The sequence below is a fragment of the Pagrus pagrus genome, assembly GCF_965226575.1.
Source record: "Pagrus pagrus genome assembly, chromosome: 10".
In the NCBI taxonomy this organism is placed as follows: domain Eukaryota; kingdom Metazoa; phylum Chordata; class Actinopteri; order Spariformes; family Sparidae; genus Pagrus; species Pagrus pagrus.
Genome location: NC_140194.1, coordinates 18,966,170 through 19,038,258, shown reverse-complemented (window position 1 = coordinate 19,038,258; position 72,089 = coordinate 18,966,170). Strand labels below are relative to the sequence as shown.

The 72,089-nt window shown below is 39.8% G+C and overlaps 2 protein-coding genes across 4 annotated transcripts in view; one reads left to right on the top strand and one right to left on the bottom strand.

The window, feature by feature from the left end:
• acanb (aggrecan b) overlaps nucleotides 1-1,028 on the bottom strand; it is a 16,888-nt gene extending 15,860 nt beyond the window's left edge. The window contains exon 1 of one of the 2 annotated variants that reach the window (XM_084364481.1): nucleotides 979-1,028. The gene's annotated coding sequence lies outside the window, so the exon portion shown is untranslated. Of the gene's footprint in view, nucleotides 1-839; nucleotides 887-978 lie in introns of those variants that run through there. The other variant, XM_084364482.1, reaches the window with a different exon arrangement.
• Nucleotides 1,029-13,385: 12,357 nt separating this feature from the next.
• On the top strand, nucleotides 13,386-65,567 carry ppip5k1b (diphosphoinositol pentakisphosphate kinase 1b). Of its 2 annotated transcripts, XM_084363678.1 has the most exons (30): nucleotides 13,386-13,589; nucleotides 22,020-22,568; nucleotides 24,526-24,721; nucleotides 25,998-26,088; nucleotides 26,590-26,675; nucleotides 27,344-27,498; nucleotides 27,938-28,039; nucleotides 28,182-28,343; nucleotides 29,585-29,706; nucleotides 30,798-30,899; nucleotides 31,193-31,279; nucleotides 31,855-31,930; nucleotides 32,353-32,462; nucleotides 34,803-34,888; nucleotides 35,078-35,203; nucleotides 38,148-38,269; nucleotides 38,431-38,613; nucleotides 38,916-39,057; nucleotides 39,465-39,688; nucleotides 40,306-40,433; nucleotides 40,520-40,634; nucleotides 40,777-40,884; nucleotides 40,970-41,086; nucleotides 42,031-42,171; nucleotides 42,392-42,500; nucleotides 46,185-46,328; nucleotides 49,170-49,232; nucleotides 58,007-58,144; nucleotides 58,869-58,982; nucleotides 63,645-65,567. In XM_084363678.1, the coding sequence occupies exons 2-30, from the start codon at nucleotides 22,404-22,406 to the stop codon at nucleotides 63,734-63,736; spliced, it is 3,606 nt and encodes a 1,201-aa protein (XP_084219804.1). In that variant the 5' UTR covers nucleotides 13,386-13,589; nucleotides 22,020-22,403; the 3' UTR covers nucleotides 63,737-65,567. The 2 variants fall into 2 exon arrangements, with proteins under 2 accessions (XP_084219804.1, XP_084219805.1); XM_084363679.1 differs by lacking the exon at nucleotides 49,170-49,232.
• Nucleotides 65,568-72,089: the final 6,522 nt, after the last annotated feature.

Sequence of the window (72,089 nt, the reverse complement as noted above, 5' to 3'; positions counted from 1 at the left end):
GCTCATTTTATTTCTCGATCGAATATCTTACTCCAAGTAATGCCATTAGTGGTTCCCAACTTGGATGTTGGACCCCTACAAGGGTTTGTGTTCCTTGCGGTCTTAGATGATAGAAAAGCAGAAAAGCATGTTTCGTTTTAAGGGTCACAAGACAGAAAGTCTTAGACCACAAATCACTACACTGATCATTTTAAAAGTTGACAACTATTACCAAGTATAGTAGACTATTGTTGTATGTTATAAGTTGTATGAGCTAAAATGTTTTAAAATTTTGCAACGCTGACTTGGTTATTTTGAGGCAATCGGTTTCCCTCAATGTTTTTTTTAAGGTAAGTCACTTACAGAAAAATGACAATGGACATATTAAGATGTGATGAATTCAGACACTGAGTGAGTAAGATAATTCACTTATGTGATACAAGTTCATACATGCCACTTTCCGTCCAGGGAAGCCATCCAGAATGCAAACCAACCACTAAATATAAGTAATTTCCATATTCAAGATAGAAATGTTCCAGTTTCTTGCTCTTGAAATTCTTATTTTATTAAACATTTAATATTGTTATGGTAATCACAGCATAAAGTTAGAAAGCGCAGGGAAAGTAATCCACCAAATCAAACATCAACAGAAGTGAGTTGTTGAGAGATGCTGACTCCAATAACACCTCACCAGTCAACTCAGCAAAACTTATAAACCACAGCAGACTTCCAGCAAATAAGTCATAACTCCCACAGCAAGATGAGTAAACTAAAGCATCTGATCACATTTTAGTCTCATCTGATTTGTCTTCATTATAATTTACTTCCCAGATACTGAAAAAGAAACTTCAAGCAGTTACCTTTGCTTTGACATCTGAGTTCAGTACCTCAACCAAATACCTGTCCCCCAATCAGAGGATGAAGAAGAGTCAAAGTATCCCCTAAAACCCCTTCACAATATTCCTCGATAGGGACTCCAGAGGTGAGTTGCAAACGTACCGTTGATGCTCCAAAGCTCCCAGTGCCAGCGACTCCAGGGGCCTCGTGCTCCTTCCTGAGTAGGAGAGCAGAAAGAAGCTTTATTCAAACTCTACCACACATTTAGATGTTGGAAAGAGAGAGAGAGGGAGGGAGGGAGGGAGAGAGAGATGTGGTCCTCTCCTGCCAGTTGGTGAGGTCATACAAACAGCCGTGAATATCAGAGCTGAAGCGCAGAATCAGACAAAATCTTTAAAAATAGCTGAAGAAACACTTGCTGCTCCTAAACCAATGACAGATTATCCAAGTCTTTCTGCAGTTATTAGTTTGAATGAAGGGTAATGCTGATATAATAGAGCATTTAATCTATTAATGTAGTTTCAATATAGGTACGGTTTATATTCACAGATATTATTTATTTATTATGTTTAGTATCAATGAAGCCATTAATACTTACAGTGTCTGGTTGGTCTTTGCTCAAATCTGTTGCACTGATCTGCTACTAAAAAGTCATTCTTGCGTAAAAGTAAAGATGTCGTTTTAAATGCTTCTTTGGTAAAAGTGAAAATCACACATATGAATCGTATTTGAGTAAAAGTATCTGATATTAAATGTACTTAAGTATCAAAAGTACAAGTAAAGTATATTAAACATATATTAACATGTATGTACATATATACTGTATTCTGACTGATTATCAGATCTGATATTCAAAAATGTTCTGTCTTTTTTAATGCAGATAAAATAAATGCTAGTTTATGCTCTGATGCGGCATGTAATGACCACCACTGATTAATGGAGCTTGCTGTCTTTTGCTCTTAAGCAAAGTGGATTTGCAGAAACACTCACTGGTCTTTCAGCAGTTATAACAGACAGGACATCATAGCAACAAGGCAGTTTGGGAAATTGTCTGGAAATATAATTATCTTTCGTGTGCACTGAATGAAAATCATGTTCAAAACATCCGTCATATCTTTGACATCAGTTTAAATAAGGTCTGTTTCACTAGTGATAGTTAACTGAACTGTTGTTATGGTTCCTGACGATTTTGGTACAATGGTCACATTATGAATATGTTTGTATAGAACAAAAGCATTTCTCCTGTTTAATGTTCTGTTCCATCATGTGGAAATATGGGATTCACAGTGCTTTGTCAAAGAACTTAAGTGTTGTATATACACTGAACAGCCACATTAACATTAAAAGACCTGTCTACAAAATATAAATTAATATAATTGATTATCTTGTTACAATGCAATGTTTTGCCAGGAAACCTTTGGTCCCGACATTCAACAGCACACCCCAATGGTAGCAGAAACTGCTCAGGATGCGATGATTTAGGTTTTGGCATGGTCATTTTGTTTTTTATTTTGTAGATTACATCCTGTGTCATACTTTCCCCTTCCTGTCTTTGTCTGCTTTCCCATCCTTTATCCTGCTCACCTGTGTCCCATTAGTTATATCATTCCTGTGTATTTAAGCCTGTGTTTTCCCCTCACTCCTCATTGGTTCGTCTCTGTTACTCAGTCCTGTCTTCCTATCACGTTTTACCTGCATTTGCTGCCTGCGTCTGTTCTCTGCTCCTTGTGTGTTTCAAATTTGTTCACTCTTTAGTTTTATGGACTTTACGTTACCTGCATTTTTGTTGCTTGGACTTTGGATTTCAAATTTTGGATTTTGGATTTTAGATTTTGGCTTTATTTTATAAAGTTTGCTTTTAGTTTTTCAACCTGCTTGTCTGTATGACTTGCATTTTGCCCGTTGTGGCAAACTTTGACAAAGAAATGATCCAAGGAACGTGACAAAGAGCTCAAGACATCGCCCTGGCCTCCAAATTCCCCAGATCCCACTCTGAGCATCTGTGTGATATGCCGGAGTAAGTCCGATCCATCGAGGCCCAAGCGTGGATTAGACTTGGTCTTGGCCCGTCGAGGTCAGACTAATGCTGGATCAGATTGGGATCTGGGAAACTGGGAGGCCGTGTCAACACCTTGAGCTCTTTGTCCGATTCCTCAAGCCATTCCTGAGCAGTTTTTGTGGTGGCAGGATGCATCATCCTGCCGTCATGGCATGCCACTACCATGAGGGTGTGTACTTGGACTCCAGTGGTTTTTGGGTTGGTGGTGCGTCCAACTGGCATCCACTTGAGTACCAGGACCCAAGGTTTCCCAGCAGCACAGTGCATTGAAACAACTGTTGTGGCTGATCGATGTGTAAGCGATTTAATCCTAAAATGCGGTAAAAAAACAAACAACTGCAAGTCTGTGAAATATTTGCTTAATGTTTATGCTCAAAAATCTCAAGAAGTATACAGTTATGTGAGTAAGAGACAAAAATCTTGAGGTCTGTTAGTGTGAGTACTTCTGTAAGCACGTGTTGGCGTGACATATACAGTATACTGCCACATGTGTCTGCTGCTGTGTCTGTGTGCATTCAGTTTAAAGTTAAACATGCTAATGTTGGCCTGAGGTTGAGTAAAGGCGTGTCTCCCGTTCGTCTCCCACCAAACTCTATTCAGAGGTGTAAATACTGGCTGTGTGCTCGCTGCACTCACTGACGCATGCTCACCGTCTACATCTTCAAAGGAGAACGTATTAACGGCCGATTTGCTCTAATTTTGTGCTTATTTGCAGAACTGGTGTTTATTCAGCAGCTGCACACAGATAAAATAGCAACATCGGGTTTGCTCACCATCATTCATGTCAATCAGCTGTTGCATGGTAACATATCTGAAAGAGCAGCTCAGAAAGTTTTTAATACCCCGCCACCTCCAAACATCTATTTTACAGGTTTATGTTAAGCTTTTAGTTTGCCTGGTGACACATGATCTTTTTATGCTGACATTCTGTCGCACATTCACAGTTGTTTGGCCTTTACAGACACAGATTTCTAATGCTGGCAGCTGAGCATCTCCACTGGAAAGCTGTTGAGGCACTCCAACAGGAGTTTCTGAGGACAAAGTAGTGTTTCCCACTTTCCAAGCCGGCAGGTTTGGGGATTCCCAATGGCGCTCTGCAAGTCACATGGACGCCTCCAAAATATGTTTAACACCTGTAATCTTCAGAGACGTTGAAAAAGCTTGTAAGCAGTTAGTGACTAACTCTCTGGCATTCATAGTTTTGCCACATGGAAAATGGAAGCAACCACAAAGTAACTGACTTATTCTATGGTTGTGATCTCAGACAGGCTTGTCTTGATATTTGAGAATGAGTTTTTCTCTCAAGGTAAAGGCAGCCAAGACTCTCTGTCAGCCAAACCTCAATGTTGCTCCTTAGCCCATGAAAGAAACATTAAAAGTCAGACAAATGAACATAAGGAACCATAGACATTTTTTTCCACTGTATACACTGTAGAAGAACTACTGTGTCACATTTCTCTGAAATAGGCAGAGTTATTCATCGTCACTCATTCTGATTCATCTGTCAGGATCACAGAAGTTATGACTATACTATGACTAAGAATTTGACCCAACCCTAAACAGTACTTGGACCGCCAAATGATAACTCTTGGGAATCCTCTATCCTTTCAACACCAGAACCAACACTTGGTTTGTACTTATACGAGATGTGTTGTGGATATTCACGATCTGCAGAACATGTTCCTCTTTCTGAGCCTCTCATTGTTCTCTCTGAAAAACCCAGACTGTGTCCCAGAAATATTAAAAACTAAAGGGAACACTGTGATGAGATTTACTAAGAAGTTCATGGTCCTCAGAGGATGAGCCCTTTTGGATTGTAATGATGCAAGTTCATGTGTTTCCATATCCCATTAAATGCACTATTTCGAACAAGACAAAAAAAACAACTCAACCAAGCCAAACAATTAAAGAGGGTATTTTGAATTTTATACTTCACAACTTGCATTAAAATGTATTGATGGAAACACATACAGAATATGATGGAAACATATCATTAACAGTGACAGGTTTTCCTGCTGTTTAACAAACAAAATGAGAACAAGAGGCTGAAAGTAGTCCTGTCCTGTGAGGCTTGAAGAACTGAAGCACTGTTGTGCTCTGAGGCAGCAGGAAAGACCCCTCCAGTGTGTTAATAGTGTCATCGACTTGAAATTGCAACAAGGTTGTTAAAAGTGTTGAATGTTTAGGCTTTATGTGCTGGTCTTACTATATATTAAGGCACACAATGAGTCTCTAGAAACAGACAGGTAGTTAGTCTGTTTTCACAGTCTGGGTCGTAAAGAAATCGTGTGTGTGGCTATGGTGTTGAGCTGACTCACAAAATCAATAATATTAAATAGGGAATGACTGTAATATCCTGCTCACCAGTTTATATAATATAGCATGGTAGTTAGAGACCATGAATGGCTCTTCTGTTCTCACAAAAATGAAGAATTGGGTCAATTTGTTTTATTATTTGCTTCATTTGACTTAAGAGTCGTGTTTACACATGATTGTTCCATAATTATTCCTTCTGGGTTTGAGTGTGTGTATTTGTCTGTGTGTCTTTGTCGACACGCCCAAACCATCGCTTGTGGTGTGATTTCGGCTCATTTACAGTCTGTGTGAGTGCAGACTTGACTCACAACTAGAAGCATTACACAGCCCAGAGTCCACCTGAAAGACCTCTCAGAGTGGACGAGGGAGGTCGACACAGAGACGCTTGTGTTTTCTCTCTTCTCCGCCTGAACTGATCCAAATGAGCAGCCGCACGTTGGAAACGAGCTGGAATATGCTGACACAGAGCGTTGGACGGATCAACTAGAACCAGACTGGGGCTTTTTCTTCAGGGTGACAAATTTCAAGCTCAGGAAAAGTGCTGAGGCGTCCGTTTTGGTTGATAGGTTGATGCACTTTCTGTTCACACAGGAACAAACACACATCTTCTGTATGCACCTACTCACACATACACAAGACATCACACACACTTGCATGTAAAGTATTCATAGATAAACATATGGGAATGTCAACGTCTGTATTTTGAGTTTGCACACGCATTGAATTTGACTTCTCTTAGGTCACATTAATCATGTTATAGCAAAATTATAGCAAATTTAGGATTTTTAGTGATTCTATCAACGTGGTTCTTGGTTCAGGCTGAAATAAATGAATAATTTCTGGACAGATTAAGATGATGGTGGTTAGCACCTCCACCTCACAGAAGGAGGGTTCTGGTTTTGAACCCACTGGCTGGCCGGGGCCTTTCTATGTGGAGTATGTGGAGTTTGCATGTTCTCTCGTTGTCTGTGTTGGTTTCCTGCAGGTGCACCAGCTTCCTCCAACAGTCCAAAGACATGTAGGTTAAATTAAATGGTGACTCTAAATATCCCAAAGGTGTCAATGGTTGTTTGTTTCTGTGTGTCAGCCATGTGATGAACTGGCGACCTGTCCATGATGTTGTCATAGTTTCAGTTTGTAGTTTTGTTATTTCCTGTTTTCATTTTGAAGTGATGCCCTCATGTGTCATATTTTGCTTGTCATTTCTTCCCTTTGTGTGATTTCCCGCCCCTTTTCTGTGCTCACCTGTGTCCTATAAGTTGATCAGCCTTTGTGTGTATAGTCTGTGTGCTCCTTGCTGTCTTTGTCAGATTGTCTGTTCAGTTTCCCGTCCTGTTCTGCTCTGTTCCTGTGTCTCCCGGTTTCATGTCCCAGTTGTGTCTCTCTGGAGTCATTCCTGGTTTGCACCCTTACCTTTGATTTGTACTTTGCTTTTTATTTGCACTTTGCTTTTGGTGGTACTTTATTTTGTTTTTGTTTCTTGGATTCTCTGGTTTTGTTTTCTGCCTTGGCCTGCCTTGTGCGGTTGCTTTATTTTTTGATTTGGATTTCAGTGACTTTGGTTATCAGCTTTATTTCATCACAGCTAGCTTTTTGTTCCTCACCTGCCGGCTTGTGTGTCTTACGTTTGGGTCCCATTCTGTGTGAATTGTGACAGATGTACTCTGACCCTAGTGTCAGCTGGGATTGGCTCCAGCCCCCAGCGACCCCCCAAAGGATAAGCGGTTATTGATAATGTAAAAAATGTCATGGAAGACATCATTTTGTACAGACATTTGTAGTTCCCAGAAGATTAATCCTACAGATTTAGAAACTATGGGTATGAATAAGTATAAATATGCCACTGTAATTTACAGTACACACTTGAGTATAAACTCACATATACTGTACACATACACATGTATATTGTACACAACCACCTAATTTGCAATTGCAAATACTCCATATTGGGATATATTACTTTATAAATGTCAGTGGTCTGTACATCAGAGTTCCTGACATAAAACATCTCCACAGTTTACAGAGTTAAACTTGCTTTACCTGATTTTGCGAGCTCTGCAGACTTAAAATCACCACACATGAAAGGTTAGACAGATACAGTAAGTCAACAGATAAATACTAACAAGTGAGAAATATCAGACAAAATGAGATACAGGCAGACAGACCTGACAATAAGACCAATAGAAACATACAGATGAAGCTTTTTATGTCTATTCAGTCTTTTCAAACCAGCACGATAACCTACTAATGTGTCCTGAGGGACCAATCATTCTGAAAAAGCGCAAATGTATTTGGCTACAGTTAATATCATTTAACATGTCAGCAACATCCTGGGGTCCAGAAACTGGTCAGAGAAACGTCAACATACTGTAGATGCCAGAATATTACTTTTACACTTTCCTGAATTCCTTCCTGTGTTTTAAAATGTGCCTGAAATAGACACTCTCAGTTTAGCATTTTGTGGCTGCTGGTGTACAGTGACTGTGAGTTTATTTAAAATGTTAAATGTACTGTTCTCACACTGTTCCATGCTAGAATACATGTTATATACATTAAGTCATCTCTAAAAATACAAAGACAATGAAGCTTCACATTCAGAACATGAGGATTAGTTCATCTCTGTGGTGAAATATGAAATAGACGGCACACAACCAGACGACGACAACCCAATGCTGAACAACTCTTCAATTTGGTGTTACAGACACTTTGTGTCTCTTTGTGACAGTTTTGTTTCCCTTTGCTGTAGTTTTTTGTCTCTGTGATAGTTTTGTGTCTCTTCGTAGTTGTTTTGTGTTCCTTGTTGATGTTTTGTGTCTTTTTGTGATAGTTTTGTATTCCTTGTCATTGTTTTGTGTCGCTTTGTGTCTCTTTGTGATAGTTTTGTATTCCTTGTTATTGTTTTGTGTCACTTTGTGTTTCTTTGTGATAGTTTTGTATTCCTTGTCATTGTTTTGTGTCACTTTGTGTCTCTTTGTGATAGTTTTGTGTCCCTTTAATGTCATTGTTTTGTGTCGCTTTGTGTCTCTTTGTGATAGTTTTGTAGTCCTTGTCATTGTTTTGTGTCGCTTTGTGTCTCTTTGTGATAGTTTTGTAGTCCTTGTCATTGTTTTGTGTCACTTTGTGTTTCTTTGTGATAGTTTTGTATTCCTTGTCATTGTTTTGTGTCACTTTATGTCTCTTTGTGATAGTTTTGTGTCCCTTTAATGTCATTGTTTTGTGTCGCTTTGTGTCTCTTTGTGATAGTTTTGTAGTCCTTGTCATTGTTTTGTGTCGCTTTGTGTCTCTTTGTGATAGTTTTGTGTCCCTTTAATGTCATTTAGTGTCTGGTTTTGGTACTTTGTGTGTCTTTGTCATAGTTATGTGGGCATTGTAGCTGTTTTGTGTCTATTGTTGGTACTTTTTGTCTCTTTGTGATTATTTTGTGTCTCTTTTGCAAAGAAAATTTAAGTCACTTCAGGTAAAGGTTCTGGTCCAGACACCCTGTGTCCAGTAGCCTGGAGTTCAGTAAATTCAGTAATCTCAAATCTCTGAAATCTGAAAGTAATCTGAAAGTTCAGTAATCCATCCATGAGTGACTGCTGCCTTTTATTTCCTTGACCAGTAGAGGGCACTAGCTCTGTCAAGAGAAGAGTTACTCTGTACTGTATTAGTTTGACAAACTGAATGAGATTATAACATACAATATATGATCATGTTTTGCTGTTGTAATCCTGCATTCGCCAAATGCAAAGTGGTCATTACACACACCAGCTGTTTATACGAAGGCCTCATACTCTCTATCTATGTGGTTGTGTGTGTGTGTGTGTGTGTGTGTGTGTGTGTGTGTGTGTGTGTGTGTGGGTGGGTGTGGGTGTGTGCGTGTGTGCGTGTGTGTTCCCTCTCATAAGGCTGTCTTTCAACGACTCCTGGCTGGGCATCCATGAAGGAAAGGGCCAGTTTGTGTGTGTGTGTGTGTGTGTGTGTGTGTGTTGACACAGCCTCTTGCAGTCTATCAAGTGGGAGGGCTGCATTTTTTCTTTACAGCCTCTCCATAGAGGTGAATAGATGCTTTATAGCTGTCGGGGCTGGCTGACTATATATAAATGTGTATGTGTGAATGTATGAGCCACACTGCTCCAGTGAGCATGTGTGGACAAAAATGGATGAGAAGATATATAGGAGATCTCCTTTTCATCAGCCTGTGGTTGTCCTCAATAAACTGTTGATGTATTATCTTGTCAAAGGAAATTACTTAAGTTGCTGTTGGGGGTGTTAGGATGCCACAGTCACACTCTCAGCTACCAGCAACAAAAATACCAGTACAGGAATTTCTCTCTGTGACACTGATGTAACGATGACTGATGACTTACACAGTTGGACAGGAAATTATAACATCTTCTGTTTATTGTGCTTGTCCTGCGTGGCTTTTTATCAAACACTCATCCTGCAAGTAAAGCTGCAGGCATGGCATCCACGGTCTAGTTACCTTGTCAGTCGAGTCTTTATTGGGTTCGAGTGAAAGAAAATTTGGTTACTGTTCCATGAAACGAGTTGAGTTGGAGCTGCTTTCAGAATCTTATTTTGAAAAGTAAACAGTTGTTATCTTTTTTTCTGTGATTTTGCCTGTTTTTATCATTTGTTTTCCTTTCACTTGTGACTACTCATATTGACTTTTTGTGTTTTTACATTTTCTGTTCTACTCACCAGACGAGGCTACCTTGTGTTTGGCTTGACTGTTGAGTGTTATTCTGTTTGTCAAAGCACTTTGTAAACTCTGTTTTGAAGGTGCTATATAAATAAAGTTTATTGATTTATTTATTATCAAATTAATGTAGTGTACATTTTCTGATCTCTCTGAAATAAAGTGGAATTACTCTAAAATGGTATAAAATAAATTAATCAATCAAGAACAACCTCAAAATTGTACTTAAACACAGAACTTGACAAAATGTATGTCTTTGTTCCACCAGAGGTTTTTACAGTCATGAAACCTACTGTATAACTAAAAGTTAAAAGCATGCTGTTTGATGTGCATTATTTATTAGTCAAATGTTTTTACTGTTGCTTCTCAGCCAATGTGACAAATGGCATGCAGGACTGTTCTGCATCTCTGTCATTACTGCAGCTATTTTAAGCTTCTACCATTAATCCGCAGCCACCGTGGCCCAAAGTGAGACAGTTAAGTGCAGTTTCTTACTAAGATCAGTCATAGTTACAGTAAACGTGGTAGAGTTAATGATCCATAATAACAGCAAATATTTTCCACTTTTCCAGGAAGTCTGTGTGAGAAAGTGAGCGAGAGAGGTGGAGGAAGAGAGAGTAACACAGAGAGAGAGTGAAGTGAACCCATTCACCTCATTATCCATCATTAGTGACTGTGCACACTCTTCATCCATGGAAACTACATGAAGGAAAGTTTCCTGTTTTTTTCAAACATATATTTGGTTAACGAGGCAAATTCGGTCACAGTGCACATTTTAACTAGCTCTCCTCTATAGGTGTCAATGCTAATTTGACTGCTGACAATCATGTAAGTCTAATGTTACAGAGCTGCACACTTTAAACAGACCTTTTCACCTCTGTTTCCTCCTGTCTCCTTTAAACTCAATGTGGACAAAGACGTGTTTGTCAGCACGCTTTCAAAATCCAAGATGGCCATCAGTGATAGTGCACCCATTGAATCAGTGAAGACAGGGCGCTTCAGAGAGCATTTCAATTTTTTTTTAATGCATTACATAATTTTTGGATGCTGGATAGGTGGTGAGAGAGAGAAGATGAGGAGGAGGGGTTTTTAGTTTTAGTGGTTTTTAGTGAACACTGCTTCCTTATGCCGAAGCACAGACAGACTTCTCATGTACTGCTGCATGATGGGCAAGAGAGCCGCTCCACACTTTCTTGACAGGTTGCCATACCGGGCTGTCTGGCAGCGACCAGCGCCGGTCTGATGCTGGGAATGTCTCAATGGGAAGCAAAGGCAACTGTGGGATTATGGGGATCTATGTAAGGCTTGTTTCATACCTCAGCTGACTGTGTGTGGTTCCTGTGTGAGGCAGCAGAGTGTGATGGATTACCTAATGAAATAATAAGTCTGTATGTGTTATTAGTCTCTTAGATGACACAAATCTGATCCACATTTGATGATATTTGTGTATTTTCATGTTTCTGTATACCAGATACATGAATAGGCCTACAATAAATAAAGCTTAACAGAACAAGCCTATATTGACATGTATGGAAGAATATGTAGTAAAATAAAGATATATGAACGTATGTCCACATATATTTGACAATACATGCCAGTATATTGTGATTATGCTTCAAGAACATATTGCGAAATATAGTGAATATATACTGTTACATTCATTCAGTAATATATTGCAGGTACATTGTTAAATATTTATTTGAGTACACATGAATACGGCACTAATTCCAAACAAAAGCCTGTGTCAACTCTTCATATCAGTGTTATATATAATTAAAAGGTGTAAATATTGATATAATTTACACAAATAATATATGGAAAATATATTTCTGTACTTCCAGCAATATTTTTGTATCAACAATAGATCACAGGACTACTTGCAAAGTGATAAGTGTCGACCATTGTGATAAACTCACAGATAAATATCTTCCAACTCTTCCTCAGAGCTACAGAGTATTTTAGCATCTCTCAGGTCATTACTTTGATTTTACTACTGCTTTACTGTTACATCGCACCGTTCTCATCAGTGGAGAGTATTGAATAAAAAAAGCTCTAAAACACCACAGTATGTTACCTCCCTGGCACTAAATAGCAGGCTGACAGCTACAGAGCAACATATTTCCCTTAGGAGTTGGTGGAGACTATAGACAGAGCTAAAAAGAGAGTATAACTTGGACATGCATTATTCAGGGGTGCCTGAAACACGACTCTACTGTACCCCACATAAGTAATTGTTACTGTGTGAATTCTGATTCTCACAACACACTGACATTTCAAGGATATTAGTGCAGAAACAAAAAGAGGATACAGCTCACAATAAATTATTAGTTGATCCCCTTTTGAAAGCCTTTACCTCTCACAGGTCTTGCAGTTATTGGACCAGTGCTGCTTTATTGACATGGGGTATATTGAAGTGTGGGAGGACTGCGGTCTACAGTCTTTATATTTCACCCAAGGGAAGGATTGTAAAATGTGACTGAAGCAGCAGAATAATGCGACAAGTTTTACTTAACCCTCACGCAACTGTTACATTTTATGTTCTTTTAACTTTCATTTTTGGATCATTTTGGCTGTATTAATGCATATTGCGTACATTTTGGTGAAAGTGTTATTTCTTCTTTTAAATTTCAATCTCAGCTCATATAATACATCTAAAATACACTGTGTATATTACAGACAGACAGCTAAAACTGTTGCACATACAGTATTATGAGCCATTAAAACCCATTAAAGTATGTTTTTCCCATCCCACCGTCATTACAGCATAAAATCATACACCCCATATTATCAGGTTTTCATTCTGTAGTCTTGGATAAGTTTTTGTAATTGTTACTATTTTTCACTAGATAGGGCAGCTTACCTGTATTTTGGTCCATAAGCCGAATACATGCTATTTCCCCTTGTGCGTTATAGGGGGTTTTGCCTAATAATAAAACTTAAATCCTCCATGCAACTGATAAAAGACCACATTTAGTACAAAAAAAATTTCTGTGTCAAAAACTGCCACAAAAATACCATATAGCCTATTAAGTATATGGATTTATTTGAAGAAAAAAAAACGGTGGCATCATGTAAACAAATTAGTATTTAAAGGGTTGAAATCCTGAATATGAATGAATATTTAGTAGTTATTATCAGGACTGATGCTGGTTGAAAAAATGCAACCCAGTGAAAGTTAAAGATTATATCAATATATAGTATTTTTATGGTAGTTATTGACCTGGAACATTTTTTGTACTCAACGTCATCTGAGTACATTTTTATTTTTGTATTTTTATCAGTTGCATGGAGGTTAAGTACAGCACTCGAGTACACTGTTTATTTTAGTATCTGATTATATCGAGGATCCGTGGCACAAAATCTTCCCTCTGCTGGTCAGTGAAACGTGCAGCGCTGCGACGCACACTCTGGCCGCTAGATGGCAGTGATGACGCAGCTTTAAAAAAACTAAACTTTCTGTGAAAAAACAAAAAAGGTGAAGAAAAAGAAAATGACGGAAGCCCGCAGTGGAGCAGCAGGCGGCGGCAGCAGCAGCAGCAGCAGCAGCTATCTGGCTAATCACCAGCAATGACCGGACGTGAACTTTAGCGAGTAGCTCACAACTTTACAGAGAGTAAAAAGAAACTAAAGCGAGGCGGCAGCAGCTTCCTCACAGTCGAGCTCAGTCGGGGAAACAAGGAAGTGAACAGCTGACTGACTTCCAGAGGGTTTCCGCCGGTAAGTCCCGTTCATGTTAACGCTTTCTGCTCCTCTCACGGCGTGGCTTTGAGCCCTGTGATAGTTGGATTTTGCTGTTGTGTCGGAGGAAATGGACAAAAGCAGGCAAGCTTTTAACGTTTTGTAACTTAGGTGTATCTGTCAGGAGTGCTGTGTGGTTAGCAGGACGACGCACTGATTTATTTAATCTGTTTTTTATGCAGTTTATTCCTCCAAGGAGCTAATTCTTACTACTGCACCTACAACTGACTCATTCATTGTGTTTACAGTGGTCTGAGACGAAGGTTGTGGCTCAAACAGGCTGCTGGACACCTGTGATGTGGTCCTAATATAGTGTGGTATCAACCAAGAGAGCAGGGGATATTTAATCAAAAACCTGAACTATCAGAGGGCGAAACTGGGAGTGTTTACATATTGTGTGTGTGTGTGTGTGTGTGTGTGTGTGGCTACTGAGGGTGGGAACATGTGTTCCTGCTTTATAAACTACCTTGCTCTCTGAACATTGACATTGTGATTTATAGCTGGTTAAGTCTATGAACTGTTAGTAAATAATGAACAATAACCAAATTACAGTCACAAATCTTTAAGCCAAGTCAGGTGACATCTTCAGATTGCTTTGTCTGATTGAAAGTTGTAAAAGCCCAAATATTCTCATATAAGACAACTAAAAGTAGTAAGGGACCCTAACAGAGAGCTGTTGCTGCGTTTACCTTAAAAATGATTTTTTTTTTAAATGATTGATTATCAAAATAGTTGCTCATTAAAGTTAATGTGTAAATTAAATTCATTTAAGCAAACCAGGGGAGATCTGACAAATGGTACAGTGCTGATGTGGAACTGTGGACAACAGATGACGAAAGACTTTATAGTTATAGTAATTATAATTTATAGTCTAAAATAACAGAAGACATACTTAAAATGTTGAGACAGTTTCAGAAGACTAAATCAAACATTAAAACAGAAATGCAGCATCAACAAAAATACTCTAAAACATGGCTCCATGTGAACCTTGCTGTCCAGTTTTAATAGGGGAATACTGATTATTATAATAGTAAATCCACCCTGTGAATGAGAAAATAACATAGAAATGAAAAGCCAAAACAAAAACCATAAACACTAGTGTAGTCTAACTAACAGGAAATGGAACAAACCATGAAAAAGTGATCACTGGTCAGTAGGGCTGCAACTCATGATTATTGCTAGTCTCAATTAATCTGTCAATAATTTTCTCGATTAATAGAGAAATATTATATATATGTATTTATAGATATTCAGTTTACTGTCATAGAGAAGGAAAGAAACCAGGAAAAGTTATCATTCAAGTTCGACTTTGTTGAAAAAAATCACTCCAATCGATCAGTTGATAATCAAAATAGTTGGTGATTGATTTAATAGTTGAGAATTAATTGATCATTGCAGCTCTGAACTGGTCACATTTTTTGTTTTCAGACTCTAGTAATCAAGAAAGCAAACAAACAAAAAAGTAGTTTACAGCTCTCTGAAGACCAATGCACGTATTGTAGGTCACTTTGTGCCGACAATAGTAACTGTTCAATAGGGCTGCTTAATTAATTGCAATATAATTAAAATCGCACTATGGCCAAGTGAAATATCCAAATTGAAAGAAACTGCAATTTTTAAATAATGATAAAAAAAAAGAGATGCCCTGGACTTTGAATCTTACTCTGCAGCTGTAAGAAAACATGTTTATTTAGTACAAACCACAACAGATGTCACATTGTCATGATTTTAATAGTTTTTTGAGTGAAAAGGTAAATTGTGATGCAAAAATGATCGTTCTCACTAATCGTGAATACTGTCGCAATCACAATATCTGACTTTTTGGACCATATTGTGCAGCCCTACTGTTAAATCAATCTAATATCATGAAGTACGATCAGTACATACAAAATTATTAGCCGCTGCTGTTATTTTGGAGAATATATTTATCGCTATGATCTCTACTTTTCTTCTCGATTCATTATTTAGCATGTTATGATGTTAAAATTGTCATCCGTGAAATTGTCTCCTATTTTAATATAAACCACATCTGCTATATCTAATACACATTGTTATCTATCTTGTTTATCCTCTGTTTTGTTGCTGCTGAGTCTCTGTGTTATCTGCTGCTGCAGCAGCCCAGATTCTCCTCGGGGATCCATTAAAGTTTCATTTTATTGTCACCCTGAAAGCTGTATAAAAGTTATTCATCAGTAGCTGAGAAGCAAGAGAATAAAGTCATGTATCTTTCAATGTTTCATAAATCATCCTGTGAAGCCGACAGAGGTTTAATCTCTTACAGTGAACAATGTTTGCGTTGATGAGTGAGAAATAATGGGTCTGTTTTCAGGGCCTGCTGTACACCAGCAAGCTTATTATGGTCTCTGTTTCCAGTGATGACAACAGTTTGTATTTGTAAACAAAGCCAATTTCTCGACAGCTCGCTGCATAATGAATTTACAAGCTTGTAGAGCTTGTAACTCCTGTTCTGCTGGTAGTTGTATCCTGATAACATTACCATCAGGTTATCTGACCCTTGGGGGAGATACAGTTTCAGGGCTGACGTTAGTGTCCAACCTCGATAACTTCAGCAGTAGCTAATAATAATAATTAACAGTTTTGTTAATGATTTAGTCTTGAAGTCTCTTCAGATAACAAGCTGCTCACTGGCTCTGCCTGACAGAAAAGTAGTGATACTGAGCTAAATGTTGACCTTTTTCACTGTAAAGGTCTCAGTTACAAACACATCATTATGTCATTCATAACTTCTTTTTCTCCATGATTGACAAGCAATCACTGTTGCCATTTGCATAGTGTGTCGTGATATTTCTCATTTGCTGTCTTATCAGAGAAATGATGGTGAATAGGAGCTAATGACAAGCTCCTCCCTCACCAGTCATAAACCCAACACAGTATTCCTGTGGTAGACAGTCTCAAAGGTTAAAAGCCTTTTATTGGAGCCGAGTTGTTGATCTCCAGACCTGCAGTGATGGTGGAGGTGACTCATCCATGGTCGAGGGCCCACAGGTGACAGCTGGGGATGTTTTTAATCAGCCTCCTAATTTATTCATGGGTGACACAGGGGTTTATTTTTGTGAAGGTGGGAGACAAGAGACAGTTTCACATAATGATTTTGTCTGTTTTCTCTGTCTGGCTCCTTTGTGTCTTCCTTCTGTTTTGTCCTCAGGGAAAGGGACATTAAGTCCTTCATGACTTTAATTGACCCTCATTTGTGTCTAAAAATTAACATCATCTCAACCGAGTCATGGGTGCAGCTTTGTGCCCTGAAATGAAATATGAAAGTCAGACATCCATAATACACTTGTGTCTTGAAGTTGTCCACAAGGGTCAGGAGTGGAAATAGTTAAAAAATCTTTGATATGGGTGTGAATACAATGCCTGCTTTTTTTCTGGGTGCATTAGTGTTTATCGTTGTCTAAAGAAGGACTATGAAGTCAGAGATCAAGGTAAATGCTTAAATGCAGAGCATGTAGAGCTGAAGTAGAAAAAACAATCATCAGCCAACCGACTGACGTAATGTCAGTTATACTGCAATATCTATCTGCAGTTTGCTAACATTAGCCACCACATGGTACTCATACTAGTCAAGACTGCAGCACAAAAACCCCTGAGTGTATACATTTGAGAAACGGTGCATTTTATTGCTCATAAATTCAACATCTTAAATGTACGAGGAAGACTGTGTAATTTCCTTTTTCAAAAGTCAGTCACATTTTAAAGGTGATTCCAGTGATTCAGTATCACACAGTCATTACGTTGAGTCACTTGCAAGAAAAAGATTTTAAAAATTGTCTTAATTGTAGCAGCAGAGGATGAGATATTCTGACTTCCAGTCAGCACAAATAAGGGCACCACTTCTTTTCAAACTGCTCCTTAAACCCAATGGTACAATAGAATTTTACAGGCTGGGATTTACAGATTGTTTATCATGTTCATCTTCTTGTTCTTTCATGTTCAGCATTTTTCAGCAAACTCCAAAAAACCCCACACAGGATTAAAAAAACACGTTCAATTTCATTTCGACAGAGATAGGGATGCACAATATTGAATATTTGCTTCTGATTGCAGAAAACATCAAGACTCTTCTGTAGAGGAATTAACAAATTATTATTCCTACTCTTGTGTCGTGATGGGGCACTTGCAGATGCAGACATACAATGCTTTTTAAAATGTACACATTCAATGGGCAAAATACAAAAACTACTTCCGGTTTGCCATGTCACTTTGGCGGAAATATTAATTTTGGCAGATGCCAATATTTGTATTTTTTAAGCCTTTAACGGCCGATACCGATGCTGTGCTGATATTATTGTTCATCGCTAGTCAGACATGTTTGTATCCTCTCCATCTGTACAACAGTGGTCTTTATAAGTCTTTATAAGTACCCACCATGGATAGCTTTAAGATGCAGATTGGGTGGTAGAGGATGGGGTGGGATAAAATATCATTATGGCAATATTTTGAATCCCTTTCTATGGCAATACGATTATTGCTACACTGGTGCAATATATAGATTTTTATTAAAACATGCAGGGGCTCTAAACAGCTTTCTCTGATAATTTGACTTACCAGAGTCACTACTTCACAACTCCTTGTGGTGTAAGTTTGATTGAAAAGAATTGAGACATAGTTGTATCCTGTTCTGCTTTCTGGCTATTTTACATTGCAATTACAGCTCACTTGGACATGGAAAATTTGCTTTCACTTTTGTATCGTACTCTTAATGTATTGTTAGATGATTGTCTTGCAATGTATCACAAAAATCGCTGTTATCGTGGGTATCGTGAATTGTATCATATAATGAGCCTGTACTTTTCTGGGGTAAATGTGGTTTCAGAGCAAAGTATAACTGTAGAAATTGTAATGGCGTTCAACATTGGACCAGCAGTGGTGTTGAGTCATGTGTAAGTGAAGCCCAAGAGTCTTGTGTCCCCTTACAGCCAATCATGACACCAGCTCAGTTCACTGCTGAAAGTCATTTTAATCTGTGAAGTATTTATTATCTATTTGAAATTAAATGTATCTTTAGATACATCTGGTGCTTCTAACCATCATGCAGTATTTACTTTATGTGTGCAGTGTTGGCTCGTCCTGCCAGTAGACTAAAGTTCATGCCCTTGGTGTAGTAAAGACAGAATAAACTCAGGCTCAGTGGTGCCTCCTCACAGCAGTTACATTATTTATCTCTGTTAGTGTTCTCCGACCCTGAGCCAGCAAGACGGACTTCCACTTAGTTTAGTGCGGCCTGTCATCGCCTCTGGGGTTAGTAATGATGAGTTATCTTTGGGTAGCGTATAGCTGGCTCATGGCACCCAATCCCCGTGCCTTGGCTCCACCCCTCAGTTCCTGTTTCGCCCCCTGCAGAAGAGGACATAGTTATTTCTGGGTACCAAGGTTAAGATGGGTCACATGCAAGATTCAGTTGAAGTATGTCCTGGCAGAAAGTCCAGGACACAGGAAGACCATGTCTGCTCTTTCACAGCCAGAACGTTCAAAGGTGCCAGTGAACTGATCCACACTGAATGTGAGTGGAAGTGACTTTAAATAAGTTCTCGCAGTCATTCAAAGACTGCATGGCATGCACAGTCGGCTCGTGGTATGTTGTGATATGATCTACCCATCTGTTTCTGGAGGCTTTTCCCCCCGAGTCAGCTGTTTGTTGTGGGTAGTGGGGTCAGGATGGCGGTAGTGGTGGTGGTGGTGGTGGTGGTGTTTGAAGGCAGGGGTGTTGGACTACACCGCTGAGACACATGAACTGTCTTGGCTGCATCTTCTGTTTTGTGGACATACTGCAGTACAGTGGCAAGTTTCTTCTTCTACCTTGGCTTCAATTCACACCTCGCTCTCAGTTACGAGGGATGACATAACAGCTTTGTGTCTTTATCCTGTTGTTTCGGATGAGATAACAGACAAGCAGTGACAACACACACACACCCATTATTTGGAAGCACTCGGGATGCAAATGTCTGTTTTAAATTTGGCTGCTGTTAAGTGTTGGATTTCTGCTAAGAGAAACATCATATCCTGATTAGATAATTGCTAAAAAGTGATCTTCAGATTGCATCTTTTATACAACCAACAGTCCAAAATCTGACAAAGAAAAGCAGCGAATCTTATAGTTGAAGAAGTTGGAAATGGAAATGGAAATTATTATCAAAATAGTTTGCGATTAATGTTCTTTCGATCAACCAATCATCATTGAATGGCATCAGCCTCTGTTAGCTTTGGTCTGTGTGTCATGATTTTGCAGATGATTGTTTGTTCATGTCTTCTCTGTAACTGAAAGTTGTTTCAAGGCATTAAGTGCTAGTACACTCAGGACAAAGTTTATTCTCCCTCTTTTCCACCCCATTTATAGCAGTGAGAGTAGGCTAAATATCAGAAACACTTAATGCAATACAGTCCAACAAAACCAAAAACCACACCCTGGAAAATGACCATAGAGTTGAATTAACGCTTCACTTAAACCGTTGTAACAGTAACTGATCTTTATGGTCTTCTTGATTAATGGATTTATTGCAGGACAGGCTAAGTGTAAAGACCGCAGCTGCGGTTCTTGCTCCATAGTTTGAGTTCTCTGATACAATCTATCAGATGTAATGTAGGTGCTAACTACAAACAACTCTGCCATCCCACCCTCTCATCAAGCTTACATAGTGCAGAAACAAATGATAGGTAGGCTATTACACGACACTGAACCATCAAAATGATTTAGAAGCTGTTATTTTATTGTAAAAAAGAAACTCACAACATATGACACCGAACAAAGTTCTCCTGCTGGGTGCTGTGGGAAATGAGAAGCCACATTGAAATAATAGGCTTAAACTCCATTGTTTGCCTTTCAAACTGTCATCACAGTAAAGACAGAGACAACAAACAGCAGCTCCCTTTGTTCCTCCAAAATGCCTCTGTGTAAAGGACTCTGGGAAGTTGAAATTGAAAAACGATTGCAGAAACAAGTTCAGTGTTGCATCATGTTGAGGAGCCAGCCGATGAGCAACAACTATAAACTGTATCGAAATAACAGCAGACAAACCCAACCAGGGTGCAGTATTCTTGACAAGGATCCAGAGATGTCATAATACATTTAAACAAAGAGTTTCTAGACTTTAATCTGCATCATTTCACATTGATTGAGCCATTATGTCATTCTGCGTTTTTCTTCAAAAGAAACTATGTCTGAGTGAGTCCACAGCGTTTAAATCACTGTCCTAACCTGGGAGCAACTGGGGAGGGAAAGTGACTTAATAAGTAACTCTAGATTTGATGTGTTTTAGTTTAGACAACTGGAGCCTTTGGGATATTCAGAGGAAATTCAGTTTGTGGGTATGATTGAATAATTAAGATAAAGATTTATATCTAAGAAGTTAAATGCAATCCAGAGTAATACGATCCACAGTCTGGCTCCTCTTCAAGCCAGCAGGATGAGCTTTTTTGGAAATGAAAGAAGCTGAAGTGTGGGTCATCTCACCTGTTAGAAGCTCTGACCAGGCTTAACTAACTGAATTAAAGCCTGGTCTGTATTTATGAAAATACCAGTAGTGAAAGGAGGTCCAGGGGCCGGCATGGACACCACTGGCTTTTAGTCGTTAGCATCAGCTTCACTAAATAAAGGCTGCAGACAGACGCTGAGCTGGACATTAGCTGGCTTGCTAAGTTATATGTCTTTGTCTTGTCTGTTGTTGCACTCTCTTGGTGTACAGCCAGTTGTCATGGTCTCTTGTTCAGGTTACAGCTGCTCGGCTTTACTTTTCTGATTTGTATGCAAGGCTTATGCAAATGTTGACTGCTGCATTGCAAATTTGTCTGAGCATGCATGTGTTACTTCGAGGCATATGTTTTCAAGACTTGACATTGTTATGACATGCAGAGTCTTGTTTGTAGTTTGCACTTAACATAACAACTAAATGTCTGAATGTAGGAAGGAACTATGGTGAAAAATAAATGTGCTAGGTTTTTATGCCACTGTGCCGGCGATGGCTGTGGCTGGAGGCATTATGTTTTTGAAAATGACAACTTTGACTTGAGAATGAACTTGTTTTTTCACTGTTACCTCATGTCTGTCCCATTGTCGTGAGTGACACATCTCGGGAACACCTGGAGGGATTGTTTCAAAATTTTGGACAAAACATTTTGCTGATATTGAGCTGTATATTGAGTTGTAATAATCCAGTTTCTACAGGAATCAATGAAGTTTTCCTTCTGTTGTGTAACAGCTGATCTAGCCTTGTTGTTAATCAGATGCACTATATTTATTAAAGTTGCACAGCTGTAACTAATGTTTCTCTGCAGTTACCAAATGTTTCTTAACTTGTCCAGTTTTACTCTTTTGTGTATCTGAAGGAATTGTTCTGATCTGGCTGCTTAACCTTGTTTTCATGTGTTATTTATTTACCTTTTTATTCCTAGGGTAAGGGAAACGGTGCACAGATGTTGACCCAGGGGATCCCTGTGTGAAGAAGCATCTCCAGACTGGAACATGTTATCTCTCAGAGCCAGAGCTCCTCTGTCCTGACACAGGGAGTTTTACAACCTGGATCTTGACTAATCTACCTCAACCCACGTGGAGTCCACTCTCTCTGTTCTACCTCTTAGGAAATCTACCACTGTTTTTCTACCTCAACTCATACTTGCACGCCCACAGACGCACATAGCTGTTATCAGCCCGCTCAGAAACACCAACAGGCCCTTCACTTTATCACAAGGCTTTCAGGTGTGACAGAGTTTACTGGGTTTCTTCCTGCTCAGCTGATTGAGGAGTCACCAAGCAGCCATGTTACAGAGGTGTTTGTGATGACCGAGCCCTGCGACGGGGAAGGACAGGGGCGGGATCAAAGAGACGTGCCTCGGTTTGTGCTTGGCTGCGAAGATGACGAACATGATTCGGGCCAAATGGAGACAGGCATGAAGAATGAGATGTATCGAGAGGAGGACATGGAGGATGATGAAGATGAGTCGGTAAGTGACAAGTGTTAATTCAGGTGTACACACAGCTGGTTGGTAAAGTTTTTAGGCGGGGTGCCTTATGGCTATAGGTGTTTTGGTTGTGACGTTTTAACATCGAAATGAATATATCACTCGTTTTTGTTTCAGTCACATTTGTCTATTAGAGTCTACGCATAGTATTATCAATGACTTATTAAGTAACTGTGAATCTACAGTGGAAAAAAGGGGATTTAATTTTGGAACAGGAAGCCAGAGCTGTGTCCATCTTGGGCAATAGGAAGTTAACAGGCCTGGAAATTTTAAAGAGGAAAGTTTTATTTGGAATTGGACAGTGGAAAAAAATAGGGACAGAAATATACAAAGGCTGGCGTGAGAACAATGCAGTAGATAAACAACTTTAAGGCATCTGCTCTGTTGTTAGTCCTGCAGCTATAAAAGGACTTTATGGTGGTGCTTCAGGCTGCTCGCTTACTTGATATGAGTCCCTCTCTCTTTGTCTCATAGACATTTTTGCCATTTAGCTGATGTTACATTGAGGAAGCAGGTAGCAGTTAAGTTCATGCTTTAGCTGTCAACACAGCCTCTGTGGCACAACAGCAACAATTTTCATACTTTAGAAATAAATATATTTCCATAAATCTGATAAAGTTTTAGCCCACAGACAAAGCAATACCTTTTTCCTGATTGTAGTAAGAAATGGGGACATAAACTCATGTCAGTCATGAACAATCTGATGGCAGTTTTAAAGAATCAATACACAGCTATCATCCTTCACAACTTTTGACAGAATTAAAAGTCTGCAGCAGCACTACTGGCCCTGAGAGGCTGTAAAGGTCATTACACACCGGAAACAATGTTAATGGATGAATACCACCACTAGTGAGGCCAAAGTGACCAACATTTCTTGTCGATAGAGTACATTTGAGATTGCACTTAATAAGAAAAACTGATGAAGTGTTGGTTGCACTGGATGAAAAGTCGAGGGATCACCGAAGTCAGTAGGATTTCTCTTTGTTTGGACTGACAAAAGGGTTTTTCCTCTCTGTAGTTCCCATTTCAGGACATATAAGCTTGTCAGACACAACTCTGCATTGGTAGACTCAGTTTTATCAGTCTAACTGTACTTTGTGGCTGAGGCTGGCATTAGCATTCAGCTCAAAGTGCATCTTACTATGGTGTTATCATGATAATGTCCTTCTTTTAGCATGTTAAGATGGCTACAGCTAGAATATAACATGGAAGTAACCAGACAAAGTTGGCACGCGAATGAGAAACCAGAATGTAATCAATTTGCAAATTAAGTGTGTTTTCCAACAAGGCTTTTATGAATTGTTCCTGAGCCCATGTAGTAATATCTTTCATACAATCATGTGTTTCACAACGTGTTGAAACTCTGAATGACTGAACCTTTCGAGAATGCCCCGTTCCAATCATGATCAGAATTAACAGATGTTTACTTGCTGAGGTAAAACATTGAATATGTTGTCTTTGAATTGTTTTCAATTGAGTATATGTCAAAAAGGATTAGCAAATTATCACATTATTTTTTATTTATGTTTAACCCAGCATTCTAACATTGATGCAGTCTGGGTTGTGGAAAGCTTTTGTCAATCAAATCAAATCAATTCAATTCAGTTTTATTTATATAGCCCGATCTGCACAGTGAACACATCCTCTTTCCTTAGACCCTCAATTTGAGTGAGGAAAAACTTGACACATTGACAAAAAAAACCCTTTTAACAAGGAAAATCAAATCAAATCAAATCAAAATCAAATCCTTTAAGAAAGAAACGGCTCTCAAACTCCACCACGTCAAATCAGATTGTCTATGCTGTCATGCTGTCTTTAAACTGCCCTCTACGTGCTTTCACATTGGCACATGCTGTCAGTTGTCATTACCCTTGTCTCACTTGTCATCTCCCTTCATCTTTCCCTTCTCTACCCTGATCTTCTCCGTCCTCTCCACTAGCCACCAGAGCGACAGATTGTGGTCGGCATCTGTGCCATGATGAAGAAGTCCAAGTCAAAGCCCATGACTCAGATCCTGGAGCGCCTTTGTAAGTTTGACTACATCAACGTGGTCATCTTTCCTGAGGAGGTGATCCTGGAGGAACCTGTGGAGAAATGGCCCCTCTGCGACTGCCTTATCTCCTTCCACTCTAAAGGTACAAAAAACTTGCAAACAAGTCAAAAACATCCTACTGCATGAGGGGAAACAGTGACAGGGGTGGAAGGGAAGTGAGGTCTGGCTTTTTAAGTGCAAGGTTGGAGAGTTCACCATGTTTTGCATATCCTCCTGATAAATTCTCAGCTGCTTTAAGCTGTCCACATGAACCCTTGTCATCCCGCAATTACATAATGCTTTTCCATAAATAATATGTACTATGATAAATATTTTAATGTTTTGAACCACAAATTAGTCAACAAGGAAAAAGTTTGAAAAGCCCTAATCTTGCCTCAGATCTCATCTGAGGATTAGATAATTGTTTTTAAAAATGGGGGAAAAGATTGCAGCGACACGTAGTAACTATGTCACAGTAATAAATAATCTGCATCTGTTGAGTAAATTAAATGTTCTGTGTTCCCCTGGGAAATATCAGTACCTAAAAAGCCCAGCCATATTTTAGAGAGTTTGCCAGGTTGTGTCAGGTTGTCTGGCAGCAGCCAGTAACAGTTTATGGGAACTGTGGGATTGGAAACATCTATTTAAGGCCTGTAATTATTTTTGTTTCTCAGCTGACCGAGTGTGGTTTACAAAAGCAGAGCTAGATGAACAGGATCAATCCACTTTCCCATGTATACAGTATGCCTTCTGTCTTAAATGAACACGTTGCAGCACACTTAATCACATTACAGCTCAGACATTAGCAGCAGTTTATGTTTTGAGTTTTGTTTATGTATAAAAGCAGTCAAGTACAAACAGCAAAGGATGAAACCACTTTTAGATTTATATACTGTACGTATGTTTATACACAATTTAAGTCATGTTTCCCTCTGACATCTGTCTCTCAGTTTGTGTTTGAGTTTCACACGGGACTGTTTTTCCCTTTCTGTTTTTAAAAGAATGAGATTTTTAGATATTTGATCCAAATATATATAATAATATTTGGTCCTGTGTTTTTATTATTATTGGACAGTAGTGCAAAAAAAACAACTCATATTTCCGAAAATTATTTCTTTAGGACATCTCTGTCTCGTGTGTTTTTATGCATGAGAAACTTTTAATATGTGCCAATACGTCTCCAAGTAGTTAGACAACTGTATTTAAATAACCTATCCTGTGGAATATAGGCTCAGTCACTACTGTGTCAAATGATCAGGCAACAAATAATAAAGCAGAAAATCATGATCACTTCGATTTGTTGTCAATGCTGGTTGAGCTTGGATTGATGACGAAACTGTTTGAGCTTATACAGTTTTTAATCACATGACATCTTTCAGGTTTCCCTCTGGACAAAGCTGTGGAATACGCCAAACTCAGGAATCCACTGCTCATTAATGACCTCAACATGCAGTATTTCATACAGGACAGGTACGGTTTGAACAAACACAAACAGAGTTGAGGGGTATCAAAAAAGAAGGCTTCACACATTAGTATGAACAGGCTCAGTGACTGACTGAAGTAGCCAAAGTCGTCAGTCAGCTACTTTTTGGCAGCTTTGGCCAAATCAGTTTTAAATAGCTCAACATCACATTGCCTGAGGGGCTTTACAATCTGTACAATGAATGATGCCTTTATGTCCTTAGACGCTCAATTCAATGAAACCCTAAAATGTTTAACAGTGAAAAGAAAACGGAAGAAACCTCAGGAAGAGCCACAGAGGAGGGATCCCTCTCCCAAGAAGTAGACATAAATAAAAACAATCACATGATGAAAATCAAATAACATGATTGTTGTTTCTACATAACTTACACAGTATACCTTATTCCTGTGTTACTGCCTCACCCTACTAACACACACACACACACACATAGACGCATTATGGTTTTCAATTTTGGGTATTGTTTATAATGGTGTTTGATTCCCTGTCAGGAGGGAAGTGTACCGGATCCTACGGGAAGAGGGCATTGACCTACCTCGTTATGCCGTGTTAAACCGAGACCCCGACAATCCTGAGGGTGAGTAAGACGTCTTATTTTGTGTGAACCCTCTGATTTATGATAACAAACTAAAACGAAGCCATCAGTTCCATGTAAAATGTATCTGTTGACACATCTGTGGTATATGGCAGCATACAGGGCATCAATTACTTTATAATATATTGATATTTTTCACTGTTAAGAACCAGAAACTAAATCACAAGTAGAATTTTCTGAACTGGATGCAGCCGAATCTGTTTGTCTACCACTGTTTTTTGTCTCCTCCTCATACAATTATGTAACTTTGATAACAAATATTTGACATTAACAATAATAAAGTGCAGTTTATTTATTCAGTTTTGCTGCCATTTTGGCCTCATGCTTTTTAAGTAAATAGATTGTGTATCTTACTAGATTTCCTGGTTAAATAAAGGATAACTAATTACATACATATCTAATGGATTTATTGTATGAGTGGATGTGAAAGGCTCAGTTTTAGTGTTTTGTGAATGCAGCACCACAGTTAAAGACAACTAGTAACCAACGAGTTAATGGTTCAAATCCCAGATCAGCAGGGAGATTTGATAATTTGTTCAATTAATAAACTTACTTGTGCGTTTCCCTCATCTTTAGCATCACTGTTGTTTTAACTTTTCTGTTTTAGCAAGTTTTCCTGGTAAAATTATTTTAAAACATCCCCTGTGCAGAGTGTAACCTGGTGGAAGGGGAGGACCATGTCGAGGTGAATGGGGAGGTGTTCCCCAAACCATTTGTGGAGAAACCTGTGTGTGCCGAGGACCACAATGTCTACATATATTACCCCACATCTGCTGGAGGAGGCAGCCAGAGACTCTTCAGAAAGGTAGCTGTCACTAGAGCTGGACGCTAATATTGCCCTTTTTGGATATTTGTTCTTTGGTTAGGTATTCGGTTTCGATTTTGGGATTCGGTTATACAATTTTTTGCTTGTTGTTGTTTCTATAGACTAACCTATCTAAATATAGACTATCAATAAAGGCCAAATGTAAAATAGCTGCTATTATGTTACAAAAAATACATACTGCCTGTAACAGGGTTTCCCATACATTCATGCCTTGGTGTCAGCTTGCTGCAATATCAAAATTGGCCACCACATATTGATTTTTTATTTTCAGAGCTGTGCTTTCTCTCTGCATGCAATAAAGACAAGCCTGGGTCGAAGCTAACGGCATAAATGGAGAAAAAGTTGGGTAATAAGCGTTTTATTTACAGTTTTTACATGCGTTTGAATTCTTCTTTGTCTCTCTGCCTCTTTATTGTAGATAGGGAGTCGGAGCAGTGTGTACTCCCCAGAGAGCAGCGTACGAAAGACTGGATCCTACATATATGAGGAGTTCATGCCCACAGATGGTACTGATGTGAAGGTACTGTGCAACTGTGGTCATCGATGGAAATGTTTTAGTTTAAACAAATTTTACACCCGTCACTCCTGCTGATAAGTCATGCAGTTGACCCCTTTGTTTGTTTGTGTGTCTTCTGCCTGTGTGTGTGTTTCTGGACCATCAGGTTTACACTGTGGGTCCAGACTACGCCCATGCAGAGGCCCGGAAATCCCCTGCCCTGGATGGAAAGGTAGAACGGGACAGTGAGGGGAAGGAGATCCGCTACCCAGTCATGCTGACCTCCATGGAGAAACTAGTGGCCCGCAAAGTCTGCCTGGCCTTCAAGGTAAACTTAGTCATCATGAAGATATAATGCAGCAAAGAAAAGACCCAAGTTTGAGATATTCAGGAATCTTGCCTTTATTTTTTTAAACCTGCATTATTTCTGGGTTTGTGATCCTTCTCATATCCTTATAAATTGCTGCCAAAGCCCAAAACTCAGCCATCTTTTTTATGTGCCGTAGTCCATTTGTAGTTAACACAAACATTGCATCAGCTTGTGTTTAGTAAGTCCTTGTGCTTTCAGCTCATTAAAAACCATCTTTGAGTTGGGAGAAAATCTCTTAAACCAAAAAACTGTAAACACAGAGAGTTGCGGAGCCACCAAAATATTCACAATGGTTGATATTTATTTGTTTTACATGAAAATTAAATATAAAAATGTCTTCATATAAATATGTTTGGTGAATGGGAGGCACCGGAAGCATTTTTTTCTGAATTCTGCTACGGTGACAGTTATTCGTGTGAAGACCAACATTATACAGCGCTATAATCAGCAAACATTAAGCAAATGGGGAAGATCTCTGGTGCTGACTGCATTAAAACCCATAGCTCGATATGGATGACTCAGTGAATTCAGAAATGACACTGGACTCCCAACAAACAAATAAAGTGGACTGCTACACAAGGCACGGAAAATAAATTATTCATATGTACATTGTATTTTAAGTACAGCTCCTTATGTTATTATTCCTTTTGTGTATCACAGTGTTCCCAAAGGCAAGTTGATTTAAAGATAATGAGTCCCACAGAAAGTGTTACTCACCAAACAAATACTTCTAGTAGCACCGAAAGCCTCATAAATACAAACCTGTGGCTAATTAACATTTATACAGTTACAGATATAAAATATCTGTTATTAAGCTGCTGTTTAAACGTGCTATATGACCTGCAGAAATGTAATGTTTCATTCCTAATTTAAAAAGGGTCAGTCGGTTTTTTGTTGTTCTCCTATCACAGAATAAGTGAGGTCCACATATAGATAATATGATGTGCAACTTATTTTATTTTGTTCTTTAGGGAACAAGAAGCAAATAAACTTTAAAAATCTTTCTTCATTGTGAGGTTTTTTTATGCAGCCTCAAAATCTTCAAAATGGCGACAGTGCATCAGTGTTTTTCCACTTGGATGATGAGATGCTTTATGTCAAAAAGTGGAGCTATGACCTGCCTTTTCTTGTTTCCCTCTCCACATAGTGGCTAACATCTCTATGAAGTGTCTAAATATATGATTTGTGTGTGATTTTAGCAAACAGTATGTGGGTTCGACCTGCTCAGAGCCAATGGCCACTCCTTCGTCTGTGACGTTAATGGCTTCAGCTTCGTCAAAAACTCCATGAAGTACTACGACGACTGTGCCAAAGTTCTCGGGTAAGTGACATCAACTTACACACGATTAAATATTGACCTTTAACTTTCTTGAAGGACAAACAGATTCAGTGAGTAAAACCCAAAAATAAAAAAACTCAACTAGAGAAATGTCTTTCTAAGTTTTGATCACAATCTTGCAAACAGACAAAACAGAAAACAAACATGTACGGATTCAGTTTGTCAACAAATACTGTGTGATAAAACTATATAGTTGTTGCTGCCAGTAATGAAAATAATGGACACCAGAATTTTGTCAAACCAAAGCCGTAAACAATATTGCAAAAATATCAGAACAAGTCTCTAATTTATGATAAACATGTGGATGAATGCATGAAGAAAGACATTTCTTCTTCTTATTTCCTGTATAACCTGATGTTTCTAGCATTATTGTACTTTTTAAAGTAAATATTGCCTTGAAGCTGTCACGTTGTAATTCATCTAAAGCTCTGGACAGCTCTGACGATCCCGTTGTCAGCTTTACATCTTGGTTTGTTTCTGATTTATTACCTCTCCTTCTAGGAAACATAACTGAAGCTTTACGACCAAAGACTCATAAATTTTCCAAATAAAAAGACAGGAGATACAACTTCCTCTCTAGTAATGGATACTAGCATGAACATGGAATTTCTTAGAGGCACATAACAGAAAGGTGCACTGTGCAAATGAAAAGTTGATATAAATATGTAAAATTGTATATTTTGGATATATTTGATTTGTGTTATCAGAGCTGCATCATCTCTGCAGCAACTTAGTACCGGTAGTTAGTTTAAGTAAAAACAAACATTGTGTTTGGTCCATGCCTTTTAGATTATCTTAATCAGCAAATGTTTTGCTTGAAAATTGACTGTCATCAAAATGGTTGGTGATTAATTGTCCTTCGATCAATTAATCATTGCAGCTGTTCATATAACATATCTTAAATCTGGGACTAAACTTTAAATCAAAATATTAAAATTAAACTGATTGACACAACAAGGAGCCAGCAGAATGGATGTCATGTTTACCTGTGAAATTTACTTTTTAACCTGATATAAATGCTTTTAATGTTTAGCACCTTTGAGCCTGTTGCTCACTTTTCTCTGCCTCACCAGGAACATGGTGATGAGGGAGTTAGCCCCCCAGTTTCACATCCCCTGGTCCATCCCCATGGAAGCTGAAGACATCCCCATTGTCCCAACAACCTCAGGAACCATGTAAGTGCTTAAAAACAAAATATCCCCAATCTGATCTTGATTATGTCAGTTTCTAAATGGACACTCGTGGTCAACACACGAAGTCACTGAAAAACAACCCTCACACATTAGCACAGAAGGACTCTGGACTACAGACTCACTGACATCCTAACACAATCAGACTCTCACAAAATCTCAAATCTCCTTAATCTCTGCAGTTGGAAAAAGTCTTCGTGGAGTTTTTTTGGGATAAAGAAATAACAAGTGTCTGCTGCAATTAAAAGTTGCCCTGTCCTCTCCTCTTCCTTATTCAGGATGGAGCTGCGTTGTGTTATTGCAATCATCCGCCACGGAGATCGCACACCGAAGCAAAAGATGAAAATGGAGGTCCGACATCCTCTGTAAGTCTCTCTTAGCATTAAGGTGTCGCTCCCTCTTTCTGTCTTTCTCTCACCCTCCTTCTGTTTCAGATCTGTCAAATGTTTGGTCTGTTTTACAACAACATTGTACAGTTTACATCATCTAACTTCAAAATACTGGATGAAAAGATTAAGGTGTGAGAGGTGTGAGGTCAGAACGTCTATTCTCACAATCAACAGCTACTTTTATCTTATATTCTGCTCTACACAGTTCAAGGAAATGCTTCACTGTTTGTTGTTTACACACTGACGATACAGACCTCAATCTCTAATCTGTTTCATTCATTTTAACATTTTGATTTTTATTAGTCTGTTTCACAGAGATGTGCAGGTTGTAACAGTGTTATTTTTCGGCAAAAACTGCCTTCTCATCTCTTCCCTGCTGCAAATTTTAAGGGAATAATAACAACTCAAACAACTCCAAGCCTGTTTCTTCTTACTCACTTATTTTTACAAATGAATTAGCATATCAAATATGTTTGACTTTAAAATGTTGCCTTTATCCAGTGTAACTGTTTCTCTTAATCCTGCTGTTTTATTCTGTTCGTCTTGCACAGGTTCTTTGAGCTGTTTGAGAAGTATGGAGGCTACAAGTCAGGAAAGCTGAAGCTGAAGAAGCCAAAACAGCTACAGGTGAGTGAGATTTACTTTAATCTCTCGGTCTGCCCCTTTCCCACGCTCCTTCTCCTCTATTTATTTTAATTATTATTTATTTTTTTTGGATACTGAATCCCTTTAAGAAAATAGGGAGTGTAAGAGAGCAGTTACATTTACACGTATCAAGCAATATAATTACTGTTATTTGGGATAACAAAACATAATTGTTAAGTTGTCTAAATATTTATACTTAGCTGTCCAGTTCCCCTCCCACACTGTATTCATCCTGTCACCGTATGAAACAATTTATGAAAAACTTTTGAAGCTACCATCTTCACATTCAGTTTTGTCTTTGACGTCATGTTCAGTCGGGACATTTGCAGATGTTCCAGTGTGTGTTTAGTCTGCCAAGTAAAAGATAACAGTCAAATTAAGGATAAGTGCCTCTGTGTTTCCAGGAAGTGCTGGATATCGCCCGCCTGCTGCTGGTTGAACTGGGCCAGCACAATGACTGTGAGATCGAGGAGAAGAAATCTAAACTGGAGCAACTCAAGACCGTCCTGGAGATGTGAGTGACGTCTCACATCAAACACACACACAGGCACTCTCTCACAAACGCACAACATCAGTCATCGTCCTCCTGTTTCCTGCCATCATCATTCATCAGCAGTCATCTACTGGCTTCATCTTCCAACACTTCACCAGGGTCCAATCATTTGTACTCGTACTGACATAAAGACACGTGATTACCTTGATTCACTCCCTCCCTCTTGAGTCTCTAACTTTCATTATCTTTATCTCTTCTTCCCTCCTCTGTCTCTCTTTTCTCCTGCCCACTCTTCCCTCCTTCTTTCTCTCCAAAAGGGAATCCAGCTTGAATGACACTCAGTACGCACCCTCTCCCTTCTCACTTTAAAGGATGAGGTTTTACCCACCTCCTTTTCGTTAGTCTACTTAGACTGTGTGTACAGAATATTAGGAAAACCATTTCCTTATCTTACCCATTTCAGGTGACTGTAGATGAAAGCAGTGTTCAGTTACATCCATTAAAATTGCAGATGAAAGGGTATGAAACAGGGTGAAGATTAGGTTTAAAAACAGCTTGGCAGGATTAGAAATTTGAATTAGTATTTGGAGGGTATTCCTGATATTTTGTACACTGAGTTGGATCATTTTCATTAACATCCATTCATGTTTATCCATTAACACTGGACACACACACAGTCAAATGTCTCTGATGATTTCACTGTGTTTACTTGTGTGTAAATCAGTGTGTGCTGTGCTACTTTGTGTGCATGCCGTTCTTACCACATATCAAGTGGACTCTAAATCTCCTAATGGCTTCCTTCCTCCTGCCGTTCATCACCGTTTACACTTGTTTTAGTGATCTGCTGGTGCTATTCTCCATAGAGACTGGAGTCAGTGCAACAGCAAAATAATCTGGAAACTTTAGATTTTCAAGAAATGCGTGGTTCAAAACAACAAGAAAAAATATTCCTCTGTTAATAGGAAAAAGCACTTTATTTGAAGGCATGTGCATAACGATGACTTGACACGTGTCATGAAGAGTCTTTATGAATGTTGTCATAAGTATCATTCAGTCAATTGATAACTCAGAAACGCACCATGGTAATTTTTTCAAATTTAGTATAAATGTTCCCTATGACTCACGGCCTAACTGATTAGATTGTGATAGTGAACGCTATATTTCTTGAAGGAATTGTGAGAGTATCTTCAAATTATGTACAAATGTCCACAAAGACTCAAGGATGAACTGATTAGAATTTGGAGGCCAAAGGTCAGAGGTGAAGGTTGCTGTGACCTCACAAAACACATTTTGGTTGTAACTCAAGAATTCATATCATAATTTGACATAGAAATGTCCAATAGGATAAAATGATGAAATGATGACATTTGATATCCAAAAGATCAAAGATTAAATGCACTTTGACATCATATTACTCTGCAAAAAAAGTTCTGGCCATTATACAATGCCACAGCTCTGGAACAGCATCTTGGCTGGTGCGCAGAGGCATACGACCGCGATGGGGTTAATTCTAGTTTAGTGCTTTTGAGGAGATTTCAAAATATCAAGATATATGTTGTGTAATGCAAAAGCCCAAAAGTACCACAATATTATTTTAAGGTCATATCATCCAGCCCAGAGTGTGTGTGTAGAAAGAAAGAGAGAGTGAGTGTGTGTGTAATGTAGTGATGCAATAACCCACCGCCATTTGATACTCCAGAATTTGAAAACAATAACCAACCAAATTGCTGTGTGATGACGTCTCTTTGACAGCTCAGTTCAGATTCTCTGGCTTCATGCCAGAGCAACTTATCTTGGTTCAGGGTCCATCATCATGTGGCTCTTTGAGGTGTCCGCTCAGCTGCCTGTCCTATTAGAGAACAGTATGTGGTCAATAGTCTGAAGGATGTGCTAAATTCTTACTAAAGCACACTCCGCTGGGCAAGTGAAGGCTCTTGATATGTGTTTGCGTGTGACTTTTCAGAATAACAACAAGATTGACGGCAACACTCTTAAACTGTTTGTTCTCATGGCCACACACGTACACTATTAAACGTTGAAGCTGGAAACACTGGTCTAAAGAACCCACTGAGTGACTGAATTATCATTAAACCATCTGTTAATACTGGTCAGATTTGAAAAAGTTGTTGCCTTGTTTCCGTCTTCTCTTTCAGCTTTTGTTGGGGTGGATATGAAATAGAAGTCAGATGTTTGCTGTTTAATATTTTTGAAAATATATTTGAAGATGGGATAAATATTTTTTATGTATCTGTGTGTCCTCACTGTATGTCTGTCTGTCTTTGTGCATATCAAAAAAAAAATGTCTGCTTTGTGTGTGTGTGTGTGTGTGTGTTTGTGTTTGTTTTCTGTCTTTCTCTCCAGGTACGGTCATTTCTCAGGTATTAACCGAAAAGTGCAGCTGACGTATCTGCGTAACGGCCAACCGAAAGCCTCAAGCGAAGAAGAAGGTACAAACACACAAACAGGGAATCAGTGTTTTTATGTACGGTCGCTCTGTGTGTGTGTGTATACTGAATGATGTGTGTGTATAAGGTTAGGAGGTGAAACATAGAAATTAGAAACTGATGCCGATAGCATCATCAGTAGTTTTGTGTAGTGGTTGCTGATATGAATACCAATATGCTACTGTGTTTCAGACTCTAAGAAGGACGGTCCGTCTCTGCTGCTTGTGCTGAAGTGGGGTGGGGAGCTGACGCCTGCTGGACGGGTTCAGGCTGAGGAGCTGGGCAGAGCCTTTCGCTGCATGTACCCTGGAGGTCAAGGTACCTGCTACACTCATATCAACTATTAGATGTAAAATGCAATGGATCTTTTGCTTTGGCTCTGTGTTTATCTGCAGTTGTTCTGTTCAGTCAGTCCAATGTCAACATTGCATAGCTGATTTACGACACATCAAAGAAGGTAGAGAGGATTATTTAAGAGTCGACAACCCGGATTTTAAGGTTTCCCGCGCCCTCTTTTTTGTATTACTCATTATCTGCTTTCATAGATGTGATGTTTTAGAATTATCACCTTTGTCAAAACTCATACACCAGGTCAAAATATAAAAGGGTCAAAATATAAAAGTTATTTTTAATTTTAGTCATTTAAGCTGAAGAAGCATTACCTTATCAACTTAGTGTAATTTATTATATATGTTGTATCTCAGTGATGGATTTTGAGGAGACTCTGTTGGATTACTAAACAGAACAGGAAGAGGCTGCTGAGAAAATTGTGACTACAGCAGATGTTGTAACAACTGAAACACACATTTTTTTCTCCTATTTAAAAACACAACCGAACATGGTCTCTGTAATATCACATAGAAGTTACCGAAGGGGTGTTGAAGCTGCTTGTAGCAGTCACCTCAGTTGAGTGCTGAAGCCTGGAAACACACATACTGCTAAAGAATTTGCTTTTCTGAGCTTTAATTTGTTTTAAATGGAGCATTGTTCAGGTCCACATTAGAATTATTCAGTCATGGAAAGAAATGACTGGGAAATTCCCCATTTATCTTTCCAAAAGCACAGTCACTGTAGCAAAGTCAGGAAGTGCATCTAAATACACTGGAAACATCTGACCAAACAACTCCATGACACCTGAGCACACGCTCATCTGCTCATGGTGAAAAGCACCGCAACATATTCAACATTCTGATGGAAATGTTGCCTCTTTTCATAATCAAAGCTACGATTGTGATGCAGAGTCATAGTATCTTCATGTCAGGAACTGAAGGACATGAACAGGACATGACAGTACTTATTTAAATGTGTCCCATTACAGCTGCAAATAACTATTATTTTTATTGTCGATTAATCTGTCTGTTATTTTCTCCATTCATCGATTCGATTGTTTGCTCTTTAAAATTTCAGAAACGGTCAAAAATGTTCCCAAATCCCAAGATGACTTCCGCAAATGTCTTGTTTTGTCCACAACCCCAAAGATATTCAGTTAACTGTCACAACAGAATAAAGAAGCTAGAAAATATTCACATTTGAGAAAATGAAACCAGAGAATTTTAACTATTTCTCTTAAAAAATTACTCAAAGCAATTCATTTATTATCAAAATGGTTGGTGATTAATTTAATAGCTGACAACTAATCAATTAATTGGTTATATGCAGCTGAATATTGCATTAAGTATCCATACACCATACCCAGAGTGAAAGTGCTGCTTGCTACATACTTCACAGTTGACGATAGTGCAACACTACATCACAGCTGGATGAGGACAGCTGAGCACACCTCACCACCCCCAACTGTGATGTTAGTTAATATAAAGACAACCAGCACCTGTAACACTGAATACTGACCTTCTTGAACAGAAGTTACATAAAGGTTTCTTTCTCTCTATCTCTTTGTAAAGCCTTTAACTGAACAACACCTTTCTGTCATTAGATTGCCCTTTTTTCAAGCTTTCCTTCTCAATGCTTTGTTTTATAGTGCATGCAAAACACTCTTCCAAACTGCACAGGAAAACAACCTGAAGCAGAACGTAGATACAACGTAGATGCAATAGTTGGATGTAGTCTGTCCTGTTTTGTGTTGCTTCTTTTGGGGGAAAAGAAGTTCATTGTCTCATCCCAGTTTTCATACTTCTTCCTCCACCACAAGTTTTGTCTATTAACTCTGCTTTTCTCTTCTTACCTGTTGTTGCACTGTGTAAACTACTAGCCGGTAACCGCCGGTCCCTTGGCTGTGAGTCCCCTATTGACTTTGGTAAGAGAAGGGTTTCCTGGTCATCACCGCTCTCCCGCTCCTCTCTCATTCTGCGCGTTTGTCGCTCCGTCCACTAACGTGCTCTGATCTCTCCTCTCATCTCATCATTGATTTGGTTTCATTCTGGCGACTAGTCCGGTTTGTCCTCCATTGAGATTGCTGTGGATTGCTTGTGTCGTCATTGATGTGTTCCCGTGGTGATCCACCGCAGCAAATGTTGTTTTGGTCACTCGCTCATAAACACACAGGCAGCTAAAAAAGACTGCAGTTTGGTGCTGTAAGCTAACACGGATCATCTCACACTAATCCTGCTGCATTTTTTCCCATGAGTTCTTGAGATGATGTTGTTTGTTTGATGAAAACCTTTAGCCTGGAATAAAGCCTAAAACTGGGCTGCGTTCCCAACACTTTCCAAATCTTTTCTTGTCAAATGAGGCATGATAACCCAAAGTAGTCAGTAGTATAACATCAGGCTATTCGGCTGTACACTGAAGAAAAATGCATGAAGCACCAGTGTGATTTGATCTGTAGCGCTGGTATGCATCCACCTCCTACAGCTACATTGATTGAATTATATTTAGCATGTCAGACTTTTATTGTCTCTCTTCAAATAGGTAATCTTAAGTATTTGATATCACCGCCAGGGGAGCCGTCTTCAGTAATTTTTGGGGTTTGTTCAACATCAGTTCACTTCACTTTCACTTCATTTTATTAATATCTTAAACGACACCATTTGAGTTGACATTAAAGTGAAACGAGTCATGTCAAAAGCTTACAAAGCATTCTGAGGACCATGCATTTGAACTGAAAGTGATGTTGCACCTGCACAGGTGCCTGTGTGCCTATTTTAAATGAAAATCTTGTGTGTACAATCACCACACTGTTGTATTTTTTCTTTTTCTTTCAACTTCCTCCCCGACTCAGCTGTTTCTTAACTGAGAAATGTATTATATCTCAATGTTAACCAGTTAACCATGATTATGCCCCTCTCTGTGTACCATCTTCAAGGTGACTATGCTGGGTTTCCAGGCTGTGGCCTCCTGCGCCTGCACAGCACTTACCGCCACGACCTGAAGATCTACGCCTCTGACGAAGGCAGGGTGCAGATGACAGCCGCTGCTTTTGCGAAGGTAACTCTGCCCCATAGCTGAAAGACTATAGCTGATGTAAAAACTGATGGTACTTAAACACTTAAGTGTGTACTTCCATTAACACATAACAGTTTCAGAAGCTGCATATCCACAGTAAAAAAAATGAATGCTTCAGTTTTAATTGTCTGGTTTCTCTGCAGGGTCTGCTGGCTCTAGAGGGGGAGTTGACTCCAATCCTGGTTCAGATGGTGAAGAGTGCCAACATGAACGGACTGCTGGACAGCGACAGCGACTCTCTGACCGACTGCCAACAGAAGGTGAAGGCAAGGCTGCATGAAATCATGCAGAAGGACCAGGAGTTAACACAGGACGACTATCAGAAGGTATGTGGCAAACCTGCGAAGGTGAATTGAAAAAATCTTGCCTGATTTGATAAGGTGTCTTGTGCAATGACTTGTTTGCCAGAAAACTCTTGAATGTTGAGTTTAAACACTTGGACGTGCTTATCAAATCTTTTCTCTTGAAATATTAGACCGTTCAGTTGTGAAAATGTTCTTATGCAAGTAACTCGGTATCCCACTGTGACTCACTGCCCATATGCTATTTCCTGTGGAAAACAAAATGGTGTTCAAACCAAACCCAGTGGAATAAAAAGGTTTTATATTCTGTTTCTGTTGTGTCTCAGCTGGCACCAACTGGCAGCCCGTCGTTGGTCAACTCGATGAAGGTCATAGAGAATCCAGTCAAAACCTGCGACAAGGTGTACGCCCTCATCCAGAGTCTCACCTCACAGATCCGCAAGAGACTCGAAGACCCCAAGTCTGCAGGTAGTGTGAACAAAGTCCTTTAAGGCAAGTCTTTAAGTCTTTTCAAGCCATCTTACCTCTTCTTCCAGGGCAACAACACGATTGGCTGATAAGTTTTCCAGTTTGGCTGTGATGATAAAGCAAACGATCGGCTTTTGGGTGAAGGGGTGGGATATGCGTCATACAGGTTCAGGTGTTACAGAAGAAAGATTATTCAGCTGCATTTCTTATTTTAAAATATACAGATTTTAAAAGCTGAGATTTTTTGTTCAGCCTATAAGCTTTTGTCTGCATGAACCAGACGGCAGCAGGAAGATTCAAATGTGTCCATGTAGTAAAATGTCAAGGATATTTCCAGAGACAATTGCCCCTTTTAACATTTAGACTACTTTGAATAATGAGATGAGTCATCTCTGGTTTTTCCGCAGACCTGCAGCTTTACCACAGCGAGACGTTGGAGCTGATGCTGCAGCGCTGGTCCAAACTGGAGAGAGACTTTCGCATGAAGAACGGCCGCTATGACATCAGCAAGATCCCGGACATCTACGACTGCATCAAATACGACTCACAGCACAACGCCTCGGTCGGGCTGGAGGACACGCTGGAGCTGTTCAGACTGTCCCGCGCCCTGGCTGACATAGTCATTCCCCAGGTTAAAGGAGAACAGTGTCATTTAGCTTTGAAGCACAATTTAGGTTTTCTCAGGCTCTAATTTTGCATTAGTACTGAATTATTTTGTAATATTGTAATATTGAATTTACTGTAAGAGATGTACACCAGATCGAAAAACTTGGAGGGTTAAATTGTGTGCGTAAATCATCTGAGGAGTCTGGGAATGTCAGAAGTTGTACCAGAAGGCGTTTTATAGATAATTTTACACATTTGTTGCATTGATTGTTGTTTGTGAAACCAACTATTTTCACTCTGAGCATAAAATGAAACTTTATTGATTCCTGTGGCAAGATTCAAGTTTTGCTCAAATAAAAGTTGCGTGACTCAGCAGTGAGAATCCAAATACACCATAAAGTATGCCATAAAAACAATTAAACACTATTCAGTTAAAATGAAAAGTTAATTACAGAAGTGCTACAGCCTAATTTTAGAGCCATGGAATATTATATTAAAAGCGTCCATGCATGAAAGTGTCACTCATTATAAAATATGCCGAGATAAGGCTTCATGTCCTCGTGACCGTGAATAAGTAGATTAAAAAGAAGCGGATCAAAGTGTTCAAATGTCTTTTTTTCTCTTTCATATCATTCAAATCAGGAGTATGGAATCAGCAAAGCAGAGAAACTGGACATCGCTCAGGCCTACTGTGTCCCTCTTATGAAGAAAATCCAGCTAGACCTGCAGAGGACCCATGAGGACGAAGCCGTCAACAAGCTGCACCCCCTGTGAGAATTAAAGCACACATATATTTGAAGTTAGTGTTTATAGAGGTTATTAGTGCTTGTGTCATTTCCTGTCCTGTGGTCTTCAGGTATTCCCGTGGCGTGATGTCTCCTGGTCGTCACGTCCGTACGCGTCTGTACTTCACCAGCGAGAGCCACGTTCACTCCCTGCTCAGCATCTTCCGCTACGGGGGACTGCTGGATGTATGCTCTAACTATTTTGTTTCTGACAATTCTGTCCCTTAACATAACGGCTTTTGTTGGATGTTGGTGTGATTCTCCGGTGTTATGTGATTTGGGTGTTTGTTCATCTTGCATCCATGATTTTTTTGTGTGTGTGTATCAGGAGGAGAAGGACTGGCAGTGGAAACAGGCAATGGATTACCTGAGTGCTGTGTCAGAACTCAACTACATGACACAGATAGTCATTATGCTGTATGAAGACAATGATAAGGTCAGTCTACAGAGAGCTGCATATCTGTCAGTCATAGCACTGCAGTTTTATGTACTTTAAGTCTTTATTTCTGTGTTTTGGACAGGAGCCGTCATCAGAGGAGCGTTTCCATGTTGAGCTTCACTTCAGTCCAGGAGTCAAAGGGTGTGAAGATGAGGAGAACGTACCTCTTGGCTACGGCTTCCGCCCAGCCTCCTCCGAGGTGTGTGAACGCGTTTGTTGCTTTACATGTTTCTATCTTTTTGTTTTGTTTCATCCCTCAGTTGGCATTCTAAGGTTGTGCATTTTGTTTATTTCAAAGGTATAAAAATAATAGAACGTCCCACTAATTTCCTTTAATTCATATTTTTGATAAGTGTTAGGCATTTGACAAGACATACCGTAGTATTTTGATGCACTCCGTCAGTTTCTGCTTCATTTGCTTTTTTGACATCATAATATCTGGAAAGTTGGAGACGGTATCTGGAATGAGGTGAATTATTTAGTCAGTCAGTCATTTTTATATTTAAGTGGCTATGAGGCTTGCCTTTTCATCACTGTATGCCTGTTTGGTGAAGTCTGTGGGTGTATTTAAAAATGATGTGAGCACTCCAGAGCTCCCAAGTTGATGAATTGTTAATTGTAAATTGCCAACTGTGGAGAGTTTGTCTCATCATCTTTCTGCTTGCATAGACACAAATACTGATGATGTTAAATTATTATATTCAGGTGATATGCCTTTCAACTGGCCAGATACTTTGAGTTCTTGCACTGTGATGACTGACTTTTGAAAAAGTTTTGTTGAAACAAATTCAAACATACAAAAATAGTGCATGATACAAACATTGTGCATTGTGGGTAATGTAGGCACCAGGGTTTTGATAAGGAAGTGCTATGGCAACTACATTACCTACAATGCAACTTAGCCAAAGAGTGACATCACAGGAGGCAATTTTAAGATTAAGATATTTTAAGATTAAATGCAGCTTCCTCAGGAGCCACAAAAGGCTTCATACTAATTTCACATATGCGGTAATACTCCTTAAGACCCTGTTTAATTCAGTTAGCCATGACAGCTCAGGTTGTTATTGCTGTTCATACCTGTGCGTGTGGTGACACGGACAAGAATATATAAAGTGTCAAACATTTCCTCCTCTGACCAATCAGAATCAAGACAAAAAGCCCAATCAGGGCAGTCTGGAGGACCTCTCCCAGGACCAGGTAGACCAGGCACTTCCTGTCTCTGAGCCCATCAACATCCAGCGAAGGTCCCCTATGATCCGCAACCGCAAGACGGGCTCCATGGAGGTACCAGACCTTAGTGTTTCAGGAGTAGACAGAATGTAATGCTAACAATGATAGGACCAGACTGGGTGTCTGTTTTTATTTTTGCACATGTGTAGAAGTTCTCTTGTTTTTCTTTTATGATTCAAGTGTTTTAGTTGAAGTGAATGGGAATCATCAGGTCCCTGATTTACTGTAGCAGCCCGTCTCAGTCTTAACCCCTGGTCTCCATGGCCCCACTCAGGTCCTCTCTGAGACCTCTCCCACCCAGTCCTCCAAAGGCAGCACATCTCACCGACTCTTCCCCTTGTGTTCACGCCAGTCTCCTGAGATCAAACCAGCCAGTGGCCTAGGTGGGCACCTCATTTCTGCTGTGTGTGTGTGCGTGTGTGTGCGTGTGTGTGTGTGCGTGTGTGTGCGCGTGTGTGTGTGTGCGAGAGAGATTCTGCCAACAGACACACTGATCTCACAACACATTTATCTCCAGCTGTCGTCACTGATCCTCCTCTTATCACAAGCATCTGCTGTGACTTCTCTCTCCCGCCTTTTCATACCTCCCTCTGGCTCTCCTTTTATTTCTTTGTCTGTTTTTCTGTCACCTCTTTTCTTTCCATCACCCCCCTCCCCTCTGTTCCTCTCTCTGACGGTCACATAGCTTCCACCCCAGCTTAGCTTAGCAGCAGTCAAACAGGATCAGACTCCAAACTATGTAGGACAGAGGTCAGTGGAGAGAGTTGCGTTCACAGCCAAATGCAGCAGCTCTGGTGTCCCATAGTGTTCAGAGATGTACCGATACCTCTGCTAGGTGATAAAGTGACAACATAGGGAACACACTGTAGGTTTTATTTCTGAAATCATTAGAGGAAGCAAGCCAAACTTAGGATTTAATCAAACACTAGACTCTAGACTTCATTAATGTTTTATTTTAAAGTTAATCATACTGCAGAAAAGACTTTGTGTTAAAACATGTGTCCTGATTCCACACAACATACCAATTGCTGGCAGTATTAACTATATACTGACAGTCAAGTTACACAGTTTTTACAGTTTTTAACAAACGGTAAATGATGCCATACATGCATCAGTGCATGTCAGTCAAAATATGAAATTGAAAGGTGCCTCCCAAGTGAAAGGGACAGTTCACCCCAAAATCATACAGTTCATATTACCTTAGACTGCTTTGGTGTGAGTTGAAGAGTTTGAATATAATGGCTGTTGATGGCACTCTGCTTGTGGTGCTCAAAGTGCCAAAAAATACATCTCAGAACCTCAACAGCAATATCTCTTTGCAGAAATCATGACCCATCTACTCAAGATAATCCATAGTCCTTGTTGTGAGCAGTTTCATGTGGAACTATATTATTTCCGTATCAACACACAGAAGGAAGCTTGCAATTACTCATGGACAAGTGGCTTACTAACGTTACAGTTCAGCCAAGGAGAATGCTGTTAATGCTTACTTACATTGCACAGCAATACAGTTGGATGATGTAGTAAGGTAGAAAGAAAGTGCTTCCTACATGAAACTGCTCACAGCAAGGTCTGCGGATCATTTTAGATTATTACTGTGGAGTAATTGGTAGTATAAGTATATTTTTGATTTCAGGTGAACTGTCCCCTTTAATACAGATAAAATGTGCTTCAACAGGAGCTTTTAAAATCCAGCGTGTTCTGTCATTACAAAGTACATACTCCAAAAGCCTGCCTAGATTTGTGTTACAGACAGAGACAGTTACATTGTCTGGTTTGACGAATTTCTGCAGGTTGAAATCCTGAAAAGAGAGATTATGTTTACAATGCTAAACAATCTAAATTGCAGTAAAATGCAATCAAACACATATTGGATTTATATATAAATTCAGACCGCTGTATTTGAAATAAACGATAAGCTCACGTGCACAGTGAAAAAGGATTATAACAGGACAGTCTTGCACAGCAGATATGTCCATTAGGAATTGCTTTTTACAGCACATAATATCACCCAGCAGGATGACTAATAAATATTGTTGTTGTCTTACAAATGAGCTCAACATTAACCTTAATTCAGCAATACTTTTTAAAATAATTGATCCTTATAATTGCAGGAAATATCATTTAAGAATTGGTCTTCCATGAAAACTTAATTGTTTGTTGGGCAATATGTAATATGAGAGTCCCCTTACATATTAATCAGCTGCTTAATGGTGCTTTATGGCACCACAATTTAACTAGGTTTTTATTGCTTTTGTGGAAAAGATGAGACGGTTGGCGGTCTTTAAAAAGTACATTTCATATCGCACCAGTTATGTTTTGTTCTCATCCTGCTGCAGAACCCTTTTCGGTGCCACAATAAACCCTTTTAAGTTGGATGTTTGGGTAGTTGTTCTTGGCCCCTCATCATGTTACACAGAATGTCTTAAAATATCTAAAATGTTCCAAATCAGCTGTATCAGAGGTCTTTTTAAGGACCTCTCTGGGTCCATCAAACTGTTTGACCTCTACCCTAATGAAAGAACCCTTGAAAGACTCTTGTTTTGCTGTGTGTACTGTTTCCAACAACCTCCTAACGCAGACACTCACACAAGCATGAAATCCTGGCGTGTAAATCAAAAGGTGTGGAGAAAACCATAAAACCATGAGTGTGAGAAGGGGGAGTAGAGTCGGCCAACAATTTCTGCCACGTGTGCGTCACTGTGTATCCTACTTGACTGTTAAACTGCTTAAGCTTTCGTATTGAGTGCAGTTTATTTGATTTGCTTGCACAATTGAGACGTAAAAGATATAATTGATACAAAAGGATTCGTGACACAGAGAAACAAGTCCTCTCCGATATGAAATAAATCTTAAGATATGATCAAATGTAATCATAAACAAATGTGAACAGGAGCAGGTAAATGCACAGTGTGGGTGTAGTGCTACTTCCCCCTAATCAGCCTGTCACTCAGTGCTTCATTATAACAAGCCTGAAAGCAGCAGTTGGTTCTGAGTTTGCACGACATCAAAGGAGCTCCATATAAATCCCCCCTGTGAATTCTCTGAGTGGAGCCTGTCAGTTTGTTTTGTATAGTGCTGAGTGATCCCTCCCAGTTCATCACCGCCACCAACAACACTGACTGCACAGGTCACAAGAGCAGCACGTGTCAGGGACGACCGCTGTTAGCCAGCTGCTTTGCATACCTCCATACTGTTTTTAGAACAAAGAGATGAGGTGCAGATACTGTCACCTTTTAAAAAAATATATTTTTATCTCATCAATTTCAAAGATAATATTTCCTCTTCTTCATGTGTGGTCTGCAAACTCAATTTTGATTCAAAATATAGTAAAAAATTGGGTCAATTTAACTGCAACTTCAGAGAGTTGGACAGCAAGGTTGTGAAACAATCCTATTTCCACACTCGGCCCGGTCGTCACGCCTCTGCTGTTCCTGCATACAAAACACACATGTTCTGTATGCACTATTCACTCTTTGCTTACATATATGCACACATGTACAGGTCATATAGATATGGTCACTGTTGTGAAAACCTTGTAGCTTACAGGTAATCATTTCCAGGAACAGCAGCCTTGTTTTCAGATTGTCCATGAAACAAATTTTAGTTATTAGTTGTTTAAGTTTATCAGACCAGAGCTGCAGTGATTATTTGATTTATCGATTAGCCAATTGAAAGAAAATTAATTATCCACCTTTTGCTGGTTCCACTGGTTCTCTTAAATGTAAAGATTTGCTGCTTATTTGACAAAAGTTCATAAAATAAAAAGATTTGATTCGATTGATCATGAAAATAATTGACAGATTAATCAATAATGAATAGTCATTAGCTGCAGCACTATCATACACCATTCCTCTGAAAATGATTACTTTGTGTTATTACCACCAAATTCACCCAAACTGTAGTTACAGGGTTTTCACACAGGTGTACGTGATCATCTTTGAAATGTACACAACACACTCATGCCTGAACTGCTCCATAGCAACCGTTGTGTTATGAATAATGGCATGGTGTTTAACTAACTCACCCCCCACACACCTCCTCCCCCCTGGCTCCTCCTCACACAGGCTCGCTCTGCTCTGGCCTCTTCAGTGCCTCTGCCCTCGGGGTGTCCTGTAGCGCCCCCAACCTGCGGGACTACGTACGCACGCACCACCACCACCACCGAAAACCACCTCTGTCTCCCGGCAGTCTGCCGATTGGCGTGTTTGGTATGTTCACACCGCTGCCTGTCCTCTTCCACACGGCGGGTCTTTTCATCTCCTCTTGAGGCTTCTTTTTTCCTCTTCTGCTTCTTGATCCTTAAGCTTCAGACTCTTTGATTTTTGGGACATTCAGTATTTGTCACTTTTTTTTATCAAGGCTCCCTTCTTTCTTCTGCTCCCAAGACAAACCGGCCATTTCAGTCTGTTGCATCACATAATTTGAGTGATTTATTTTGCAGTGTGCATGACGAGGGCACTGATTTGACGGCAGAGTGACTGACTGACTGACTGCCGAGCATGCAGCCTCACATTGGACTGTGTGATACATTGCAGTTATCGGTGATCAGTGTTTATCCAGATAAGCATGCCAGCTCACTGATCACACCATTGTCTGCTTGGGTTCGAATGTGTTGAAATGTTCTCTCTCTCTGTGCATGTTGTTTTGAAGCATATCCCCTCTCAGGGACTTTAATTTCATAATCCACAGTAAAGTAGTTTTTGTGTCTGGAAGCCAGAAATCTGGCTTTTTTCATTAATCACAATTTACGGTAATCCTTACATTAAGAAACTCAGCCTGTTATTTGGAACAGATATACTTTCAAGACTCAATAATCCACCTTTTAAATAATCCCCAGTCACAGTCTTCCTCCCCACTCTTTTCCCTCAGTCTCATGTTGGTAATGGTGAGTACAAGCAAGCTGTTTTTACAGCCACCAGGGGTCCTTAGAGCAAGTTAAATTATCCCAAACATCTGGATTGGATATCATTCTCATGGTCACAGCTGTTGTAGTTTATTTGATACTGTCCATAGATGAATGTGACACATCCTCGGGTTAAGTGAGCAGATGATTTTACTTGCAAATTATACATTTCTGCACAGACTGCAGGGATATTTTCTTCCCCTCTGTGGGTTTTAAACACTAGAAACTGAGCTGTTCAATTCATCCACCGGGTGTCGCTCTGACTGCAAGACTACACACTGCCAGGAGCAAACAGATGCTTTCCTTTCTCAATTCTGTTACATCATGTTATTCTCTCTGAGAGACAGGTGAGGGTTTGGACTGACGTCAGTGCTGATCATATAAGGGGAGAGAAGGTTGCATCAGGACAACATATTAGTCATTTACTGGAAATGTGAAGAATAAGAAGAATAACTGGTTGGCCCTATCAGATAAGTTCAAATAGCCCATCATCAACACCACCATGTTAAAAACGAGTTCATTTGAATGGACTTTAATTGTATAAAAGGGAATATTCTTACGATCGTTGGGTGATCCTGGATCTCGGAGCAGAGACCAAGCCTCTAAATGGGTTTGGTCAAGTTTGAATTGCTACCATCACCACTTAAAGCTGGTTGTTTCAACAATCTATTTATTATTGTAAAGCATCTCTAATCAATATTCCTATATAAACAATGGATCATACGAAAGTATGTGAATTGTATGCCCATTGGAGCACTGCAGTGTCTTTCAGATCAGAAACATGGTCCGAGCTATTACGCAAACGCATATGTGACACAGACGCTGCAAGCTACTCAAGAATGATTTCATGAGTTGTTGAGTTCTGGTGTTTGTCACCTGAAAATCCAAACAGTCTGCGAGCAACGGAGCATTAAACAACAAAAGGCAGACGACCACTTCTGATTGGTTTCACTTCTGCTAAAAACAGTTCCAGTTCAAGCTGAACATGTCTGATTACATCAGCGTTTCACATCCTCTCCTTTCTCGTCGTCAATTTTTTTTTCTTTTCGTTTCGTGCACCAGGCACAGCTGTACACATTCACAATGTTAACAACTGTGGTCATGGAAATGCTCTGGATAGCTCGATTTCGCACCTTTGAGTAAGGCGCATGTTGAGTATGCTAGCCAGGGTTGCGAATTTGTGCCAGCTAGGTCAGGCATTACCATTTGCGTTTGCGTACTTGCGTGGACCATGTTTCTGGCCTTAGTGTCTTCCAGCTAATTGTTTTGGCCCACAATTTCATAACAAAAACTGTCATCAGTGCTGTTTTCAGCCGTAGCAGGAAGCTGTTATCAGTGAAGCCTTAAAACCCCGATCTGGAGACTAGCTGGTGAACATGGTGGAGCATTTAGTCACTAAAAAGACAGATATTTCCCTCAGGAGTCAGGGAGGGGACCAAAAATGGATCTGTAGGAGAGTGAATATTGGTCTTCTATTCAGCAGGTGGCCATAAACGCAACTTCAGTTATTGTAAAGATTAAACAAACAAGAAATAACATGAGGTTTTTTTACATTTGGACAGAGCCTGGCCAGCTGTTTCCCCTTGCTTCGAGTCTTTATGCTAAGCTAAGCTAAGCTAACATGCTGCTTTCTGTTGCTTCATATTTACCATACAGACATGAGAGTGATATCAGTCTTCTCATCTATCTCTCAGCAAAAAAATAGCAAAAATCTGTATTGCCCAAAATGTTAAACTAGTGCTTTAAAGCTTAAAAGAAGGTAACTAGTTAAGTAAAAGGAAAAAAGAGTTTGGATCCACAGATTGTTTCCTGTCAAAGAGAAATGCCCTTTACACCAAAGCCCAGCGTCACTCCTCCTGCATGTTTGATATTCAGCCAAAACGTCCATCATTTTCTCCATCTACTCCACAACCTTTCCATTCACTTCCTCTGATAGCCTATCTCCTGTTTGTTTATTCAGAGATGACTCATTTTCACGCATGTTGGTTGGCACACAGATATTGGTGAATCGACAGGCCAACTCTCTCTCTCATTCTGTTTTTCTCTTTTTTCTCTCATCTAAAAACACATACAAACAAACAGGCAAACAGGCAGACACTGGTACCAGCAGTCCCAGTAATACCGGTTACCTTTCTTATCTCCTCAGAGCTGTTCTCTATGCCGGCAGTAAAGAGATTTTCTGTGTCGTTTGCCAGGCATCCGACTAATGGTATGTCTGCATTTATTCAAGTTTATTTCGACACTCCTCCAGTTTTTCCTGTTATCTTGCATGATCTTTTTTGTGGGAAAACATTTCTTGTGTTTTCTATTTTTGGGGGTTTGACGTTTGGCTGCGTTAATTACTTTAAACGTCTCCAAGATTAAAAATAAGAATAATTTAAGGAGTTTCTGTTTCACCACACACCCTCGGTGTTTGTTGTACCTTGTGTTGTTGTCGGCGCTCACCTCTTAACACCACCTGCTCTGCCTGCACATGATTAATTTACCTCTCTGATCCTGCTGTCTCTTCACAGGACGGATCTACTGTATGTGGAATATATCTATATATTCTAATCTGTTGTCATATCGATATATTTCTCTGTGTTTATAATCTGCACACACATCACATCACCTGCACTTTTTGTCAATTTAAAATGATTTATTCTGTCAATCTCATGTTGGGGCTATAAACTTTAAAGCAACGTTATGCAACCGCTTAATTTAGAAAAAACATTCTGATGGTACACAGATTTGTAATTGGAAGAACGGTGCCTCTTTCATTCCCACGCCGCGACGCAAATGCCTATCCTTGCAGCACGTAACTTGGGTTGAGCGTTAAGAAGTGCGTAATGTTTAACGACACTATGTCACACTGGTGACATGAATTAGGTTGTAAAGTTATAGATGCCGGAGCATTTTTGGGACTTTATTCGCTGATTTTGGTAAAACTGGATGATATTTTATGAAGAAAATAACTGACTGATGGACAGATGACTTCTTTTTGAAGTCATAGTAAAATGCTGCTAACTGTAGCTGCTGTTAGCTGGTTAGCTCTGTTCAGCGCTCCATACACGGGGGGGATACAGGTACTTCAACTGCCCGGAGGAGCAGGGTTTCAGGTCAGGACCCACCAAGGAATGCTAGCATGTATTCCACTAATAGGATCACCTGCTGCAAGGCTAAGTTAGCTTTCCAGCTAAAGGTAGCTACAGTTAGTGGCAGGTAGCGGTTACTTTAGCAAGAAGTAAAACTATCTGTCCATGTAAATCTTAGAGAGTCAAGGCAGAGTAGCCGGAGGACATCAGAGGAAACAAACGGAAAATAATTTCTCTATAAAATATGATCGAGATCAGAGACACGTGAATTGCACTCAAACTTTAGTCTTACCAGTTCTTGCATAATGTTGCTTTAACACCAGCCTGTAAAGCAGTGTTCAACTGCTTTTTGTGATTGAAAGTTTCCTGATGTCAAGTGTACTGACACACCCCGGAGTACACTTCTACACCGCTGCAGCGAGGTGAGAAGTTAAACCAGTAGAGGTCAGCAAAGACAAAGTTATCGGGGTGTAAGGTTGGTCCTTTAAACTGCATGTGAGCTGCTTTTCGACGTGAATGAGGAGCTCCTCACAAAATCAAATAGATTGTTTCTTCATTTATGTCTGATTGCAGATTTGATTCTACACCAATACAAAGGAGTATGTGTTTAAGTGGATTTATTAATGAATTTGTACCACTAAAATTAATTACCAGTCTTCATCAGTCATTCCTCAGTTCACAGATTGTTTTTTTTGTTTGTTTGTTTGTTTTTTGATCACACAAATTCAGTATGCTTTGCATTTCCAGTTAATTCTTTAATCAAATAACTTGATTGACCAGAAATTAATCGTCCATCATTTGATTGATTCATTCATCATTCCACTGATTTTTCAAGTGAAAATGCCAGAAATCCTCTTGTTTCAGTTTCTCCAATGTGAGCGTTTGCTGCTTTTCTGTTTTATATTATTGTTAATGGATATTTGTAGGTTTTGGAGTAATGATTGGTCGGTCAGAACAAGACATTTAAAGTCACCGCCTTTGACTCAGGACATTGTAATGTAAACATTTAGTCTGTGAAAAGTTTTGAGTTTGTCCTCATTGTCCTCAATATCTGTCAAAGAGCAGGAAACAGCAACTGTTGGGAATTCATGAGAGTTACTCCTCACTGCTTGATTCTGAAACCATTCCTTATTGTTAAAGCTGCAGTTTGAAAATTTGATCTTTACTCTCCTAAAATGTGTTTTGTGGCTGTTTTGCACCACCACTGTGCATTGGGAGATCATTCATTTATGGGCTCACTGGTGGCAGCCCTACTGGCTCTTACTGGCTCAGACTGAGTTATGGCAAATTGAACTGCACACAAGTTCTGAAAGGTTATTTGGATTTGACTGAATGTTATTTAGGATTTAGATCAATGGCTCAGAAACAGCCCGGCATGTGTTGGCTGTCTGATTAGTGCTGTCTGTGTGTTAGCAGGAGGAATTACATGTCTTCCAAGCAGTAGGATCATCTGACGTTTTGAGTTAGTATAAGTCAGAAATCTGATATAATGTTGACAAGTATTTGGACCAACCACTGGGAACCACAGCGATGAGTGTTTCGCTCCAGTTTGGGTTGTTGTCAAGTACGCATGTGGTTTGGCTAAGTGTCTTAAGCTTGTTTTAGTATCGCAACACATTTAAAGTATTCAGGCTGGTTTTACTCAGCTTTGATCCTTTTATTTAAGTGTTTAAAATAGTCTGAAAATAATTTCAAATTCTGTGACCTGCAGCCTACTGATTTACCCCTCTTTGCCTGGTTTTGATTGCTAATGATACATAATGAGAGCATATGTTCTCAACTTAGTGTCGTATTTTGACACGTTTTGTAAAGATAATTAAGACTGTGGAAGGTATAACTCACCGTGGATTACTAATAGGATATTTAGCTGTGTGGGGCTTACGTTGACAAAACATTTTTAGAGTTGTTTATATTTATTTTTGGATTGAGTCATAAATCAGTCAGGTCACATTTTCACAAAATCAATGTAGTGTTTTGGAGCGAAGCACCTCCTGTTATCTGTTGATTTAAAGTAGAACCTTAACTCACACATTTGGTTGACAATTGTGCAGCCAATGTGGTCACTGGTGAGAGAGAAAATGATGTATAATGTGTAAGACATTATTTCTAAGTCAATTTTATATCTGGTTAATGGTTTGCCAGGGTATAATGAAACATCTTGTGCTCACAAAATTAGCAAATTAGCACTGATGAATTCTGATGCTCAGCAGAGTAGAACAATCACGACAATTTCTCACGCACACCTCCGTTATTAAGAGAAATATCGCACTGTGTAATGGAGAGAAAGCGAAATGTGAGAAACCGCCATGAATTATATCTCCATCAATCATATTTAGAAGAAGAGAAGTTGTGCTCACTCGGTCTTTCACTGTCTTCTTAAAGCTGCTCCTTCTTTTTTGGTGATCGTGATCAGAGCAGCGCTGGATTAACTAAGGAGGAGTGTGCGTTTGTGGGACATTCACTAAGCAAAATGGTATGCTAGGTACAACGGGCACATACAGGAAGGAGCCTCAAGATGGTTGTAATGCATGAGTTGTCTGAAAGCAGCTCACGATGTATCAAATGACAATGTGAAAGGAGTCACTGAACCTACAGAGAATTATAAAGAATCTGCAGCTCAGCTTTATGGAGCTCTATAGTGAGTTTCTGCTCCTTTTTTAGTTCAGCTTTGAGAGCTGTGCTCATTGAAAAAGCTCTTAACGACACACATAGACGTGAACATAGTGGAGCATTTAGCTAGTAAAGAACCTTTTCCTCAGGATGTGGTAGAGACCAAATAAGGGGCAAAAAGAGAGTAAGTATTAAACTTGTGTTCATCAGGTGGCCAGAAACACGACTCCAAGTGAATCATTCTGTTGCTCCACACTGCCGGATGTATAAATAAGCAACTTTTTGCTAACAATTTTCCAAATCAACCTAAAGGTGATATATTGTTGTATTCACAGCTTGTTTCTGCTGCCCCCAAGTGGCCACAAACTGTGTCTTACAGTATTAACTAACAAGTTAGGAATGGATTACCACAAACTTATTATCACATGGTGAACCGCGAGCTCCAGGCCATTACATGGTTGGTAATCCAGCCTTGCCAGAAAGTAATTTTACAGATGCCACAAAACTCAAACACACATTCTTTACTTGAGAAAACAGACACAGTGCAGTTTTATCTCCATGCATGGTTGAAACGATTGAGACACACTGTTGTGCTCAGGCCTGAAGACATAAGAGGTCCTATATTGATCAAATGACACTCCTCCTGCTCCACTGTACCTTCTCTTCCTCCCTGCTCTGCCTCTCGTCCCTCAGAGCCCTCAGACAAGCTCCATGTAGTCCAGCTGCTGGGGGGGCTTCCCGCTGAGCCAGCCCTTCAGGGGGTTGCCCCTCTGGCTGTGGACAGGGCCATGGCCCACCACCTGCGCCACTGTCCCTACCACCTCCGCCTCCTCAAGAGCTGGCTGATGTCTGGTCAGGAGCTCCCAGAATCCCTCCACGGTCAGCCTCTGTAGATCCGTGTCCTCCTCTTCCTCCCTCTTGCCCGTTCAGCCAGTGTTGGGGCAAGCGGGACGATATTACTGCCAGTCGAACTTTGCATCCACTGTGGTCCAATGCTCGGTTTTTCTTTCAGCCTGGTTTTCTGCCTGTGCATTTATCCTTTCTCCTGTCATATCTGCAGTGTGCAACACATGCTTTGAAAGCAGGAATTGTTCATTTTCTTCTGCATTCTTAAAGTCACAGTGAATCCTTAATCCTCCTTAATGTGACATCTTCTGAATCTTTGGCTGGAGTTAAGTTATGAGAAAGATTTGATTAACACAGTGGGATTTGATTAGGTCGCTCAACCGTGGGTGATAATCCACCTCTCTCACCTGAGAGATGAGAATTTAATACATTAGACCTCAACCACATTCTTTGGAAACACTTTTTCCCAACTGCGATCCAAACACACACCTCTGATGAATGATATAAAGTAGACTGTAGCTCACTAACGTGTGTTGAAAGGTGTCAATACGTTATTCGGAGGAAAGAGTGGAAATATATTGACACATATTTTGCCAAAACAAGTAGGATGAGCGTGTACACCATTATCTGTTTAACCAACTACATTATCCAGCAGGTCTTAAACCAGAAAAATTGACAGAATCAATTGGAAGCTTTTCATTTTTATGCCTCCGTGTCAGCGACAGCACTGCCCGGGGACATTATGTTTTCCCAGGTAACACATATCTCAAGAACACCTCCAGCGAATTTCTTCAAATTTGGTACAAATGTCCACTATGACTCACCGATGAACTGATTCGAATTTGGTGGCCAAAGGTAAAAGGTCAAGGTCACTGTGAACTTACAACCCCTTTTTTGGCCGCTACTCCAGAACTAATTCGATAATAATGGTAAAATTCTGCACAATTTATTATAAACTATTTAGAAGAAGTCAGAGGAGACAGACATCTGTTTACAGAAGTTTGGATAAATGAACTTTAGTCGGCTACCTAGTGAGGATTGTCCTTCGATATTGACAAATTTTACTCGGATGATGCCACTACTTGTAAAAAAGTACATTATTTGTACTGGATACTTGTTTCAGCTGAATTCTAATAATAAGAGATAACTGAAAAATTAGCACGAGGACACAGGATTAAAACTTGTCCTTTTCTTTATTTCACTGTGTCTTTAAGTCCTGAAGTCTATTTTGTCTACAGTCCTACCTCACACACAATTGGACCCCTGTTGTGCCATTCTCGGACTAGAAAAAGATAGACTTCATTGCAAATATTTTTGTAATGAAATATCTGCAAACGAAGGACTGTGTTCTCTCCATGCATGCTGTGTTGACTTTGGAAGACCAGCTGAAGAAAGTCTTCTGTGGAAGACTTTTAGGCTTGTCTAACTGCATCGTGTGCATGCTCCGTCCTACGCAGTGGTTATAGAGGAAATGTCCTCATAACTGGCTATTTGTTCATTGACAAGCTCAGTAGAGAGTAATCAGGTGTTTGTAGCACCAGTTTGGTCTTTGCACCAGGAGGTGACGCCTATGCATCGCTGCATCCCAAAATATGTTTCCCAGCCAGTTGGCAGATATTTGAGCGTCTCTTGAAAGATTTGGGTCATCGTCGCATCCCTCATTTTAACTGGTTAATTAAGTGCAGTCTAGTTCATGAAGTGCTGATGAAGTGTTTCTGGAGCTTGTATTGGTCATTATTCTCTCTCAACCTGTTACAGATTGTTGCAGATGTTTTTATTTGCTACATGCAGAGTAGATTGAGATTTTTTTGACTTACATGACTTTATTTTTTGCTGTTTTAAATATCACTGCCCTGTCTTTCCTGTTGTGCTGTCTTTGTGCTCACTCGTGCTGGTTGAGTGAATGGTGCAGTGTACTGAAGCATCAGTGTTTTCTGCTCCCCACTGCATCTGGTGTGTGAGCTGAATTTGATATCCACATGGAGAGGCTGCAGCAAAGATGGGGAGGAGACGGAGGCGATAAGTGCCATCTTATGTTGATTTCATACAACTCATGCTTTAGTATAGATAGTATTAGTTTAGTATAGTAACGGCAGAATGAACAGTTGGGGGTGAGGATAAATGTCATGTGGCAAAGCTAAAGAAGGAGATCAAACCTGTGAAAATGCAACACACATTTTAGTCTGCTGAGCCACTAAAACACTTCCTCCCGAGGCTTTTTTAAAGCCACGCAGGTATTATATTTCTTCTGTCATCAGAGCTTTGGCAGGCAGACCTTTTCATGTTGAACAGCCATCTTGCCTCCAATGAATAAAGCTGCGTGATGATTTTACAGTCTAAAACAACTGTTAAAGCAGCTGTCTGTGATGAAAAATGCCTTCCCAGTGTTGTTTTTCTGTATGTTTTTGTTTGTATCAGCTATTTGGCCAAAGGGCTACAAATAAATGCTATGTACATATATTGACATCAGATATAAAATGGAGGGACTGCTGAAAAACAATGACTGAGAACAGTTTCATAACCCGTGAGCCTCTCTGCTGAAACTGGGCTGTAAAAATTATCAACTAAAGGAACTCGTATCTTTGTCCCTCGAGGCCTCGAACGGTTCCTGTCCATTAAGTGCTGACTGCAGTTCGTTCCGCTTGTGTCGTTGTATTAGAAAGTTGTTTTAGGGAGTCGCTGTGGAAAAACCTTCAGTCATCACAGCACATTATTCATGGAGAAATGCCATGCTGACCAGCGTGCTCTCTGGGGAGATGGATGAATTGAAGCCCCTGCTTCAACATCCATCTACCCCTTTATTTTTCATGGTATCACTTCATCATGGTGTTCTCTGCCTCAACACTACACCAACATTTTTTAAGTAAAATATGCTTTTTTATTTGCAAGGGTCGTGGTCAATTCACTCTCAGTCCATTAATTATCAAAACTAGAGAGATTATTTCAATACCATTGATCCTTCAGGAGAGGTAATCTTTTATGTTGCAATCTTCAACCATCGTTAAGATCCACAACAACTCGCTGTCTCGCAATTGTTGTAATGTGGCTTGAATTTCATTTCTGTGCAGCTGGGATTATTGAATATGCAACTTAACAAGAGGAAAATAGAAGGTTGAAATCTTGTACAAAACCTCTATACTCTCAGTAAAAATATGTTTGGGTCATGGTATTAAATTAGTAAAGCTGAATGCAGTTTGTTTTTTTGTTTTTTTATAACGTAAATGATGATGCTCCCTTTTTTCACTGTTGTTGGCAACATCTAAACACTTTGTCTTGTATTTCATATCCAAAATCATGATAATTACTTAATTACTTTACTTAATTGCGTAATACTTGAAGTACTTTTTGTTGCCAGAACATGTATTTTTAAAGGCCCAGTGTGTAGGATTAAGTGGCATGTACTGGTGTGGTTGCAGACTGCAGCCCTCATCTCACCCTTCCCTACGGTGGCGGCCAAAAACACAAATGCAAAAGGCCATCTCTAGAGCGTTTGGTTTGACCATTCTGGGCTACTGTAGAAACATGGCGGACACCATAAAAGAGGACCTGCTCCCTCTGTAGATATAAAGGGCTAATTTTAAAGTAAAGAAAATGCAGTGATTCTTAGTTTCAGGTGATTATACGCTAATGAAAACATAATTATGGATATTATATTCAATTTCAGCTGCCTTAATCCTACACACTGGACCTTTAAGTGAAATTATAAATGCATGACTTTTATATGAAACTTGTTTTCACAGTGTGATATGGATATTTTTAACTGATGTAAAAGATCTAAATACTTATCTACTGACTGTCATTATGCTGATGCAAACTTCATTTTAAAAAGTGATGAATCATCTTTACATCATTATGTGCAGACAGAAGGATCTATAGGCGTTTTCGAAAAATGATTTACATTATAATATTCACAAATAACTTTCCATACAGGTCACGTGCTTGACTTCAAACATTCATTCAGCTCACTACAGTATGTCAACATGCTAAGCTTAGTGAAGACTTTGAGAGTGAATTGATCCACACCATCTTGCAGTTAATAACACTTTCCCAAATGATGGACAACATCCCATTTTTGTTTATATGGTCTGACTAACCCAAGAAGGAATTTAACAGCAGCCATATTTGCTGATTATGTTTGTTCACATTACTTTTGGCTGGTAAGTTTGTGTAATGCTGCTACTGTGGGAGGCCAGACGGTGGGTAAGCTTTACTAGCCACTGTAGACGGTAACAAACCACTAATCTTAGATCTTACAGTAGCTTTAAAGTCTGTGTGGCTAGTTAACAAAACAAAATGGCTGCCGGATGTTGGGACCTGCTTGTCAGACACCTGGAGGATAGTCAACATGCACAGAGAGCTGTAGCGTCACCACTCCTCCTGCTCCTCCTCCTCTTCATCTGATGGAGAAGTGGTACGACCGGCTGTGTTTCTGTCTCTCCTGTCTGTGCTGCAGGGTTTGAAGGCTGCTCCATGGTGCCCTCTATCTACCCGCTGGAGACGCTGCACAACTCGCTCTCACTGAAGCAGGTGGACGAGTTCCTCAACAACGTGTGTGAGAGCAGCAGTGAGGCCCACGCCAAAACTATGAAAGGTAGGCCGGCTGATGAATCAGCACCATATGTTTATATATTTGCCAAGTCAGAGAAACATCGAGCTGCGATTAAAGCCACCAGAAAATGTCTGCCATCACCCAACATTATTCTGCATTATCATCAGGAGCATCACATCTATTTAGATGATTCGTCAGTTATACTCAGGAAGAGGTCATTTTGATCATGACATTCATTTTTTATTGTACTGTCCTGTGTTCAAGAGGGTAAGGGATGCATTATTTTCCAAAATATCCTCCATCCGATCCCATCCAATCTTTATTTGTATAGCTCCAATTCACAACAAAAGTCATCTCATGACACTTCCCTAATTGAGCAGGTCTAGACCATACTTCTTGATTAATTTTGGCTGGATGAAAAGCTTTACTTGTGCTTCAGAAAGTTTGGGAAAGAAAGTTCAATATTTTGTGTAAGACCGAGCTGCAAAATAACCTGTTTACCTGTGGTATGACCACAAATTAACTTTTGGTGTCTCGTAAACCCACAAAGGTTGGGCACTTTAAATTGGAGGGACTATGTGCAAAAAGGGTCATAGCCTGTACTCTTCATCTAATTTAGATGTAAACACCACATATCAGTGCTTCAAAGTCTGCTGGAGTAGAGCCAGCTCAACAAAACTCTTAAAGAATTAAATGAACATGAGCTTCAGTGTACGACATTTGGAAACAAATGATCTTAATGTTGTTTTTCCCGTCTTTGGTCCAGCACTCTCCAGCTTGTTCGACTCTCAGAGCCAGACGTCTCTCTACAGCCCTCAGCAGCCTCTGTCCTCCTCTGGGTCGGAAACATCTCTTCGTCCGCCAAGCCAACCACTGTGGCGTGAGTGTTTACAAGATTTTATGGCACAATACAATATGTAGTCAGCCTTAATCTCTTATGGTAGATATCTTTTGGTGTAACACAGTTGATACAGAAGGTTTCTTGGGTGTTTTATTTAAATGCCTTTAGTACAATAAAGGAAAATAAGAGGTTGATCACTGGTTTTAAAGCCCAGTTCTGAATTAATTTTTGATACATGTACTGTGGTCGGTGCTTAGTGACTATCAATTTCGGATTCTTCCTTGAACAAGGCTTTTAATCCTCCCCCAGGGCTGCTCTGCGGCCAGACTATCGCTTCACTGACAGCTCCCATGTGTGAGAATGAGTAACAGTAGCAATGAGAAGTAGAGTGATGCTGGAAAAGACCATGCATAGTCAGCAAAACCTGGAACAAGATAAAAAGGTCTTCCACACCTTCAGAACGACCTTCACATTCTGTAAATGGGAGCAGATGTGACCCGATAGGCGTCATTTATCTTAACTGACCCCGTGGTTACAGATACTGTCTGTATCATAACAACCAGGTCAGCCCCACATCAGCTGTCCTTGACCCTCAGCCCATAACTAAGGCTGCTAATGGTTATTTCCATTATTTATTAATCTGTTGATATTTTTTCTTAATGGATGCATCAATTTTTTAGTGAAAAAGATAGAAACAGCTTTGCTCACAGTGTGCTCTGCAGAGCTGTTGGTGCTGGCAACTGCAAGAGACATCAGAAAAAAACAACAACAACCCCACAGTGAAAAAAATTACGATCAATTCACACCAACAACAGCGATACGCTTCATCAGGTTAATGAAAAGGCACAATGAGCCAAAAGGCTTTAATATGTGAAAACAAAGTGATTCATGCCTGGCTGAGGAGTGATGGAGCACTTTGTTTGGAGGCGTGTTTTGTTCTTTCCCAGGTTTTTTGGTTTCTATATTTTTTTAGATCATCTGAGAAGCTGGAAAATATTTAGCATTTTTTTTTAGATAGATTACTTAAAGCTACTACAAGTAAGTATACGTTTTTGTTGATTCTACCTCTTTGGACTAAAGATGACAAGGGTGAAACAAAGTAAACTGTCTTTAGAGCTGTCCACACCAGGAATGATAACTATAACAATAACTACAATTAGATAGCTTTAATAATCTCTCTCACTCGAGTGGATGGCAGACTTTACCCCAGAGTATTTTTAAGAATGTTAGAAACACATCAATAAGCTTAATTTTGGGCAGATTCGTCTATAAAATAATGTTGCAGGAGTGCTTAAAATATTGGTTTCTAACTGTAGCCGACCTCTTTTATGTGTGCTAACTGATGGCATTTAGAAGACACTTTTTAGATGGTCTACTCTAATAACTCAGCCTTGGTAATTAATACAACTTATTAAACACTTACATAACATATATTAGGCTGTAAATTACACATGAAAACTGTCTTTGGCGCTGATGGGGTTCCTGAAGTTTCTTTTGATGTCCTTTATAATGATCACCAGGATAATGGATGTTGACTCAGCCAAAAGTATGAATAAAATTTGTCTTCAGAAGATGACAAGTCCTCTTACAGAGTGCTGGATTCTCCTCACTCTTCTCATCTCTGAAGAATTTCATAAAATCATCCTTCTGGGGGTTTTCTTTTTTTTTTGTTTCTCCGTGCAGTGTTGGCCTACAGCACTAACGGGTAATGAAGTCAGTAATATCCATTTTCCTAAGCTGCCGACACACACTGTGCGCTGTTCACTTTGTCGTTCATCAGTGTTAGTTCTCGATGTGGATGGCCCTTTACTGTACCACCAGACTACATCGCAGCTTCTCTCCTTGGGCTGCAAGATCCCTCGATTCATCCTCAGCACTCCACCATGAAAATATAGTTCATGTTATGTCCTATTTGACCCGGTGACTTGCATTAAGAATAACTATAACAATTAACACTGAAATACGGACAATCTTTACACACAATTGAATACAGATGTGTCTATATAACCTCAACGAAGAGAAGATTAAGACTGTTTCACAACCAATTAAAAGCTCCTTGTTGTGCGTTTAAATGATTAAATGAGTTGAGATTGTTTTGTCATCTGATATTTAAAAGGTCAAGAAAGAACTGTGATCCTTTCCTTGATTAATTGTTACGAAAAAGTTTGGAGATGAATTTTCTTTCAGTCAACTTATTGATGATCCGTTAATTGTTTCACTACTTCTCTGAACACCGACCTTAAGCTCCTCTGGGTAAGAGATCAATATAAAAAGACTAAAATGTGCACATGAAATTATAAGGAAGTGAGGGCTATCAACGAACAGCCTAGATGTCTGCAAAATGAGCTGTAATTTTAGTGAACTCATAAAAAAAGAAAACTCTTTAACAGCCCTGAAACTGTCAGCCGAGCTAAATAACAGCAGAATGTAAATGGCTGGCAGCCGACCTTGTGGGAGCAGCATCACTTATAAAACTTCAAAAATAGGGCTCCTAGAGAACATCACAGCCTTCAACAGCTCCTCGTTTTTATTCGTTCCACCTTTTTCTTCTTCTCTTTTTTCTTCAATCTGTTTTTCAACATTTTTATCCCCTGTGAGGTCATTCATTTATCCTCCTGCCACTGTTGTTGATTGATAAAGCATCCACTCTCCTATCTGTCCATCTCTCATGTTTTCCCTATTTCGTCCACCTCTTGTGTATTTCATATACACTGTGCACGCTTTGGGCGGCTTTTTAATCTCTCTGTCGATCTGTCTCTCTCTATTCTGGTAGAACCTGCTCCGGATCTGGGCTGCTGTAACAGCCGATAACTCATTTATCCTCATTTATCACACGGTGTTCAGGCACAGATGCTGGAGGTGACGTCAGGATGAATACGACACTTGGTCTGCTGGTGGTCAGACGCTGGTTCGTCTTCCTATTGGCTGTAGTTACAGGAGAGCTGTGTGCAAGGGCACGACTATGTCACTCAGTCATCAAGATGTTTTTATGTGTCCAAACGACAATGACTGGATCTAAAAAAGCCTTAAATATGAAATAATGTATTGACTAATGAATGTGCTGCAAGTTATCTTAGTCTTACAGTATTTTCCGGTCAGAGTCTAGACTACAAGTGTCTCCCTATTTTTAACTCTCTCGCCTGCTGTGCTCCTGATTGGTAATTCCTCCCGTTACTGGGGCGATATGTAAGAACTGGCTCCATGTCGGATTCATCTCTAAACAAATACTGTGCAGCATAACACCATAGTAACTGCTAACTGATTATAATTGTAGCTGCCATGAGCTAGTTAGCTCAGTTAGCAGTGCAGCCAGCAGTCGTATTAGCTGACTGGAGTCTGCCTGAACTAGAAGCTCGGAGCATCGGAGGGTTGTTGCGATTACACCACTAGCAAAGGGGCATTTCCTTTTTCCCCGTGATAACTTCATAGACTTGTCTTACATAATGTCCAACTTCACATTCTATTGATAAGTTCTGTTAATTTATTTATTAATATTTTAAATTAAAATTATTCATATTGAACCGTTGATCTCCAGATTTCATTGTGAGACAAAACAATCGGGAGTGTCTCTGTTTTCTGTGGGACCTGTGTTGTGGTACCTGGCAACCAAACCCAGAGGCAGAGATGAGTCACTCGTCCCTGCGCTTCACTCAGATGGCAGCTGAAAATGCATGAAACTGCTCCCAAGAAGAAGAAATACACTTTCAAATTCACTCAAAGTGGTGTGACTTTCCCCTCTATGGACATTTACCTCCTGTCTCACTGGTTTGTCCTCTTGCCTCTAGTCTACAAACTGTAGTCCTGCATAATTTCATCCCTTCTCTTCTTTTTTATGGAGGTCTACTGTACATTGTACTTTCACATCCTTGTTTTTATACCATTAACCTGGGGTGTAAGGTTATTTGCCACTTATATCTGTACATTGGTTACCGGTTCACGCAAGAGCTGATGTTAAACCCCTCCTTCTAACCCATAAAGCCTTTAATGGACTTTTCTCCCTCATATATATCTTCAGCCTTAACTTCTCCTAATATCCAATCACGTTCTTTACATCCCCTCAATGCCGGTTACTTCTCTGGAATAACGTACCACTATTGGTACACTCATTGACAATCCTGATATGGATACATGGTCCTCACCTCAGGCACGTTAACATGATCACCCGTGTATTTGTGTGCGTGAGTGCTTTCAAATGTGTGCATATTTTCTCACCTGTTATATTGTATTTTGCTGTTCTTGCACTTGTAAAGTGTACAGAGACTCTCTGGGTGATACGCACTTTGAATAAACTAAAGTTAGATTCGCAGATACTGAAGAAAATATCCCCTTTTCTCAACCTAATGTTGGCAGGTAATAATACTTGATATACTTGATGTGACTTGATTTATGAAACCCCCCAATAAAACTGTTTTCATGAAGTTCTCCATGGCAACAGAAGATGGCATAGCGAGGGTATGACGCTGTTGCTTCCTTGTTTTTGTACATCACTCCCCCCACTTTGTTCACTTTCTGTCCTCCACATGACGCACAAACAGTAACTCATCTCAATAAATCATTTGGAGTGGAGTGAGTTTTCAGGGTGCAAGTTATGAGATTAATACGTCTATCAGGGATCAGCAAAAAGTGGGATTTGTACCAGAGAAATGATCTGTTCTTTGACTCTCAAGATAATTAACTGTTTTTTCTGTGTTTTCTTTAAAGACGGCAGTATCCCCTCCAGTGCTGTATCCAGCGCCGGCCCCTCCTCCCCAATCACAGAGAGCTCTGGCCTGAACTTCAGCTTCAGTGAGTAGACTCACTGAAGTAGTGTCTGAAAACACAAGGACTTCTGGGTCTCTAAGGGCACCATCTGAAGACGTCTGCTTGTCCCTCTCTCTGTTTCATCTTCTCATCTGTCCTTCTGCTCACATTCAAAAAAAACAAAAAACACTGGAAGAGACTCTGGAGAGACTGTCAATAAGACTCCTCAAACTGGACTCTTCTGCTTCACCCTGACTACACCTCCACAACTCCTCTGCTCTGTGAAGAGAAAAAACACTGGACATGAAAATCTCTCGAGCGTGATCCTCCTCTTCAGTTTGTCAACACATTCATAAACCCGCTGAGTAACAGTGCATCAAGCCAACATTCAGACCAGTTGTGCCTTTAGTTTAATTGGATGCTGCCTACACTAAAACAACAGCAGTGCCTGCTGGTTTGATTTTTTTGTTTTTGTTTTTTCTTGCCCAAATGCTGTTTTTCAAAATATATCACACACCAGCTGCTGCAATTGTGACCATAAACATGTACAACTGAAACGCATTACAGACTGTGAGTCATCGTGTCAACCGTCATTGATTTGCTTATTTTTCAACAGCACTGTGGCTGGTTAATCACAGCCCGAAACGAAACGTGTTGTTGTTTTTGAATTACAAGTGGAACTGAGTGTCGGGGTGCTTTCACACCTCGTTCGGTCCGTACTTCAGGTGTGAAACCTCCCCTGGACCACGGTGTGCACCAAACAGCCGAGCCTTGGTCCGACTGAAAGAGGCGGTCTCAGTCCAGATCAAACTGAACTATGGTTCAGTTCCATTCCAGTGTCAAAGCATTATTTTGAAAGTTTTTGGACTTTCGGACCAATTATAGGGAATTATGACAGGCTAACGTCAGACACACGCCCGTCAACAAAGCAGTCAATGTCAAGTCTAAGGAGGTGTAGCCCACGTAGGTAATGATGACAGGACGTCGGTATGTTGTGTAAAGTTTTTACGTTCACTGGAATAATTGCAGTCTGAAACCAAAACTGACCGGCTCAAATGTATACAATGCAACAAACACATGAAACTTGGTTCGGACCTTGGTTCAGACTTTCAGGTGTGTAAGCACCCTTAAGGTTGACCACTATAACCACAGGTTGTGGTGTCTTTCAGGTTTTAGGCTCAAAGTTGGAGCTTAAAGGAATAGTGTGACACTTTCCTGCTAACAGTTAAGATGAGGTGATGAACACTCTCATATCTGTTCATTAAATATGAAGCTACAGCTGGCAGCCTTTTAGCTTAGCATAACGATTTGAGACAGGGTAAACATCTAGCCTGTTTCTGTCCAACAGTAATAAATAATCAGCTCTAATTAATTTGTTATATTTTGTTTAAGTATAAAAACTGAAGTGTAAAAACAACAATTTGTGGGATAATGAACCTAATTCTGAGGCCATTTTGAATTTAAATCAACTTTTATCAAATGGGCAGGCGCAGCCCAATAAAAGAGATTAAACTTAAAACAGATATTCCTGCAGAATCTAGAGGATCACTTATTTGTAAAGTTATACATTTGGCTCACGTTTGTATCTGCTACATTCATGTTTTGGTACTTGTTATTCACAGGATTTTAGTTCACTTCATAGATCCCAAATAATTGAGTCTTGAGTCTCTATTTTGAAATACAGGTATTTTTATAATATACAACCCGAGCCAGCTCGATCAAACAGTGTCAGCCTTTTCAACGAAAATCTGCTGTTAAATTGAAACAAAATGTGTCTGTAAATGTGCCTTTAAGTGATTTATGAGAGAAATATTGTAGACACTGTGGATAACCTGCTGTATTTTTACTGCTTTTTCATTTTACAAATGAAATTTGATTTTGAGAGTCTGTGGTGGTAGTTTTATTTTAGAATTAAAGGGAAGAACCACTTGACTTAGTAAAGAGTATATATGTACTTTTACATTACTTCCTGCTGTCACACCAAATTACACGTGTATTTTAATGTTACATGAATCAAATAACTGTTTCTAATGATTAAATGAGTGATAATGAGTCGGGCAGATGGATCATAAATCTGCAGATGGAAATTGTTTTTTAACAACATGTGACTGAAAAGGGGGTCAGTTCACTTTCAATTATTTTGAAAGGAATGCATCTGGTGGTGAATTTACTACTTTAAACTCCAAAGAAATACTTTTATTACTTTCACCAAAACTTGTAGAGTTGAATCTCATATTTCATAAAACGGATCATAAAACACTGACATGCGGTTTTATAACAGTAGAGCACTGTGATTATTACATTCAGGCGATCCAGTCGCCAGAGAAATAAAATGGCTCCCAGCTCATTATAAACTGGTTACATTGAGAATGGACTGACCCCAGAACCTGAAGACACCTGCTGTAGAACAAACATAAATATATATGTGTACTTGTCAGTCATAATGAGAAGAGTTTTAGTTTTAGATTTGAATAGGATTAATTATTTTTTTACCTAAAGGTGGGTTGATGTAGGTAATTTTAGTTTTGTATTTATGTGATTATTTAATGTGCTATTTAATGTCAGCCAAAGAGGAAGGTGTGTTTCTGGGATGAGTTTGGCTGCTGGAGAACAAAGTCCAGGTTTTAAAATGTGTAAAAAATGTCTGTTGGGCTGTAATGTTAAAAAGAAGAGGAGGAGGAGGGGGAGGAGGAGGAGGAGGAGGAGGAGGAGGGGGAGGATGGTATTAAAAGAAAATCAATTAAACAGTGAAAACATTGTTCAGTATGTTATTAAGCGTAACAAGTCACGTGTTCACACCTGCAACAGGTCTGTATAAGGTGTGTGTGTGTGTGTGTGTGTGTGTGTGTGTGTGTGTGTGTGTGTGTGTGTGTGTGTGTGTGTGTGTGTGTGTGTGTGTGTGTGTGTGTGTGTGTGTGTGTGTGTGTGTGTGTGTGTGTGTGTGTGTGTGTGTGTGTGTGTCATTATTAATGGTCCACAGTCCAGACACATAAGCCTGTTATTGCTCCATAAACAAAGCTCCTTGTCACCGCTCTGCCAACACACACTTCTCCCTCCACGTCTCATTTCACTTGTTCTCTCCATTTCTTCCTCTTTTCCTCCTTCGTGTTTAACGACCTTCTTTTCTCTCCCGTCACTTCTTCTTCCTTTATTAATCCCCTCTTTCTCTCTTTTTTGTTCCTCTCCTATCCTTATGTCTTCTCCTCTTTTCTCCTTGTTTCGTCCTCTCCTTTCCTACCTCAACCTATTTTCTTCCTCTTAACCTTTCTCTTGTCTCCACCAGCCTCTGCTTTCTTTCCAACCCCCATTTTCTCTTCATCCTATTCTTTTTTTTCCTGCTGCCTCACATTTGCATCTTTTACATCTTCCCCCTTCTAATGTCCTCCTGTCCTCTTCTTGTTGTCTTTGCTCTCCCTTCCTCCCTTTATTTCCTCCCAACTCCTTTTATCTTGTCCATGTCTCCTCTCCTTATGTCCTTTCCTATCTTCATCCTTGTCTCCGCTGCTTGTTTCATCTCCTCTTCTTGTCTCCTTTCCTATCTTCTTCTTGTTTCCTCTCCTCTCCTCTCCTCTCCTCTCCTCTCCTCTCCTCGCTTCACCTCACCTCTCCTATATTGTCCTTATCATGTCTTTGTTTCATCTCCTCTCCATGGCACCTTTCCTATCTTACCCTAAACTCCCCTCCTTGTTTTGTCCCTGTGTTTCATTTCCTTTCCTTGTCATACTAACTATCTTGTCCTTGTTTCCTCTCCTCTCCTTGTGTCCTCTCCCTGTCACATCTCCTCTCCTTACCTATTTTTATCTCTGCTCAGTGTCTCCTTTCCTCTCCTTTTCTCCCTTTCCCTGTTTCACATCCTCTCCTTGTTTCATATCCTTAGCTTATATCTTTTCCTATCTTATCCTTATCTCCTCCCCTTGTTTTCTCTCCCAGTTTCATCTCTCCTCCTTGTCTCCTTTCCCAATTTCCCTTAGCAATTCTCCTGGTTTCCTCATTATTGCATCTCCTCTCCTTATCTCCTTTCCTATCTTATACTTATCTTATCTCCTTGTTTTTGCTCCCTGTTTCATTTCCTCTCCTTGTTTCATATTCTCAGCTTATCTCCTATCCTATCTTTTCCTTATCTCCTCTCTTTATCTCCTTCATATCTTACCTTCTGCTTGTTTCCTCTGCTTGTTTCATCTCCTCTCCTTTTTTGTCTTCTTGTTTCTTTTCTCCTTTTTTCCTGTCTTCTCATCTCCTTCCCTATCTTCCCCCCTTGTTCACTCTTGTCCTTTGTATCCTCTCCTTTCCTTGTCTCCTCTTCTCCCCCTTAATCTCACCCCTCACCCTGCTTTACCCTCTTTTCTCTCCTCCTTTTCCTCTCCCTCTTTTGTCATTTTTCCCTCAACCCATTTTCCTCTCTCTCCTCGTTCACTCTTCTCGTCCCTCTCCTCCCTCTCCCTCTCACAATCCTCTCCAAACAGCTCTTAAGAATAGTGATGACTCATGCCTCCTCCTATTGCTGCCATGCGTTGCCATGGCGACGCCCCCAGATGTAATTGACTCCTTCTGAGCGATGCTGGGTGAATGGAGAGGGAGAGAAAGCGAGAGACCGCCGACTCACCGGAAGCCAAAAGCTGATGTCATTCACTCCGTCTGTCTTTCTCTCTCTCTGGCTTTATTTCCTACATTCACACACACTTAAACACACAAATGTCCATTCATTCAGTCTCCATCAGCTCTCATACACATACACACACACATTTTGAGTTACAAACACAGAGCCGCCTACCTTGCTTCCATACAAACTCAACAATGGCTACTTTCATTCACAGAGCTCTCAAGACTACAGTGTGTGGCTGCAGGTAGTTGTGTGAGATTTAACATGTTCTCGCTCTAGTGGCCGAGTCGCAAAGAAAAGGAATATCATTAATGTAGAGGCTACAGAAATGTTTTAAGAGATGGAATCAAACACAAAGTTTAGAGCAAAATGCCAGCAAGTCTGTCAGGGCACAGAGTCTGAGCCCTTCGCTTTGATGCCCGCACCCCAGGACACCTCAGCAAAGAAGATGGTGCTCATAACAACAGACTGATAGAACATCTGGAGCATCAGATTGCAGACATTAAAGGGCCTGAGCCTCCTCAGGAAGTAAAGCTGGCTCAGGCCCTTCTTGTAGACTGCCTTTGTGTTTGTGGACCACTCCAGTTTATTGTCTGGCACAACACCCAGGTATTTGTATGATTGCACTATTTCCACATTTGTCCCACCAACGCAGACTGGAGAGGGCAGGGGCCTGTTCCTCCTGAAGTCATATTGCTGTGCTCATGGTCTGCTTAAGTTGAGGCACAAAAAAACACTTGGTTAGGGTTAGGAAAACATTGTGGTTTGGCTTGAAATAGTTTTGGTCGTCACAAATCTGGAAATGTCCGTACACTGTTCGAGATGGTCCACCTTCCTATGAAAAACCTCCCCACCGAGTCAAACTTTAGTCGCTTGGCAGCCTTGTGGCTTTGAAGATCCTTGTCTTTAAGGAAAAGGTCTGTCTCCTTAGACAATGTCACACAATTGAAATAACAATCTGAGCCTGTCCGTGACAAAAACAAACGCTCTTAGTGGACATACTTTGACTTTTGCCCTCAAAGATCAGATTGCAGCCACAACTACCGGCTGAGTCATTTAGACATCTAAATATGTAAAACTTGGTCCCAGGTTTAAAAATACCAGAATTACTCTTTCAGGGAATTGGCTGGTAGTGAAGACGCTGGTGTTTTTCAAAAGCTTGAACAGTCTATGCAAATGAGGCTGAAATTTGCATCAAAGCTTCACATTGATTTGCCAAAAAACTGACCAACAAAGTGATTCACTGGTGGGCTAAGATGTTTAGTTTTTACTAGCTGTGGGCACATGTCCATGGAGAAAAAAATATTGTTATTATTTTAGTTTTGTATGATGATTGCCTCCAAGATTACAGATACTCAGCACAAAGTCACATAAATATCGGGAAGTGACCTGAACTGATGAAAGTGAGAGCAGCGCTACCGTTAAAAGCTTCTGATTCATTTAGTACCAATGATGAATTCAGTGTTGTCAGTTTATTTTAAAAACTCTTATATACATGTACTGAACACCTCTCCATGTGAGTGGTCAAGATATTTATGCTGCTACAAATGTGTTAAACACCAGAAACTGCCACAGTTTGGTTTCAGTCCTGTAGAATTTAAAGCTGCTATTTTGGAGAAGAGTTCAGCAGAGAAAAGTACAACAACAAAGCCATTAAAGGCAGAGTTGCTTAATTTCCTGTCCATGGAGGAGCCTCTGTGAACCTGAGTGCAATAAAGGCACAGGTAGAAGTAGATTAAACAGGCTGAGGGAAAGTGGGTACACAAGAAAGTAAATTGAAAACCATTTTGGAACCTATTTGTGTGATCCTGAAAGCCCTCGCTTACCGTATGAATGAGCCGGGTCGAATAAGATGAAAAGGAGCACTGGCCTCATACTCCTTAATTGGAAATATACTAGATTTATTTATTTCTGTTTACCTTCCCGGCAGTCCTGTGAGAGATAAAGGTTAAAAAAATGAAATACAAAAAACTACAGACTGAGGTTTACAAATCTTTTCCAACCTAATCCAAGAATTTTATCCTCAGCTCCAGTCTTTTTAGCTCTTGTTTAATTTCTTCTGTCACATCTCTGTTACTGTAGGTCACCGTGTCCCAAGCCCCAACTGTAACATCCTTCCTTCTATTCAAGGACTACGCTTGTACTCAGCTAAAAATGCAAAGACAGGAGTGGGAGGGAAAGAGAAGAGACGAGAGTAACTATTAGTCATTCTGATGAGAGAATTACCCTCATCGGCTCTCCATCTAAACCCAACAGGAAGGCAGGAAGGTGACCGGTTATACCTTGAGTGCCACGTCCTCAACTCCCCCGTCATAGATAAACCCTCTTCCAAAGCCAAAATGCATCGTCATGGTAACTGGGGGAGGTCTGGCGAGGAGAGAGGGGGGTTGTTTTGCTTGTCGATGTGGCAGTCGAGCAGCGACATGTGGGCTCGGCCATCCCACCAGAGACCCAAACTGCATTTAATAGTATTGTATCCGAGTTTAGAGGCAGTGCCAGCGTGAGAGAACAACAGGCCAAATTTGTTCCTCTTTCTTTTTCTGTTTCACTCCTTTTTTCTCCCTGTGAGTGCTGAAAGAAAAACAGCGTGAGGCTGGAGGCTGACACACTTACCGCAGGAGAGGAATTAAATGAGAGACAAAGATAAATTAAGAACCATTCATCACCGGCTGAAATTAATGCAGACCGTGTAGCAGCAGCAGGTGTGGGTGTGGATCTATCAAGGTTGATTTTAGAGCGTAAATTGATCCGTCTCCCCCACCCCTCAGGGAGAATGTAGTGGTTTTTTTGGTTTTGTTTTAAGATTACTGAGTCGTTCTTTTTCCCTTTGCTGCTGTAGTCAAAGATCTGTAAATGTCAAATGGAAGTCCTGCTAAGTTATTTTGACAAGTGGAGACTGAGAGTCGGGCTGTGCTGCTGGAGCAGAACTTCTTTCATCTTTCCACCTGAAAAATCAAAGCCGATCAATTCACTGACCAGGCATGTTATCTCCAGCACTGAGGCCAAAAGAACATTTCCTCACCTCATATTTAATTTACAGGTTTAAAGCAAGTTCAGGTTGTTACAAGAGGACAACGCTTTTAAAAATACATCCAGAAAGTTTTGATTTTATTTACCAAACTGGTGGTTCGAGATCTCATCTCAACAGCTGTACTACTGTATGTTTTCAGGGATATAATATGTAAGGTTATTATTATTATTATTATTATTTCTGCATTACAATGTCCCAAAAATTATGGATTTCTGCTGCAGTCAGGTTAATAAACAGGAGTGAAGATTAATAAAATGTTTAGCCCAAAAATTAAAAAATATAACAGCTGGAGATCAGAGCAAAATTCAGTGTGACTCCAGGAGTTTATTCCTGTAGAACAGGCCCATTCAGCTACTTTTCTGGAAGGGCCAGATTTCAAATAAAACAAAGTGTCAAGGGGCCGGACTTTTACATTCCCGATGTCTGGCCTGCTCAGAATTTAAATGTGTTAGAAAGAAATAGTGCATTGTTTCTTCTCCACTTCATTAGTTTTCACAGTTTTCCGTTTCAGAGGGCAGATTGTCAGCAACACAATTTGGGAGACACTGCATATGAAATAGCCTGCTCAGGTAAGACCTGTGATTTTTAGTTTAATGAATTTTACAAAAGATTTAGCAACTTTTGCTCACCATTTATTATAAAACAAGAGTAGGTCTTGAGCTTTGCTTCAAGCTAAATGTTAACATCAGCACGCTAACATTCTTACAATGATCATGCTAACATGCTGATGTTTAGCACGTACTGTATGTTTAGCATGTTCACCATCTTACCATAG

What these genes read in the sequence shown, in the direction of transcription:
- ppip5k1b (XM_084363678.1), top strand. Translation starts at nt 22,404, where the DNA reads ATGACCGAGCCCTGCGACGGGGAAGGACAGGGGCGGGATCAAAGAGAC. An exon ending in TCCGCCCAGCCTCCTCCGAG is followed by an intron (nt 41,087 to 42,030) that starts GTGTGTGAACGC and finishes CTGACCAATCAG; the next exon opens with AATCAAGACAAAAAGCCCAA. An exon ending in TGCCAGGCATCCGACTAATG is followed by an intron (nt 49,233 to 58,006) that starts GTATGTCTGCAT and finishes TCTGTGCTGCAG; the next exon opens with GGTTTGAAGGCTGCTCCATG.